A 72,089-nucleotide genomic window follows, 5' to 3' on the forward strand; every position below is an offset into this window, starting at 1 on the left:
TTTTGCTCTTCCTGCCCCCCTCAGCCTTTTCACTTTCACAAAACCTTTTACATTTCTACCTTCCTTCTTGGAAGATCATCTCGACCTGAAACGTTAACTCTTTCTTCCTCCCCCAGATGTTAACAGACCTGCTCAAGATTTCCAGCATTTTCCGTTTTCACCTCAGATCTCCAGCAGCTGCGCGATTTTGCTTTTGGAGCCAAGTAATCATCATGATTGACATCCCAGTAAACCAATCACTTATCGGCATATCAACTTCTTCAGCGCTTTAACCAATGAAGCGGCGCGGAGGCGGGTGTAAGCGTCGACAGGCTTGGAAACAAGCAATTAGAGAAGGCCGGAAATCGTGAGTGACAAGGGTATTAGCCAATCAGGTGTTAGATCGTGAAGTGTTGTTGTTCACCCACTCAATCAGCGTGGCGGAACTTGAATGGTCAGGTTCGGTTGCCTGGCAGCCCCCAGCACGTTGGGTTGCAGCCTGTGAGTGACGTGACAGTTGAGCACTCAGCTCCGGTGCAGCGGCGCGGCACGGCCTGATTGGCTGCGGCCGGGACAGTTGACCAATAGTCGTTGCAGGGAGGCGGGAACCGCTCTATTAAAGTTCGGGTGAGCGGCCTCGCGCCTGGGCGAATGTTTTCAAGATGGCGGTCACAACAAGGGGCTTTCTACTTGTCACCGTATGGTCGATGCAGTTCCTGTGTCTCTTGGCTTTCCTCAACATCGAAGAGCTGAACGAGATGAAATACGGCATCGAAATCCTCTCGGACCCTATCATTAAAGGACAGGCGAGTTAGCCGGTGCTGTCACAGGCAGTGTTTATGCGACTGCTCGGGTGTCGTTCACCTCAGTGCCAACAGAGGCTTCTCACTGGAAGTTAATCTTCAATCTTTTTCATTGCATTGACTTCATTTTGGGCTGGTTGAAGAAATGCTGGGTGCCTTTTTCCTTTGTCACGATCGCATCACGGCCAAGTGACGGTGATGTGATTGTCCTGACATTGGGTTGTATGTACCTGAAGGGAAGGTGGAGAGAATCTGCTCCTTGCCTTTTCGTGCGGTGTATGCCTGTTTAGCATTTACTTTGTGTCATGTGTGCACCTCGTCTTGTGTAGCAGCTTTTAATCTGACTTAAATGTTGTTGACATTGGATTGCACTATAGTTCAGCCAGCAACTTCTGATACTGGCTTGAAACGTTAGAAAGGTTTTCAGCACAACAGGCGGTTTTCTGGCCCATCCTGTTTGTGCTGAAAAAAAAGCTGTCTCGCCTAATCCTGCTTTCTAGCTCTTGGCCTGTAGCCCTGGAGTTTATGGCACCTCAAGTGCACATCCAAGTGGTTTTTTTTTTCTATGCAGTGAGGTTTCCTGCCTTTTAGGCAGTGAGTTCAGACCCCAACTATCCTCTGGGTGGGAAAAAATGACTGTTCAACTCACTTCTGTTTCCCCTGGTTATTGATCTCTCTGCTAACAAAAATACACACTTCCTAGTCACTTCCTGTAGACTTTTCATAATTTTACACATCGCAGCTAAATATTCTCTCCGCTGTCTCTGTTCCAAAAAAAACAGCCCTAGCTTATCCGATCTTTTCTCATAGCTAAAATTCTCTATTCCTGGCAACAGCCTTGGTTAATCTCAGTACCCACTCGAGTGTGGTGATATTCTCCTTGTAATGCAGTGACCAGAACTGTAGGTGGTCCACTAGTTGTGGTATAACTAGTGTTCTATACAGTTTTTGCAAAAGCTCCCCTTCTACTCTAGGCCTCTTCCAATAAAGGAAATAATCCAATTTGCCTTCTTAACTGCTTTATCTATTTGACCTGTCGCCTTCTGGGATCTGTACACAGACACTTAAAGGTCCCCTGATCCTCGACACTTCTGAGTATCCTACCATTTATCGTGTATTCCCTAGCCTTGTTAGCTTCCTCCAAATGTATTGCCTCGCACTTCTCCAGATTGAAATCCATTTGCCTCTTTTCTGCCACCTGACCAGTCCATTGTCTTCCTGCGGTCTGGAACTTGCTTTCTCGCTGTCAACCACGTGCTTAATTTTGTATCATCTGCAAGTTTCTTCATTATGCTCCCTACATTTAAGTCTAAACCATTGAAATTGCAAGGGATCTGGATTGAGCCCAGTTGACCATTTTCCTTGGCTTCCTGTGCTGAGCAAATTTTCCACTTTCCCTTGGATCCCACAAGCTTTCGTTTTCTGACCTGTCTGTCTTGTGAGATATTGTCAAAAGCCTTGCTAAAATCCATGTAGACCCCATCAAACGTGCCACCCTCATCAATCCTCTTTGTTAAAATTTCAATCAAGTTAGTCCGACGTGACCTACTCTTAAATCCGTGTGCCCTTGATTAATCCTTCATTATATAAAACACCTTTGCGTTTTCCTTGATTTTTACATTCCAATTTTATTCATGCCACCTCTTTGCTTTCCTAATTTCCATTTCAAGTTCACCTCAGCACTTCCGGTACGTCTCGAGGCTTTCTGCAGTATTGAGCTCTTGGCATCTGACATAAGCTTTCATTTTTGCCAAACCCTACTGTGTTCTCTTCGACATTCTTGGTGTTTTGGGGTGGGGGTTCTAGATTTGAGTCACATCATTTTTCTTTGGAGCATGTTTGTTCTGAACCCAATCCATCTCCTCTTTGAATGCCCCCTGCTGTTCTGACACTTCTTCAAGTAGCTGCTGCCTGTCTGCCAAGTCAGATCTGAGCTTGGTAAAATGGGTCATTGCACCAATTTAAAAATTTACTCTTGTTCTGTCTTTATTCTTTTTCAGAATTACTCTAAATCTAGCTGAATTAAAAATGTTCTTCCACTGATGACCCCTTCTAGCTTCCCAGATTCATTCCCATAAACTAAGTCCTGAATTGCCCCTGCTCTTGTTGGGGCGTGCTACATAATTGGCTACAAAAGTTCTTATTTCATTCTTTCATGGAATGTGAGCATTGCTTGCTAGGGCAACACTTGTTACCCATCCTGAGTTGCCCTTGGTGGTGAGCTGCCTTCTTGAGCCACTGCAGTCCATGTGGTGTAGGTACACCCATAGTGCTGTTAGGGAGAGGGAGTTCCAGGTGTTTGATCCAGCGACAGTGAAGGAATGGTGATATATTTTCAAGTCAGGATGATGAGTGACTTGGAGGGGAACTTCCAGGTGGTGGTTTTCCCATCTATCTGCTGCCCTTGTCCTTCTAGATGGTAGTGGTTGTGGGCCTGAAAGGTGCTGTCGAAGGAGCCTTGGTGAATTCCTGCAGTGCGTCTTGTAGATGGTACACACTGCTGCCACTGTGCGTCGGTGGTGGAGGGAGTGAATGTTTGTGGGTGGGGTGCCAATCAAGCGGGGCTGCTTTGTCCTGGATGGTGTCAAGCTGCTTGTGTTGTGGGAGTTGCACTCATCCAGGCAACTGGAGAGTGTTCCATCACACTCTTGACTTGTATCTTGTAGACAGTGGACGGGCTTTGGGGAGGTGAATTATTCACTGCAGGATTCCTAGCCTCTGACCTGCTCTTGTAGCCACAGTATTTATATGGCTAGTCCAGTTCAGTTTCTGGTCAATGATAACCCCCAGGATGCAGATAGTCGGCGATTCAGTGATGGTAATGCCATTGAATGTCAAGGGGCGATGGTTAGATTCTCTCTTGTTGGAGATGGTCATTGCTTGACACTTGTGTGGCGTGAATGTTGCTTACCACTTGTCAGCCCAAGCCTGGATATTGTAGATGCATTTGGACATGGACTGCTTCAGTTTCTGAGGAGTCGTGAATGGTGCTGAATATTGTGCAATCATCAGCAAACATCCCCACTTCTGATCTCATGATAGAGGTAAGGTCATTGATGAAGCAGCTGAAGATGGTTGGGCTGAGGACATGACCCTAAGGAACTCCTGCAGTGATGCCCTGGAGCTGAGATGACTGACCTCCAGCAACCCCAACCATCTCCCTTTGTGCTAGGTATGACTCCAACCAGCAGAATTTTCTCCCTGATTCCCACTGACTCCAGTTTTGCTAGGGCTCCTTGATGCCACACTTGATCACATGCAGCCTTGGTGTCAAGGGCAGTCACTCGCACCTCACCTCTGGAGTTCAGCTCTTTTGTCCATGTTTGAGCCAAGGCTGTAATGAGGTCAGGAGCTGAGTGATCCTGACGGAACCCAAACTGGGCATCCGTGAGCAGGTTATTGCTAAGCAAGTGCCGCCTGATAGCACTGTTGATGGCCTCTTCCTTTACTTTGCTGATGATAGAGAGTAAACTGATGGGACGGTAACTGGCTTGGTTGGATTTGTCCTGCTTTTTGTGTACTGGGCAATTTTCCACATAGCCGGGTAGATGCCAGTGTTGTAGCTGTACTGGAACAGCTTGGCAAGGGGTGCGGCAAGTTCTGGAGCACAAGTCTTCAGTATTGTTGCTGGAATACTGTCAGGGCCCATAGCCTTTGCAGTATCCAGCACCTTCAGCCGTTTCTTGATATCACGTGGAGTGAATCGAATTGGCTGAAGACTGGCATCTGTGATGCTGGGGATCTCTGGAGGAGGCTGAGATGGATTATCCAATCGGCACTTCTGCGTGAAGATTATAGCAAATTCCTCAGCCTTATCTTTTGCACTGATGTGCTGGGCTCCTCCATCGTTGACGATGGGGATATTTGTGGAGCCTCCTCCTCCAGTGAGTTGTTTAATTGTCCACCGCCATTCACAACTGTATGTGGCAGGACTGCAGAGCTTAGATCTGATCCATTGGTTGTGGGATCGCTTAGCTCCATCCATCACTTGCTGTTTGGTATGCAAGCAGTCCTGTGTTTTAGCTTTGCCAGGTTAACACCACATTTTTAGGTATGCTTGGTGCTGCTTCTGGCATGCCCTCCTGCACTCTTCATTGAACCAGGATTGATCCCCTGGCTTGATGGTGATGGTAGAACGGGGACAATGCTGGACCATGAGATTACAGATTGTGTTCGAGTACAATTCTGCTGCTGCTGATGGCCCACAGCGCCTCATGAATGCCCAGTCTCGAATTGCTAGATCTGTTCAAAATCTAACCCATTTAGCACAGTGGTAGTGCCACACGACATGGAGGGTATCCTCAATCTGAAGGTGGGACTTCGTCTCCACGACTGTGCGGTGGTCACTCCTACCGATACTGTCATGGACAGATGCATGTGCAGCAGGCAGGCTGGTGAGGATGAGGTTAAATATGTTTTTCCCTCTTGTTGGTTTCCTCACCACCTGCTGCAGACCCAGTCTAGTAGCTATGTCATTTAGGACTCAGCCAGCTCGGTCAGTAGTGGTGCTACCGAGCCACCCTTGGTGATGGACATTGAAATCCCTCGCCCAGTGTACATTCTGTGCCCTTGCCACCATCAGTTCTTCCTCCAAGTGGTGTTGAACATGGAGGAGCACTGATTCATCAGCTGAGGGAGGGCAGCATGTGGCAATCAGTGGGAGGTTTCCTTGCCCATGTTTGACCTGATGCCATGAGACTTCATAGGGTCCCCATATGTTAGTAAGGAGGACTTATGACAAACTCCCATGAACAGGCATGGGTAAATAACCAGATTTTCTTTTTTAAATGTGATGATGGTTTGGCCAGGACAGCAGACAGAAATCCATTGCTGATCGTGATATTGCCCTGGGATTTTAGTGCATTCACATGAGAGGATAGACAAGGCCTCAGTTTAAAGTCTCATTGGAAAGGAGACACCACTGGGTGATGGTTGCCTTCGAAGGAGTCTGAACATGTTGCAAGTACTTTAAGATAATAAGTAATTTGTGCAAAGCAAAAAAAACAGAAATGGGTGTGATTTGCAAACTAAGAAAGCCACAGCTAAGGTTGACTGAGGCTTCACATTTCACGCTTGATCTATTCCTGTAATTTGGCTGCGATCCAATGAACGCATAGTTGATGCATTCAGGAGGTAATTGAATCAATTCCTTGCTCAACAGATATTGGAGAAACTACCTTGGTGTAGGAAGGTGATGAGAAATGTTAATGGGGTTTTGAATAGGACTTGGCAGACAAGGGAATAGACTGAACAACTTTTTCTTGTGCCTGAGCTGTCCTTGGATCTGTGGGCCTAATTTCCAGTGCCACTTCCTCTGTTCAAACCCCATTCATTCAGTAGTGCGTGTATTGGGAACGTAAGGGATTTTTACAAAAATGTTTACACTTTCAGCTATGCACCTGCTTCAAATTCAGCTCTCTTTTCTGAACACTTTAACATTTCAGTGGTAGATAACTTTGAAGCATTTGGGTTCAATTTAACACTATACCACCTGCTTGTGTTTAGTTTACTAATTGCATTATTTCTTCATGTATTTTGGGGACAGCGTTATGTCATGTTTCTGATGCCATTTGACTTTGGATTCAGAATGACTAATTTGCACAAATCCCACCAAATATAACTGGCTCAGAATAAGAGTTCTCGAGTCTTTTCTCTGTTCCCACTGCAAGTATCGACAGCCTTGAGCACCCTTTATTCTACTCTGAAAGACTGTACCAGCTGTGTTAAGGATAATTTTACCACCATTGTAGAAAATGGTCGTTGTACAGTAATGGACTAGTAACTTGACAGATACAGGGGAAAAAAAAAACAGAGCCCTGGAGGCACATACTGTACTTCAGAAATTCAATCTTGTTAGCCACCTGGAACACTCTGGGAGATGACTGAAATCACAAGAGCATTATCAAACAAAATTTGACAGTGATTTCTGGAAATATTAAGGCAAGTTACCAATGGCTTTCTCAAAGGAAGAGAGGGTAGTAGAGAGATGGAGAGGTTTAAGAACAGAATTCCAGAGCTTGGGGCCCAGGCATAAGAAGGTGCAATTGCCAGTGGTGAAGTGACTAAAATTGGGGATGCACAAGAAGTCAGAATTGGAGGAGCGCAGAGGTTTGTCGGGCTGGAGGAGGTTTAACAGATGGCGAGGGGTGTGGCCAGTTTGTAAACAAGGACTGGGAGCCACGATGGGTCAATGAATACAGGGGTGATGGATAAACTAGTGCTTGATGTGAGTTAGGACACTGACAACAGTGTTTTGGATGAGCTCAAGTTTATGGAGTGTGCAATGGGGAGTTATCCAGGAGAGCATTGGAATAGTCGAGTCTGGAAGCAACAAGGGCTTGGATGAGGGTTTCATTAGCTTATTTTAATACATCCAGATTGCTCAACAGTAATGTAACTGGAAAGTAAGGTTGCATCTTAGAGGCTGTCAATATGAATCGTCATGTGATCCAACATTCTATCAAGTATGGCATCCACAGTTGTCAGTGTCTCTTTGCCATCTTTACCATTGTGTTTAGGTTTTAAAAAATGATGCAGTTTTTTGAATAAACGTTTTGCATAGAAACCCTGTTGATAATGTGAAGCTTTGCTCAATAACATGAGAATGGTGATTGTGGGTCCCATTTGGGTATGTATGGCTGCAGTCAGTCTGAGCTTTTCATATTACAATCAAAAGCAATCCCTTCTGACCAGAAATTTTCTTCTCAGTTTTGATGTCTTGCCTCTCCCCTTTAGCATTGCTGTTGAATCTAAATCTTGAATATTTTTGCGCCCCATGTTTTGGAATCTACTCACTCGTGCAACCTTCCTTTTTCCGGCAATGTGATTTGTTGTAGTGAAGCTTTAGTGTCACTAAAGTGTATACTCTTTACTGTCATCTGGTTAGTATCCAATCCTTGCATATATTTCAGAATTCCTTCTTCCTTGAAGTGGATCAAATATGTAAAATATGTATCTTGTGCATGTAAAGACAGTACTACCTAATATGGATTGTATTGTAACTGACAAGACGACTACATTAACCTTGCAGCAGCCACCTCAAAGCATAACCCATTGGTTTCTGGCAGGAAAGACTACCTCCAAACCTGGCCAAGATATGTTTTGCACATCATCTTCACAACCTACGGCCTGACTTAACAGCAACCTTCAATAACTTGGGCAAAGCATTTGCTAAGGTATCAAGTCAAAGGTTACTACAAAATATAAGAGCATATGGCATGGGGGGGTAACATATTCGTATGGGTAAAGGATTAGTTAGCTAACAGGAAGCAGAGAGTAGGGATAAATGGGGCGTTTTCAGATTGGCAAGTTGTAATTAGTGGAGTGCCACAGGGATCAGTGCTGGGTCCTCAGTTATTTACAATCTACATCAGTGGTTTGGATGAGGGAGTGAATGTATGGTAGCTAATTTGCCAGTGACACCAAGATAGATAGGAAAGTAAGAAAGGCAGGTTAAATGAGTGGACAAAAATTTGGTAGATGGAGCATAACGTGGGTAAATGTGAAATTCTTCATTTTGGTAGGAAGAATAGAAAAGCAGCAAATTATCTAAATGGAGAGAGATTGCAGAACTGAGGTACAGAGGGATGCCCTCATACACAAATCTCAAAAGATTAGTATGCAGGTACAGCAAGTGATTAGGAAGGCAAATGGAATGTTGGCATTTATTGTAAAGGGAATGGAATATAAACGCAGGGAAGTTTTACAGTTGTACACTGTCTTGGTGAGACCACATCTGGAGTAATGTGTGCAGTTTTGGTCTCCTTATTCGAAAAAAGATATAATTGCTTTAGAAGCAGTTCAGAGAAGGTTCACTCAACTCATTCCTGGTATGAGGGGCTTATCTTTTGGAGAAAAGGTTGACCAGGTTGGGTCTATACCCATTGGGGTTTAGAAGAATGAGAGGTGATCTTATTGAAACGTTTACGATCCTGAGGGATCTTGATAGGGTGGATACTAGGAGGATGTTTCCTCTTGTGGGGGGAGACTAAAACTAGGGGGCATAGTTTAAGGCCCCCCTTTTAAGACAGATGAGAATTTTTTTCTCCCAAAGTCATTGGTGTGTGGAATTCTCTTCCCCCAGAAAGTAATGGAGGCTGGGTAATTAAATTTATTCAAGGTTCAGTTCGATAGATTTTTGTTAGGTAAGGGAGCAGAAAGGGGACAGATAGGAAGGAAAGTGGAGCTGAGACCACAACCAGATCAGTCATGATCTTCTTGAATGATGGAGCAGGCCTGAAGTACCAAATGGCCTACTCCTGCTCCTATGTTTCCACATGTCGTAGATAACCTGGTGCCTGTTTAACTGCCTTGGAGAGTCAGGGTGGAATTTCCCAACAGGTTATTCCTGAAATTGGCCACAGGTTTCTGTTTCCTGTTCTTATTTGTCCCAGGAGTTAGCATTACTTTGATAGGGGAAAGTGGTGCATGAGACATCAATGTCTAATTGATGACATGGGCATTGATGGATCCTATGGTGTTATCCTGACTTTATTAATTCATGGGATGTGGGTGACCTTGGCTAGGCCAGCATTAATTGCCCATCTATAATTGCCCTTGAAAGTGATGGTGAGCTGCACTGGAGTGCTGCTTTGGGCCACATTAGAGTGCTTAACTTGGAGTTTGGTGAGAGAGGGAGTTTTGTGAAGAGGGATGGGGGGATCCTTTCATTTTCTACCTTCCTGAATAAGAACAACAGTGTCCAAGGTAAGTAGGACCTGCTGAGTATTTCTTCTGTCCTTAATATCCTTTAAATTAGAGGAAGGAAAAGTAAAGGGAGTAATTTAAGGGTAAGTCATGGCAAGGCAGCCCGGCCAAGTGGAAGGCTCCTCCTGTGCGATGTGGGAAGCCAGGGACACGACTAATGTCCAGGGCAACCATGTGTGTAGAAATTGTCTCCAGCTACAGCTACTTGAAATCAGTGTTTTGGAGCTGGAGCTAAGGCTGTAGTCACTGTGGAGCATCCACAAGGATGAGATCTTCGTGGATAGCATGTATGGTGAGGTGGCCACACCTCAGGTAGAGTGTACAGGCATGAAGGGAATAGGTGACCACCAGACAGAATAAGAGCACTAGACAAGTAGTGCAGCCCAACCATGGCTAACAAAAGAAATTAAGGATAGCATTAGATCCAAAGAGGAGTCATATAAAGTTGTTAGAAAAAGTAGCAAGCCTGAGGATTGGGAGCAGTTTAGAATTCAGCAGAGGGCCAAGAGATTGATTAAGAGGGGAAAAATAGAGTATGAGAGTAAACTTGCACAGAACATAAAAGCGGACGGTAAAAGCTTCTATAATTATGTAAAAAGAAAAAGATTAGTGAAGACAAATGTAGATCCCTTTCAGTCCGAAACAGGAGAATTTATAATAGAGAACAAGGAAATGGCAGAGCAATTAAACAGCTACTTTAGTTCCGTCTTCACAGAGGAAGACACAATTTACTTCCCAGAAATACTAGGGAACCAAGGGTCTAGTGAGAAGGAAGAATTGAAGGAAATACTAAACTAAAGCAATAGTGCTGGAGAAATGAATGGGACTGAAAGCTGATAAATCCCCAGGGCCTGATAATCTACACCCCAGGGTACTAAAGGCCATGGAAATAGTGGATGAGTTGGTTGTCATCTTTCAAAATTCTGTAGATTCGGGATCAGTCCTGGCAGATTAGGGAGTGGCAAATGTAACCCCACTATTTAAAAAAGGAGGGAGGGAGAAAACAGGGAATTACAGACCGGTTAGCTTAACATCAGTAGTAGGGAAAATGCTAGAGTCTATTATAAAGCGTGTGACAACAGGACACTTAGCAAATATCAATAGAATTAGACAAAGTCAACATGGATTTATGGGAGGGAAATCATGTTTGGTAAACCTACTGGAGTATTTTGAGGATGTAACTAGTAGAATAGATAAGGGGGAACCGGTGGATATGGTGTATTTGGATTTTCAGAAAACTTTTGAATAAGTCCCACATAAGAGGTTAGTGTGTAAAATTAAAGCACATGGGATTGGGGGTAATATATTGGCATGGATTGAGAATTGGTTAGCAGACAGGAAACAGAGTAGGAATAAATGGGTCTTCATCAGAGTGGCAGATGGTGTCTAGTGGGGTACCGCAGCGATCGGTGCTTGGGCTCCAGCTATTCACAATATATGTCAACGATTTGGATGAGGGAACCAAATGTAATATTTGTAAGCTTGCTGATGCCACAAAACTTTGTGGGAATGTGAGCAGTGAGGAGGGTGTTAAGAGGCTTCAAGGTGATTTAGACAGGCTGAGTGAGTGGGCAAATACATGGCAGATGCAGTATAACATGGATAAGTGTGAAGTTATCCACTTTGTTAGGAAAAACAGAATGGCAGAGTATTATTTAAATGGTGATAGATTGGGAAATGTTGATGTACAAAGGGACCTGAGTGTCCTTGTGCACCAATCACTGAAAGCAGGTACAGCAAGCAGTTAAGTAGGTAAATGGTATGTTGGCCTTCATTGCAAGAGGACGTGAGTACAGGAACAAGGATGTCTTACTGCAGCTGTACAGTATTGGAGTATTGTGTGCAGTTTTGGTCTCCTTACCTAAGAAAGGATATACTTGCCATTGAGGGAATGCAGTGAAGGTTCACCAGATTGATTCCTGGGATGGCAGGATTGTCATATGAGGAGAGATTGAGCTGACTAAGCCTGTATTCACTGGAGTTTAGAAGAATGAGAGGGGATCTCATTGAAATTAATAAAATTCTGACAGGGCAGGACAGACTGGATCCAGGGATGATGTTTCCTCTGGCTGGGGGTGGGGTCTAGAACAAGGAGTCACAATCTCAGGATACGTGGTAGGCCATTTAGGACTGAGATGAGGAGAAACTTTTTTACTCAGTGGGTGGTGAACCTGTGGAATTTTCTACCACAGAGGTCTGTGGACACCAAGTCACTGAATATATTTAAGAGGGATATAGATAGCTGGACTCTAAAGACATCATGGGGTATGGGGAGACAGCGGGTGTTGAGATAGAGGATCTGCCATGATATTGAATGGCAGATGGCTCGAAGGGCCGAAAGTCCTACTGCTCCTATTTTCTATGTTTCTATGGCGCTAGTGAGCCACTCTTAGTAATGGACCTTAAAATCCCCCCAGAGTACATTGTGTGCCCTTTCCACCCTCTTACTTCCTCCAAGTGGTGTTGAACATGGAGGGATGCTGATTCATCAGCTGAGGGGGTGGGGGAACAGTAGGTGGTAATCAGCAGGAGATTTCCTTGCCCATGTTTGACCTGATGCCATGAGACTTTGTGGGGTCCACAATTGATGTTGAGGACTCCAAGGACAACTCCCTCCCGACTGTATACCACCGTGCAGCCACCTCTGGTGGCTGTCCTGTCGATGGGGCAGGACATACCCAGGGATAACGATGGTGGTGACTGGGGCATTATCTGTAAGGTACAATTCCATGTGCATGACTGTCAGGCTGCTGCTTGACTAGTCGTGAGACAGCTCTCCCAGTTTTGGCACAAGCCCCCACATGTTAGTGAGGAGGACTTTGCAGGGTCAACAGGGCTGAGTTTGCAGTTGTCATTTCCGGTGCCTAGGTGGATGCCAGATGGTCTGTCCATCTTCATTCTTTTTAGAATTCATTGCACTTTGATACAACCAAGTGGCTTGCTAGGTCATTTCAGAGGGCAGTAAAGAGTCAATCACATTGCTGAGAGTCGGGAGTCACATGTAGGCCAGACCAGGTAAGCACGGCAGATTTCTTTCCCTAAAGGGCATTAATGAACTGAGTTTTTACGACAATAGGCAATGGTTTCATGGTCACCATTAGACTAGCTATTAATTCCCTGTTTATTAATTGAATTTATATTCCACCAGTTGCTGCAGTGGGATTTGAATCAGCATCCCCAGAGCATTAGCCTGGGCCTCTGGATTACTAGTCCACTAGGCTACTGTCTCCCCATCTTTCCATTTTGTTTTTAATTTGCAGAATGTAGGTCACACTGGCAGCTCCACATGTATTGTTCATTGGACAGGTTGGGCCTGCACCCATTGGGGTTTAGAAGAATGAGAGGTGATCTAAGATCCTGAGGGGGCTTGACAGGGTGGATGTTGAGAGGATGTCTCCCCTTTTGGGAGAGACTAGAACTAGGGGACACGGTTTCAAAATAAAGGGTCTCCCATTTAAGACTGAGATGAGGACAAATTTTTTGAGGGTCATTAGTCTATGGAAATCCCTTCCCTAGAAAGCAGTGGAGGCTGGATCATTGAATATTTTTGAGGCTGAGTTGGATTGATTCTTGACTAACAAGGGAGTCAAAGTTATAGTGGGTAGGCAGGAAAGTGGAGTTGAGGCTGCAGTCAGATCAGCTGTGATCCTATCAAGTGGCAGAGCAGGCTCGAGGGGCCGAATGGCCTACCTCTGCTCCCATTCTTATGTTTGTATTCGAGTTGCCCTGAGAAAGTGGGGCACCCAATACTGGCAGTGTTTTATTTAGTAGCTGCCCCATACTAGCTCTGTTGAATAGAAACATCCTCACGACAAAAGGTAAGCGTGCATTGGAATCTCTAAACTAACTTTCATTATCTGACTTCAAATCTACATTTCCCAGCTCTGCTGTTTCTGTGTATTTAAGTTCTTGACAGCTTCATTTAACTTCATGGAACTTGAATCTATGTAGGACTTTCCCCTCCTTGGGGTGCCCCAAAATGTGCTACAATCAAAGAAGTACTTTTGAAATATTTTTACAGTTGTGATATAGACAGATGTAGCAACCAAATTGTACACAGCAATATCCCACAAGCAGCAATGAGGCAAATAACCAAATAAGCTCAGTGATGTTGGTTGAGGGGTAATTAACAGCCAGGGCACTAGGTGAAATCTCCTCCCTGCCTAGAATAGCGCCATGGAATCTGTTGCATCCATCCAAGAGGACAAACGGAGCCTCATTTGAAAGACTGCGCCTACGTTGTTCGTTATAGCACTGAAATGTTAGCCCAGAGACTTAGTGCTACCACTTGGCTAACATGTACAGCAGTATTTTTAACACAGCTTGTATCAAGACCTTCTGAGTGCTAGTCCTCATCAGAAATCTGGAAATGTAACGGTTGTACTCTGAGCTTTTCCGCTACCTCGTATCATGAATGTTTTCTTTGGTCACATTTCAATACCTGCATTTTCGGTTGTTGCTGATGTTTGTCAGTTCTGTTATATTGTAATTGCTAAAAAATCTGAGCCTGGATAGTAAGATTTCAGTAATCAGCTACACTACCCTTGATGATTCAATTGCTCTTATGCTAAAAATAACTTAATTATCCAACAACTAAATTATGCTACATACCCGGGATGATAAAGTAGCAATTTAATGCTATAAATTCAACTAATTGGAATTAAATTTGAATTGAGAGTATACTGTATTTTTCTCATGGTGATATCTGTACAGATAGATACTTGTCTTAACGGCTGGGAAAGAAGCAAACTGAAAGGTGATAAGCAAAGCAAAGGGCCACAAATGTGTTTCCTCTCCATTTTTGAACACTGGATATTTGGAGACCCCCTATCAACTAATCTATTAATTTCCTGTTTGTGGGATCTAACTATGCAGATTGGCTACTGCATTTATATTACAATGGTGACTACTCTGCAAAGGCATTTGTTGGCTGCGAAACACTGGGATGCCCTGACACTGGAAGGTGATACAGAAATACAAGCTTGTTTAAGCCTCTGCTAAGTCCAGCCTGGAGCTAGTGACTAGGAGAGGTTGGCAAAGAGTTCCTGCTGAGTGCCATCTGGGTTTCCCACTTCTGCTTTCTAAACCCCCACCCCTTCCCCACACAGTGCTTGGCCTTCACTCAGTAACCTCCTACTGCAGTATGTCTGAGATCAGGAATCTGCCATGCTGTGAATTGTGGGTGCATACTCACTATTGTGTGGTGTTACTTGTTGGCGCTTAACTGTAAGAAAGAGGGGTGTGGCAGCTACATTTTGGGGACTGCAAATGGTCTAAACTTCACAAAGGGTTCTCTATTCAGAGTGAACTCAAAACATATCCTAAAATATGAATGAAACCAAATAGCTTGCAAATTGTATTCCAAAATAAATAGTGTTAGTTTTGAATTTCAGTTTCTTGGACCAGCATGACTGACTCTGCTCTTGGCTCTTATTTCGTCACCTTGACTAGGTAGTCTGGTCCCTGATTGAACAGCAACGCAATGAGTCACCTTCCTCTTTCAACAGACCAAAATTAAACCCCACACATGGCTTATGCAAACTAAAGAAACCACAGTTAAGATAGCTTTGCAGCTGTTCAGTTTTAGAACTGTTGACTGAATACCCTCAGCTTTTGGGAAGTTCTGTGCATGGAAATTAGTGTGGCAGGATCATTTATTTGTAAGGCTTTTAATATGATAAATGTTGGTGAGCAGAGCAATTTCAGTGGACATTGGTGGAATGATAGAATAGGCATCTCTAGGTCAGACTAAGTTTACTGGCTTTGCACTTTTGAAACTTATCCTTAGACTGAGTTTGTGTGTTTTTTCCAACCATACTGTACCTGTGAAATTGAGATTGAACAGGCTGGGACTTTTTATTCTAGAAAAGAGAAGGGTGACCTGATGGAGGTCTTTAAGGTTATGAAAGTCGTCACTGATAAATGAAATGGGAATTCAGAAGAAACTTTACACAGCATGTTGTTAGAATGTGGAACTCACTCCCACAGAGAATTGGTGAAGTGAATAGTGTAGCTGTGTTTCAGCGGAAGCTAGGTAAACACGAGGGAGGAAGATATAGAAGGGTTTGCTGATAGGGTGGGAGGAGGCTCATGTGGAGCATAAACGCAGACATGGACCAGTTGAAAGAAATAACCTGTTCCTTTGTTGTGTTTTCTGTGTTGGGAGAAAATTGCATAAAGCCCTGGTTAAGCCGCAACTAGAGTATTGTGTCCAGTTCTAGTTGCCACATTTTAGGAAGGATGTGAAGATCCTTGATGGGGTGCAGAGGAGATTTACCAGAATGGTTCCAGGGATGAGGGATTTTAGCTCCAAGGTTAGGTTGGGGAAGCTGGGATTGTTCTCCTTGGAGCAAAGGAGATTAAGGGGGGGGATTTGATCGAGATGTACAAGATTGACAGGTTTAAATAAGGTAGATAAAAGCTGTTTCCGTTAGCTGATGGTACAAAGACTAGGAGACATGGATTTAAGGTTTTGGGCAAGAGATGCAGGGGGGAATGTGAGAAGCATCTTTTTTACACAGCGAGTGGTAGTGACCTGGAACTTGCTGCCTGTGAAGGGGGTGGAAGTGGAGATGATGAATGATTTCAGAAGGAAATTGGATGGGCACTTGTGGGAAATAAAGTTGCAGGGCTATGGGGATAGAGCAGGGGAATGGGACTGACTGGATTGCTCATTGGACTCGATGGGGTCAAATGGCCTTCTTCTGTGCCATTATGATTCTGATTCCATGATGCTACTTGGATTCATGCAGTCCCCATTATTTTCTTTCTATTGATTCTTTATGGAGCAAGGTGCCAGAATGCTATTTGGTGTGTACAAAGCACAGCTAATATTGATTCACTCTGTATGAAGCAGTTGCATGGTCCCTTGTGCCATATTTACCTGTAGCCTAAGGGCTTTTCTTTGTGCAAATGTCTTGCCTTGAAGGTAGTCTTCCTGGAGTCAATGACTCTATTCCTCAGTTGCTTTGAGGGTGGATGAGCAACTAGCCTGTATACCTGAACTGGCAAGTGCCTGGTGACTATCCTACCCTTTTGGGAGGTATTTGGCTTCCACTTGGTGCCTCTCACAGTAATATAGCTGAGGTCAGACATTCAGTGCTGTTTAGTCACCCCTCTGTTGCATATTGGTGACCTGCTACCCTGAGCCACAGTGGCTGTTCGGCCCAACTGGCCTGTGCTGGTGTTTATACTCCACACGAACCTCCTCCTGGTTTGTCTGACTTACTGTAACCTTTCAGTACATTATTCCTATCTCCTTTCCTCTCATGTACTTGTCTAGTTTTCTTTTGAAAGTATTTGCTTCCTGTGGCAGTGAGCCCCACCATTGTAAAGTAATTTCCCTAATGGATTTATTAGTAACTGTCGTATCTATGGCCCTAATTTTGGATTCTCTCAAGTGGAAACACCATATCCACATCTACCCTGCCCAACCCATTCATCATTTTGAAGAGCTTGATCAGGTCACCTTTTCTAAAGACATAAGCCCTTTCCTGATGGTTGTAATATCTCAGTTTTGGTACCATCCTTGTGCATGCTCTTTTTTTTGCGCACTCCAGTGCTTTATGTCCTGTAAATGAATACACAGCCAGAAAGCCTTCAAAAAATGCTGTTACTGGCTGAGTAGCAGTTCCTTTGCACTTGTGTTGTTCACAGCCTTAAATTTGGATGCAGGTGGTGCTGACAAGGCTGCATTTACTGTTCATCCCTAGCTACCCTACCAGCAATTTGCCAGGACACTGCAGAGGTTATTTAGTCACAGGGAGGTCAGAAAGGGTAGGGGTGGCAGATTTTCTTGCTGTGGGGCATTTGTGAATTTTAGGTTTTTGACAATCTGTCAGTTTATATTTTCTTTGTCCTCTCTCCACCAAAACTGAATTAGCTGTAAAGCGCTTTGGGATGTCCAGAGGTCATGAGGGGTGCCATATAAGTGTGCACATGTTGTTCGCTGGGATGGTGCAGCAAATGTTGTGGCATTGAGCTATTCATCTACATCGTTGGAAGTAGGAGAGAGCGAGAAAGAGAGTTGAAGGCTCTGAAATTGGACGTATCGTGCTTGTGAAGTAGAGAGCTGCAAAATTACTACTTGAAGCATGCACCTTAATTAATATTTTTAAAAAGTTTAGATGTCCCAACTTGTTTCTTGCATGTGGGTTGTCGTACGTGCATTCCATCAATCTACACTGTGGATTGACTTTTGTGTTATCGGCACTGATTGATCTGTAGTTTAATGAGCGGTTTCAAAAACATCCCCAAGTTTGTCTTGTTGCTCATACTGTATTTGGGAGTGCTGTGAAGCTGGCAACCTTTCCAGCAATGTGGCAAGCAAGGCGATGACACTGGCACTAAACGTACATTGCAACTGCACCATTAATGTTCTGTTGAAGGGTCATGAGGACTCGAAACGTCAACTGTGCTCTCCGCCGATGCTGCCAGACCTGAGTTTTTCCAGGTATTTCTGTTTCTGTTTTTGTTTTGGATTTCCAGCATCTGCAGTTTTTTGCTTTTATAACCATTAATGACTTGCTCTCTTCAGGCGATACCTGACCTGTCGTGTGGACTATTAGACAGCTGGGCCCTGGAGAGGGAAAGCATTACAAATTAACGTGCCACAGGGTATTAGTTCAAAATAGTGACACTCATTCCTGAAAAGGTCAAATCTAAAATTAAACACTACAAGCCAGTGGTCTAAGTGAGTGGATGCAGTGCAGCACTATATTTTCTTTTTGTTTGATCTGAAATGGCTTGTTGTGCTCTGCATTTAGCTAACACATTGCTAAATCAAAATGTAAATAAGCGCTAATGGGTATTTACTTCTTGCAGTCATAATGTCAGATTGTTCCTGATTTACTTGGAGCTAGACCAAGCACACCTGAATCAAAAGGGGACGATGTCCTGCCTTGTTTTTGGATTGTTTTTCTATTTATAAAACATTGACTGTTGCCAGATCTTATCCTGCAGCAATCATGGTATTTGTAATGTAACTTGAATCACTTTGGTATTTCCACTTTAACTTGCTTCCATACTGTTTTCTGTTTTCGCATACATCTTTAATTACAGCATTCCTCCACATTCATAAATGTTTTGTGCTGCTGCAATGTGCTGATCTTCATGTTGCGCAGTTTCTGCAGGAACCCAGCCAAACTCCCCTTAATGGATGTGAGGAAAAACTTTTTTACCCAGAGATGACGGTCTGGAATGCGCTGCCTGGGAGGGTGGTGGAGGCGGGATGCCTCACATCCTTTAAAAAGTACCTGGATGAGCACTTGGCACGCCATAACATTCAAGGCTATGGGCCAAGTGCTGGTAAATGGGATTAGGTAGGTAGGTCAGGTGTTTCTCACGTGTCGGTGCTGACTCGATGGGCTGAAGGGCCTCTTCTGCACTGTGATTCTGTGAATTGTTAAGATAGTGTTTGCCCTTCAGTGACATGGGGAGGGGGGGGGCGGTGAAATCAAGGGGTGGGGGCAATGTGGGAGTGGGGAGGTGTTGCTGTCTTAGCTAACTGCCTAAATTCCTATTTCCAAAATGTGTTTCTTGCATCCCATTTGGAGCTTCATCGCTGGAAGGACCGCATCATTAAATTGTTTCTTTTCCTCACTTGCACTGCTCAGCCATTTTCACCAAAAATCACACATCTGCAACAGTGAATTTTGACATTTTAACTAATGAAGTGGCTAATTGTAAAGTGTTAAAGAATCACAATTGCAGATGCCCTGATTAGGTTCCTCGGTTTCCATTCTTGCTAGCAAAATTGCATATCACGGAAATTGCATATCTAATAGCCCCATCCTCCAGCTTGTTCACCTTGGAAAATAAAGAAATATTTCCTCCATTTTTGATGAAGGAATTTCTGACCCTAAATTTCTTGAACTCCACTAGGTAGCGATGCACTTTTGTCTACAGGTTATTAATCGCTGCTTTATGTACCAAGTAGAGAGAGACTGTACTAAAGAAAACATTCTGGAGGTATCAGTTCTATCCTTTGCACTTGAGGACTGGAGCAGTATCTGTTCCTGTTTGAGTAGTTAAGGTCTACTGAAGTAAAAATTCCACATATAGCACAAGTGAAATTTCAATTTCTCCCAATTTCTTCCTTGCCTGCCAGAGAAACAAACTACAAGCCTATCTCTATAGAAGAGTTGGCTTGGCTGTTCAGCTATCAGGGCAAAATATAATTGCAGTATTTGGGGGTGTATATTGTCAACTGTGACTCAGTTGGTGGCACTCTTGTCTTTGAGTCAAAAGGTTGTGGGTTCAAGTCCCACGTCCGAGGCATGAACACAAAATCTGGGCTCGCACTCTAGTGCCATGCTGCATCATGGTCTGTTGAATGGATAGATTGACTGGAGACCTGGTGGTCCCACCCCTGGCTTATATTGAGTTAGCTCAGTTTGGCCGAGGCAATAATGGATACACTTTAAATATTCACTCCCTTCACCATCAACACACAGTAGTAGCAGTGTGTACCATCTACAAGATGCACTGCAGGAACTCACCAAGGCTCTTTCGACAGCACCTTCCAAACCCACGACTACTATCATTCAGAAGGACAAGGTCAGCAGATACATGGGAATACCACCACCTGGAAGTTCCCCTCCAAGCCACTCACAATCCTGACTTGGAAATATATCGCCGTTCCTTCACTGTTGCTGAGTCAAAATCCTGAACTCCCTTCCTAACGGCACTGTGGGTGTACCTACACTGCATGGACAGCAGCGGTTCAAGAAGGCAGCTCACCACCACCTTCTCAAGGGCAACTAGGGGTGGACAATAAATGCTGGCCCGGCCAGCGAAGCACACATCCCATGAATGAATTATATAAAAAAATATATATATATATATAAATGTCCTCATTCCCTGCAGTGAGTGAGGATAAAGATGCCCTGTGTTCCCACTCCTCATCACTATCTAGAAACTCATTTTAATGCCTGTGCCTGTCTGAACATTGGTGAAGGACTGGATTCGGTGAGGCTCCTTGTAGTTAAATAGCTCCAGCACAGGACTGTCTTCAGTGGGCACTTGAAGTACTTATGGCAACTGGAACCTATGGAACAGAACTTCCAAGATTCGGGGGGAGGGGGGTTGCAGAAAATGATGAGATTTTCCAGTGATCCCTGTGAGACCTTTGGCAAGTGACACCCCGTTTAGTCCGCTACTGTGGTTAAGTTTGTTTTTCATTTTATTAGATTCAACTGCTGTGGGAAAATTTAACAGGAATCCACAATGTGTGACTGTATATACAAAACTAATTGACTTTGATTTATAAATTTCAGTGAAAGTAAATTGCAAAACTTTACACATCTGAAAAGAGAGCACGCAACACTTAAGCATCTCTAAGAATTTTAAATGCACCTTTGTATAATGCATATCTGTTCACTTGACACCTGAAATACTTTCTATAATTGTATAACATTATATACAATATAGCGTGTAGAGTTTTATTTTAAACTGTACAAATGATAAAGCCAGGAATTAGTGACCTATCAGGGCAACCTTTTAGGTAATTCAGTGTCAACGTTTCTTTAACTGTTTAAAAATCAGATTAAAATTCACCAAATTAAATGCCTTGGGCTTGATTTCTCATCCTGTTAACTGAAATTAGCATGAATGTGTAAACCTTTTAATGTTCCAGGTTGATACTTCTATTTCCCACATCAACCATCTGGTCTGTGGCTGTAATTTGATGGCTAGTTTTGTGGCATTGAGTTGTACCCACTAGCAAATAGACTGCTACTGCCCAAGCATTTTGCATGTCATGTCCTTGATTATTGAAGGAATTCTTTGATCCATTAGTCTGAACTGGATTGGATCCCTGGCCTGGGGTGAAAGAACTGGCACAGGGTAGTCTGTTACTGGTACAAATTTGACGTTGCAAATGCTGTCTAATTGAGCGTTTTCTCTCTTTGCAGACTAAATCGGATGATGTTGTCATAGTTTCTTCCAAATATAAGCAGATGTATGAGTGCAGGCTGCCGGTTCAAGCCATGAAATTTCAGCAGGAATCTGAAGATGAAACACAGTCCTACTCTGGGCTAGAGATCTCTGAGCTGTTGAAACCTATGCAGGCAGCCCCTTGTCTTGTAAAGGTGAGGTTGTTATTTTGAAGGAATGAAGCTAAATGTATTGTTCTCTTAAATCTGTGCGTTGTTAAATATTTCCCTGGCCTCACTCATGGTTTTTCCCCTCATCTAAAAAAAAATCAAATTGCAAAGTGAATGTCGTGCAATGCTGTAACGTCAGAACACAAATCAGCATTTTTAATTGATATTTGAAAGCTGTTTTCTCCCCCACCAAGCCCCCTCCCTAATTTTCTTCACCCTAGGGGGATTTACTGCTTCCTGCAGTACAGTTCTGCTACTGGAAGCCCTCTGGTTACTCATCCTGTCAGCCATTTTTCATGCAAGTTTGAACAGTACTTTGTTTAACTTTGTAGGGGTATCACAGGACATTGCCTGATGTTCACATGTGCTTAATCCTACGATAGTGACTAGGAGTGGAAACTTTTGCTTTCTTTATTTTACTTCCTGCTCTTGCTCGAGGATTTTCATGTTGCCATTCTGGCCGATTATAGACTTGCGCTGAATAGGCCAGGACTTGAACACCAGATCCTTTGCCATCTGTTGGGCTGACTGCCACAGTACATGGTGGGGTTTGCCAACAGAGTTGTAGGGCCTCCAATGCTGGCAGTGTCCAACAAGATTGATGCAACGTGCTTCCATGTAATTAGCACAGTAGCCCTTCCTGTAGCTCTGGTGCATTGCAACTTGCTTTTTCGTGTGTAACTTCCAAAGACTGCATTTTAAATGTAAACATTGTGAAGAATTGTAGAGATGCAAATGGTGGCTGAAATTGAAACCAGGACTCAATCTCAATGTTGACCTTTTATCGGAAGAGGAGAGTTTGTGTTTCACTAACACAGAATCAGTATATTTCCATACGAGTCCTTTGATTTGGGAATGTTGCTTAAAATTGTTTCTGGTCGTCTTGCATGTAGAACAAAAGTTGAGAACAGAGCACAGCACATTGGCATCTGCAAGCAGGCTGTGATTAGATAATAAACTGTCATAAAATGTTAGTTCTTACCCATGCCCTGCAACCTTTCAAATGTAGAAGTGGTAAGGAGAAAGAACAACTGACCTGAAGCAAAAATAAGTGTCTTTCTACAGTAAGAAATATTAGATCTTTCCCTTTTTTCACTAAAGTTGTTGTATTAGAGAAGTGTGATTTTCGGGGTGACTGGTTTGGTTAACTTGCTGTTCAGTGTCAAGTCTGCATGTTTCATTGTTGGAGCTTGCTTTTCTTTATTGTTTCCTTACAGACCAAAGACTGGTGGACGTATGAGTTTTGCTATGGCCAGCACATCAAGCAGTATCACACAGAAGGTAAATACAGATGCTTCTGTTAATGTTACATTTTTGAATCTTCTCTAAATTAGGTTGGCTCTCACCTTTTCTCACACTCTCCTGTATTCTCTTAAATTGCTTTAACGTTGTGGGGGGGCTATCTAAATCCTGATGGTTTTGTGCAACTTCAAACCAATTCTCTTTGTCTTTCCCAACAACATCCCCCCCCACCCAAAACTTTCAGATGAGTTTCTGAGATTGACCCCCATGATTCCGACAATCTCTTTATATCCCAGAAAAGAATTACTGAGACTTTACGTTTAGGATATCCTACCTATTTTTTTAAATGCACACAGTCAATCATATAAACTGAACCAATCTCACTCCAGTGTTAAAGTTGGCATTATTTCTCTCTCCAACTTTTAGTGGACTAAACTTGCAACCTTGTACTGAAATAAACAGTGCAGGAATCTGTTGTAGAGTTCTTGTAGCCACTAAGCCAAAACTGGGCCAAAATCAGAAGCATTGCACACCATGAGGACTTGTGTATGTGCTGCCAACAGAAATCAGATTCAAAATGCCTTTGTATAGCTGTGAAGTTCCTACTAATTTGGTTTGACCATATACCAGTACAGTCCCAGATTTTTAACATTCATTGTGCAAAGAAATAGAGATATTTTACTTCTCCATTCCCACCCTTCCCTGTTCAAAGTTATGCACCTTCTGCAGTTGAGCGAGTAGGTGTGTAAACTGTCCCTGCCTTCGGCTAAATGTTGCCTTAATCCCATAAAATGTTCGCACTAGATTTCGCTTTCTACATTATAATGCAGGAAATAATTGTGGTGAAGGTGTGATTTTCAACTATTTGCCTCTTATTGCGTGCCAGTCCATATGTCTGATGCTGTTATGCATGCTCAAGTTCTAAGTAAATAGTTGAAAACTTTTGTGTTTATATTATGAAAGCTTCTGCATTATATCAAGGCTGCTGGTGCGCAGTTTACTGACAAATCACTGCACCTGCAGTGTTGTTCAGAATGAGTTTGTAGATTTCTGGCCTGAAAGCTTCCCTAAAATTGGGGGAAAGGTTTGTACAGGCCAGAAATGTAAAAACTGCAATGCTGACCTCCTAACAGGTGAGTTGAGAGCTCAGAGGCAAGAGCAAAATGCTGACTAGAGGCAAAGCACTGAATGCAAACAAGTGACATAGAAAGGAGCTACCTGTGGAAGGTGGTCTCCATGCCGGAGGGGTCACCCTGGACTGACTGCTATTTAAAGCGCTGCTGACAAAATTGAGTTGCCTACATTGCCAGCTCTATAATATAAATGCAGTGTTTGTCTAACACTGCATATAGTTCTCAAATTTTTAACTCTACTTTCAAGACAGAGTTTGCATTTTAGCTTTAATTTTTTTGTTGTGCTCAGATTCTGAAGTTAAAGGAGATGTGATGTATCTTGGGTTTTATGAATCTGAATTTGACTGGAACAATGAAACTGCAAAGGTAAGGATGAATTCCAATCATAGGTAGGCTAGTCTGGTGTCATTCTGTTACAGGTCACAAACGATCAATGCTTTTAAGTAAATACTGTTCATACTCTCAATAGCCAATTTGCTTTGGCTGTTAACCTTGCATAGGTTGAGTGATTAACTCTCCAGTTTTATTTTGACTTTGTTTCGTTAAGTTGAATTTCAGAGGTCTGAATGGATCTTGGCACTTAATGGTATGTGTCAGCTGTGACTCAGTGGTAGTGCTGTCACCTCAGAGTCAGAAAGCTGGGGATTTAAGTCCCACTCTACAGATGTGAGCACATAATCCAGGTTGACACTTCAGTGCAGCACTGAGAGAGTGCTGCACTGTTGGATGAGATGGGTGTTGAACCAAAATCTTGTCTTTTCCCCCTTTCATGGATATAAGACATAGGAGCAGAAATTAGGCCATTCGGCCCATTGAGTCTGCTCCGCCATTCAATCATGGCTGATAAGTTTCTCAACCCCATTCTCCCGCCTTCTCCCCGTAACCTTTGATCCCCTTACCAATCAAGAACCTATCTATCTCGATCTTAAATACACTCAATGACCTGGCCTCCATAGCCTTCTGTGGCAATGAATTCCATAGCTTCACCACTCTCTGGCTAAAGAAGTTTCTCCTCATCTCTGTTCTAAATGGTCTTCCCTTTACTCTGAGGCTGTGCCCTCGGGTCCTAGTCTCTCCTACTAATGGAAACATCTTCCCCATGTCCACTCTATCCAGGCCTTTCAGTATTCTGTAAGTTTCAATCAGATCCCCCCTCATCCTTCTAAACTCCATCGAGTATAGAGCCAGAGTCCTCAAACGTTCCTCATATAAAAGAACTCATGATGCTAATCAAAGAAGAGCAGGGGAAAGAAGCCCCAATGGCCTGACCAGTATTTATCTCTCAACCAACATCACTAAAACAGATTATCTGGCCGTTTCTCATTGCTGTTTATGGAGCCTTGCTGTGCGCAAATTGGCTGCTGCGTTTCTTTACAATAATGACTGCACTTCAAAAGTACTTCATTGGCTATAGGACACCCTAAGGCCATGAATGGCGCAATATAAATGCAAGCTCTTTTTTTCCCCCCACGTAATGGTTCACCATCATTGCAATACTGAATTGCGCGCAAATATCTATCTCCATCTTCCTTGCCTTAATAAGTAGAAGCTGTGCATTTTTATTTTTTGCTCTTTGGAGTACTGCAAGCTCATGGGATAGCAAGGTAAGATCACAGGGAAGTGCAATTTGCAGCATTTATTTCCTGGCAAACTTGTAACTCATTTCTGTTTTATGGATGCAGGGAGTGAATGCTCAACAGAAATTCTTTTTTTTTCTCAAAACAAAATGCCCCAAGTCACATGCTAAGCTAAAGTAAAATACTGCAGTTGCTGGAAAATCTGAAATACAGACAATGCTAGAAACTCAGTTGGTCAGCTAGTATCTATGGAGGGAGAAGCAGTTAATGCTTCTGGTCACTGACCTTTCTTTAGAACATTACTGATGAAAGGTCATCAACCTGAAACATCAACTGTTTCCCCCTCTTCACAGATTCTGCCTGACCCGAGTATTTCCAGCATTTTCTGTTCCTATGCTAAGCTAACCTGCTACTCTGCTGGAGAATTACCTTCTCTCAGTCAATAGCCAATAGGTACTTTTAGTTCAGATATAAACATTGTAATCAACTAACTTTTGAAATGCAGTTTTTAAAAAAAATGCAGGATATTGGATATCAAAGTTGTAAAAGCTGTAAGTATATATGCCTGGAACCTTTGACATTTTACTTCCTGTTTCCAGCCTGCGACATTGTTTTGGAAGTCTGTAATCACTTGTTTCCTCATCTGTTGGAATAGCTGTGCCATTGTGTCAGATCTCTTTCTGCCTGTGTCGCAACCTTGTTGGTGCACTAGTTTAGCTAACAAGTAGTTGAGCCATACAGATGGAGAGCCCCAGGTTCAGTCTTTGATCCATATTGAGTTGCCTGATGTCAGTCAGGACAGATGACCTTTTAAGCTGGGGGGAAGAGTAAATTGCCCTGAGTTCCCATTTCCGATCACTATTCAGTCACAACTGCCAGAAATAGGGTTGTTGGATGAGGACAGCATCAGACTTGACTATGCTGTGCTCCCACCCCTCAGGGTTGTATAACTTGTTGAGACTCGTGAGCCTGCATGTGAGAAATTATCACTTTGATCATAGAGAACTGCTGGTGCTCATTGAATTGTACACCGTAAAGGGCGAAGGGAAGACTAATTGTAACCAATGCCGTTTGCTCCTATTGCCACCCTGATTTTATCACCAATGTAACTGTACACTTGAATATTTGGAGAATTTAATGCATTTTTTAAAAATTTGCAGTTTTGAAAGCTCAAGTTTATATATTTTTAAGAATCACCTTTATTTGCAGGCTTCAAAGCAGCATAAATTGAAAAGATATCACAGTCAGAATTATGTGAATGGATCCAAGTGTGACCTGAATGAGAAGCCAAGAGAGGCTGAAGTGAGGGTAAGTTTACAGGGCCTCTATCCTAGAAACTATCTGCAGCTATATACTTAAATCCAGAAATCATTTATTGTTTGAAGAGTTGAAGCACAGAAATTGGTTTAATTTGTTTTAAAAAAAAGACGACTTTTACAGATTATTTTAACATCAGCATTAACTTTGTGATTATTCTTCTATTGCCACTTAAGGTGAAAGTGAGGAATGGAACATTTATCTCCGTGTAGGTCACACTATGTGGTCAAGATGTGCTGCTAAGGAAAAGTAAATTTAACTCATAGTATGCTTTACCAAGCACTCTGGTCAAGTATAGCCTGATTTAAATTCTCTCTGCCTTAGCAGCATATCTTGACCGCAAATTTAGCTACCCTCTATTGTGTCAGTGTGTCATTGATAAAAGGAGGACATTAATCTAGTGGTTACAGTACTGAGCTGATAACCCAGATGTTAAGTTCAAATCCCATCAGAACAATTTGTAGGCTGTCACCAGGAGCATAGCTATGGGATGCTAGGTTTTTATTAAAAACCCAACTAGTTCATTAATGTCCTTCGGGGAAGGGGACTTGCAAGCTGGACTAGGATAGCACGTGGCTCGAGACCCATACTGTGGTTGACTTTTACTGGCCTTGAGGCACCTATAGGTGGAGCATAACTATATGGTGGCAAATAACTACTGCCTTGGCAGTGTCACCCACATCCCAATAAATAAAAATGTTTCACATCAGCTGGTGTTGTGGCATGCTTGATTAATCATTGTACAGTAAACTACTCAAACTTGTCTTTTCAGATTGTTTGAGCTGTCAGCGGAGACTTCTAGTCCAGCACTCTAGCTGGATTCCAGCCAAAGCCTTTAAGATGAAAGGCTTCTTTGTACACTGCCCCAGCTCAACTGTTCAATATTAAAGACAATCTGGGCTTCTGCATAAAACTCTTGAGTGGTAATTCCCCAGTGCCTTGCTGTTTGTATATGTTTGTGCTTGTGTTTCCTCTCTCTTGTAGATTGAGACCCATGGGGGAATAGAGCAGAAACACAAACATGTACAAACAGCCTGATCAATGTTCGACTCTGTAAACTAAGCTAACCACAATCTGTTCAAGGTGGAGTGTGTGTGTCATTGTGGATTAATAACAGGCTAATGCTTTAGCAAGACTAAATCTGATAGAGATTAGTTTAAGACATTCTTGGAGTAATGAGGAGACCAAGACTGGAGTCCTATAGATGTAACTTCAAGAAGTGTAGCTTCAATGAATAGCCTGTATCTTTTTATTCTGTTAGGTTAGTGCTAATTCTTATTGTAGTTCTATACCTAAATGTTCCACATGGCGTCACTGAATGAATGCATGCATGTCTGTAGCACATTGTCTTTAGAGCTGCTATGTGGAAATAAAAAATATATATAATTGGAGTGGAAAAGATGCTCTTTTTGTTACACTTTTTTCAAAATACGTTCCATTTTTGAACCAAATGGGGAAGACTTGACCAGCATGTGCCACAATCTGCTTAATCAAAATGTGATAAAAGGATGTTTTTTAAAAATATTTTTGTGGAATATTGTGTTATTCTGTGGAAAAGTCTATGTATGTATGTGTGTGATTTAATTAAGCTGGGCAGAGATTAATAGGAGCCAGGTTGTCTGGGGAGGTTGAAATATGAAAAGGATAGAGGTGTTAGGTTTGAGGTACAAGTAAATAAATTAGATCTGATATTTGCATTTTTAGCTAAGTTGAGAGTTTGTTTGAATATCAAAGGGTAAAGATGTAAAGAAACGTGTTTGTATTTTGCAGGAATTCCATTGGTAAATAGAAGGGGGATATTATATTATATTGGCCCTAAAACAAAGACAAGATAGAGCTATGAAAAATGTTATATTTGGAAGGATTGGAGTTCAGAGAGGTTTGAGAACAATGCAACTTGAGATGAAAGGGGGAAAAGGTATTTGAGTTACTGTGTAGCTGTGAGATGTAGCTAGGGCTATCTGTTTGAGCTATAGCAGCTGGAACTGTTCAGTTGGGAGCTGTTGGCTCTGGGCTGGGAGGAGGTGCTGTTTGAACCAGCCATCCAGTCAAGCCAGAAAAGTCTTGGGCTGCAACAAGCAGTTTTATTCTGAAGCTTGGATTACACAGCAAAGTGGAAGAGAGTTACAGGTCATGTGGTAGCCTCTATTAAAGCTACAGCAGTTTGCCTTGGGTAATATTACTGGATTTCTTATAGTCAAGCATCTATAAGGGAGCGTTGCCTAGAAGGTGTTTTACTTGTGGGTATGACCAAGTGGAGAGTTTTTTGGGGAGAATGTTTGTCAGAGTAACCTTAATTGCACCTGTAATCTTGTGTGCTTAAGTTTTCTTTTATTCTTTTTAATACAACTTTACTTTCAATTTTTAAAATCCCAAAAGTATTACTGGACCTCTTGCTGGTGAGATTGGAACATCGTCTTCTCGTTTTCAAAATACAAAAAAAAGGTTGTGGCCCATAAGCCAAGTTTCCCTCCGGGATTTGGTTTGTGCAGCAATTAACACTGGCTGTGGTCATATACACATGCACTCTAATACTGAAGCCTACTTAAAAGAATGAGAGATGGATCTCTTGTGATTAGTTTTAATGTATCCACACATCCATCCATCTTTCATCTCTTGGCCTTCTCTCCCTTCCGGAAATAGATTCCAATGATCTGCTGTGTGAAGGAAGCCACAGATGTTATTTTGGTGTCAACAGGATTTCCATGGAACATCTCCCAAAAGCAGTCCATGTTTGGCTCTTTTATGATGGTGCCTCTGGGTTTAAGTATTTGGTAAAGCTCAGTTCTTCATTTGTTGACCACTCCTCCCTGCCAAAGGATGCCCAATGTTGTTCATAACTCATTGAAAAAGCATCTGATTGGTGCTTCTGCACCTTCATTCTGATTGAGCCTTCTGCAGTGTACAGAAATGCTGATTGGACACCAGCCTCTCGTACTCTTTCACCTTGATGTATATTTCCTATAATCAAAATACATAGAAGGCTTTTTTTTCTCTCTACTCCCATTAAATGCTGGTGTTTTTAAAAACTTGCAGGTGCTAATGAAAATTGTCACTGTTGATTGACTCCCCAGCACAAATTGTTGCGATTTAGATTACAGCAGCAACTCCATTGAGAAATCTAGCCATCAAAAACAGGAAAAGTAATTTTTTGCTGGATACAGCAGTGTACTCAGCCTGTCCTGACTCTCCATTCTGGCGTTTCCCAAGTTGGTATCCAACCAGTCCCAGCCCCAGAATTCCAGATTTCAAAATGAGTTGCTTGCTGGTGTGCATTTGGGGAAACCTGAATTGTGAGTTGCTTCAAAACTGAGGGGGAATTGATCATGCTTGCTTGATAGGTAAATGACATGAATTTTTCTAGTATAACCAAGCGTGCTAACCAAATGTTCTAACTTTATTTTTATTTCTTGTATTTTTAATAGTTTATGTGTGAGGAAGGATCAGGGGATTACATAGCTCGAGTGGATGAACCTCAGTCATGTAATTATGTACTAACAATACACACCACTCGGATCTGCCATCACCCTTACTTGCGTCCTGCTATTGTTTCCAAGCCTCAACCAATTAAATGTCAACCTGCCCTCAGTCCAGAGCAGTATGTTGAGTATGTCAAGGCCCAAGTGAGTAAGTACTGAAATTTTAATACCTTAAATCTAGAAAGGTGAATTAATGACTCTGCACAAGTAGACTTGTACTTCCAATTGTGTATAAAATACTGTTGCATTTCCTTACGAAGGTGTACTTGTAATAGCTGTTTCTATAATGAAGCTTAGTGCTATAACCACTCTGCTTCCATGAATTTGGAAACTTTTTAATCTACCCTACAGTGATGCTTTGTGCCTGTAACTTTGGAACCAAGAGGGAAGCAGTAGTACGGCACTTAGGCAGTAAAAAGGTTTGTGCCCAATCTATAGGCAATGCAGCAACATTTTAGTAAGATGGTGAGTGTATGGGATACGTATTCAATATGGAAATACTTTTTTAACTCTTCTTTCTCCCCCCAGACCCCTCCCCTGTCCATACCCTCAATTAACTTTGAAGAAAAACAAAACTCCTACCTTGTGTGGAAGCCTCTTCCCTTTGCAGTTGAGACATTTGCTTTCAATACTGCTGTTCCCTCATTGGATACTTTGACCTGCCCTTTTTACCTCTTCCTAGCTTGGATGCCTGTTGATTCTCCATTAAGGAGCAGATGCAATGCCAGTCTACATGACTCCCAGTGGAGTTGTTTGCTGGCAGGTCTGGTTACTAACATCAGCTGAAGGGGTCTGATTATGGCAATAGGCCTGAAAAGAGCTGCCTTACTGGGTAGGATAAAGACTCCAATTAAAAAAAAAAAGAAATTAAAAACAAAAATTGAACTTTGGATGAGGTGAGGGGATTTTTTAATATAATGAATGTTTCATCTTACGCACTTGGCTTCTCAAAAGCTCCAAATACCTGTTCTTGGAATTGATTCCAATGTCCAACCTCAATATATTTATAAATGGTGGTTCATTGATGTGTTGAAACAAAAAAATACTTTTCACGGATGTTGCTGGCTAGATCAGCAGTTTATTGCCCATGCCTGATTGCCCCTTAAGGCGGTTGTGAGCAGCCTCCTTGAGCCGCTGCTGTTTGGGAGGGAGTTCCAGAATTTTGACCCAGTGACAGTGAAGGAACGGTGATATAGTTTCAAGTCAGGATGATGGGTGGCTTGGAGGGGAACTTGCAGGTGGTGGTGTTCCCATGCATCTGCTACCCTTGTCCTTCTAGTTGGCAGAGATGTGGGTTTGGAAGGTGCTGTTGAAGGAACCTTGGTGAGTTGCTGCAATGCATCATATAGATGGTACACACTGCTGCTACTGTGCGTCGGTGGTGGAGGTGATGGAAAGGGTGCCAATCAAGCGGGCTTCTTTGTCCTGGATGGTGTCAGGTTTCTTAAGCATTGTTGGCACTTCACTCATCCAGGCAAATGAAGAGTATTCCATCACTCCTGATTTGTGCCTTGTAGATAGTGGACAGGCCCTGGGGAGTCAGCAGGTGAGTTACTCACCACAGAATTCCCAGCCTCTGACCTGCTCTTGTAGCCGCAGTATTTATATGGCTGGTCCAGTTCAGTTTCTGGTCAATGATAACCCCCAGGATGTTGATAGTGGGGGATTTAGCGATGGCAATGCCATTGAATGTCCAGGGATGATGGTTAGATTCCCTCTTGTTGGAGATGGTCATTGCCTTGCATTTGTGTGGCACAAATGTTACTTGCCACTTGTCAGCCCAAGCCTGAATGTTGTCCAGGTCTTGCTGCATGTGGGCACACTCTGCTTCAGTATCTGATGAGTCGCGAATGGTGCTCAACATCGCACAATTATCAGCGAACATCCCCACTTCTAACCTTATGATGGAAGGAAGGTCATTGATGAAGCAGCTGAAGATGGTTGGGCCGAGGACACTACCCTGAGGAACTCCTGCAGTGATTTCCTGGAGCTGAAATTACTGACCACCAACAACTACAACCATCTTCCTTTTGTGCTAGGTGTGACTCCAACAAGTGGAGAGTTCTCCTTCACCCCGATTCCCATCGACTCCAGTTCTGCTAGGGCTCCTTGATGCCACACTCTGTCAAATGCTTCCTTGATGTCCAGGGCAGTCACTCTCACCTCACCCTGGGAGTTCAGCTCTTTTGTCCATGTTTGAACCAAGGCTGTAATGAGGTCAGGAGCTGAGTGACCCTGGCGGAACCCAAACTGGGCATCAGCGAGCAGATTGTTTCTGAATAACTGCCGCTTGATAGCACTGTTAACGATCCCTTCCATCACTTTGCTGATGGTCAAGAATAGACTGATGGGGCAGTAATTGGCCGGGTTGGATTTGTCCTGCTTTTTGTGGACAGAATGTACCTGGGTAATTTTTCACATAGCCGGGTAGATGCCAGTGTTGTAGCTGTACAGGAACAGCTTGGCTAGGGGCGCGGCAAGTTCTGGAGCACATGTCTTCAGTACTATTGCCAGAATATTGTCAGGGCCCATAGCCTTTGCACTATCCAGTGCCTTCAGCCATTTCTTGATATCACATGGAGTGAATCGAATTGGCTGAAGACAGGTATCTGCAATGCTGAGGATCCCAGGAGGAGGCTGAGATGGATCATCCACTTGGCACTTCTGGCTGAAGATGGTTGCAAATTCCTTAGCCTTATCTTTTGCACTGATGTGCTGGGCTCCTCCATCATTGAGGATGGGGATATTGTGGATTTTAAATAACTGACTTTTGGTGAAACTAAGGTGGAATTTTCTGTGCCCTTTAGCGGCGGGTGAGTTTGCCAGAGCGAGTGGATAATATGGCGAGAACAAAAATTGGTTTCAAGACATCGTGAAACCAGTTTGCAATTGCTGCTCTGCCCATCAATGGCGGACTGCGTTTCCTGCCGTCGGATGTCAGGAATTTCACTGTAATATATCTGCATATCATTATAAGGCCAGATTGCCAGAATCACCCGTTCCATGCTGAAGCACCCATCACGCCGACATGTTTCACAACTGTACATAAACGGCGTGCACCTGGTGAGCTGCACTTCACTCGGGACTTCGAGGTTTGTTTGCCTACCTTGCTTCGGGCAGCACTCGCAGTCATCAGCGCCAGGCTTCACAGGCAGCACCACATCACTTTTAGGGGGGCACACGGGCAGGTCTCTACCTACCAGACCAGCCGTAAGGTGGGGGTGGCTTTTCGACAGCTGCAGGGCTAAGGTATTACTGGGGGAGGGGGGTATCCCAGGGTGTGTGTAGGGGCACAAGTTGATCTGTGCAACTGGCCCCAAGAGGGTGAGAGCTGAGGAGACAATCTCCAGAGGAGATGAGGCCAGATGGAGATGAGGGTATGTGTGAGAGTGAGTGGTGATGTCCCTTGAGCTGGCAGTGAGTGAGATGCCAGTGAGTGTGTGATGGGCTTGTGAGTGTGTGAGTTTAGAGTGATGAGATGGCTGCCTTACCCTGGCTGCATGGATGAGATCATTCATCCTCTATCTGCACTGGATGACCAACCTCTTCTGTGCAGCGTTGGTACTCATCACCGCTGCCGTCACCTACCAAGCTGGAGTGGTGAGATTGCTGGACCTCCTGCAGCCAAAGCAGGAGTAGAGGACAGCACAGTGGGCCTCCACAGCATCTAAATGCCATTCCAGGGACGTGTCATTAAATCAAGAGGCTGCAGTCGTCTTGCCTTCCAGAGCCATGTCTTCTGTGCAGTAGTCCTGGGCTGGAAGCACAGAGGTGTGCGCACAGCTGCAGTTTCAATATGGCACCGGACGTGATGAAGTGGCGATGTGACAGTGTGGAAGGCAAATGAGAGCCTGCCCACCATCGAAATGGCATGTTTCCCGGGAATGCATGATTAATGAGGTGGGATTGGGACAATACAATGTGAAAAGCCACCATTGCAGCCGGTGGGTAAAACGTTCTTTTTCCCACCTGCTACCGCACTTGGTGCAAATCTGGGATGATTCAGTCCTAAGACTTTAAACTGAGGGGTAACAGCATCTTATTAGAGTTTCAATTTTCACTCATCACGTGTGTATATGTCCACTTGGTAGTCTGATGCCCCTACATCCCCATTGGACCAGCCTGGTTGTCTTTGTGCTGTATATGTTTTTTTGCCCATCAATACTAAACTAATCTCTCAAGATGTAATTTTTGTTTTCTGCTGGACTCCCATATTCTGCACCATAATCCAGGTCTGATGTAATTTAATATTCATTTAGTGCTGGGCAATGTGTTCCTTGTGTATGTGTTTTTATAAATCTCTTAAACCATTTAGGGCTCCTCCATAGATCACTGAAGGTGAATCACACTGGTGATGGGTTTGTTATCTGCATGCCCTTTAAACTCACCTAACACCAGGTCTGATTTGAAATAAATTGCTATTTCTGATTTGGTTCTGGGCACTGACCCTAAGGTTTAAGCAAAAAAAACCACTTGGGGCAGAATTTTGCCCTTGGTGGGCAGGGGCGCTCGGGAAGCCGACCACTACCTGCGAGTGAGCGCTGTGTAATCTCCATGAGACACGGAGCTGCCTCAAAGCGATGGAGATATAGCAAAGCAGAATAAAGAAAATAAAAATGTAATAAAAGCTGTCCCCTTATGTGACTGTCACATGAGCAGGGACATGTTATTAATTCAATTGTAAAACTTTTTTATTTATTTGCTTTAGGAAACCTCATCCCGCCCGTGTATGAGGTTTCCAAAAAAATGCAATGGCCGCTGGGCTGGACAGCCAATGAAATATTTACCTTAATTGGTTATTTAATGGCCTTAACAGGCCTTTTAATTGTCAGCGGGCACGCTGCCGACTCTGGCGCACGCCCGCCGATCGAACTATCACGTGACTGCGCGTTGACGTTGGCACACTCGGCTGACATGAGCGCGAGTCATTTCACACTCGAGCAAGTCGGGTGCACGCGTGCCCACCGAGTGAAAATTTCTGTCCTTGGCTTTTTACTAATGTTGTTATCCTTTTGAAGAGAGAGGAATTCTCAAACACTGGAGAATAGTTAGTTAGCACTTAACAGCATGCAGCCATGTTTTAGTTGCATCTACTTGTTTTGCTACAGTTAGCAAATGGTGGCCGGGGGGGAATAGGAACCCAAGGTTGGTCCATTTTCTTGACTGTACACCGAAAAGGCAACAAAACCGTCATGTGAGAATTAAGGCCCATCTAGCTCACCATCTACCATCTTGGTAATTGCATGATTCAGTAATAATGTTGACTAGTCATGGCAATCAGTCCCTATCAATTAGTTTACAGCAAACCCAGATATGGCACAAGGGAAACACGAGGCAAGAGCTTTGGGAACCATAACCCTAAGCCACCTGTTCCATTCCCTCTACCTCCCACGCCTCCAACCAAAAGCATGCTACGCCCGTCTCATGTCATATCTCTAATTAATTATTCTGTATCTGAAAATATTTTCTGATGTGCTACCTGCTTCAGCCTGAGTTGTGGCCTAGCACTTGAACCCTAGAGGCCCTGACATCTATTCTAGGTCATGAGTTCTGTTTATGAAAATAATATTTTTGTAGTGATTTCTCTCTTTTTTCCCCAACATTGCTTTTAGCTGACACCAAACGCAAAGTAGAAAAAATCTCAGAGGAGTTGAAAACTTTGGATGAAATGCTGTTGAAAGACCAAAGTGCACAGACAGAGGAGAATGATTTGACTCAGGAGCCTGAAAATCAAACGGAGGAGCTTCCAGGCAATGATGAGAAAGTATCGGAACTGGAAGGTATGCCAGTATCCTCTGTCTGTAACCATACAAAAGCATGCACGTTTAAGTTTTTATAGTATTGGGTTCCGTTCCAAAACATAGGCTGAAATCCTCCACCTTGCCCAGAAGTGTGCCCTGTTAGGGACAAAGAGGGTGATAGATGGTTAGAGGCATAAAGCAAGATTAGAATACTTGAAGCCGACTAAGTATCGTGTGAGGTGATAAATGGGGTGAAAATTGAGAGGCAAGAGGTACTCGGAAGGTTAGCTATGCTTAGTGGTTGCCGGGTCCAGATGATTTGCATTCTAGATTGCTAAAGGAAATGGGAGTGGAGATAATGGAAGGGCTTCCCTAGATATGGGGGAGGTGCCAGAGGATTGGACAGTGACAAAAGTGCCACTCTTATTCTAAGGGTGTAAAGACATTCGTTGTAACTACAAACTAGTTTAACATCACTGATGGGTAAGGTTTTAGTAACAATCAGGGGGAAAGAAATCAACAGGAGAGGTTTTTGAGTTAAGGAGAGCCAGCACAGATTTGTAAAAGGCAGATTATGCCCGATTAATCTAATTGAATTTTTTTGAAGCATCAGAGAAAGCTGTTGAGCTGGATGCAGTGGATGTTGTCTATGGATTTTAAGAAAGCATTTGACCAAGTACCACACAAAAGGCTGGATAACAAAATTGTGGCTCATGGCATAGGAGGGTCAGTGTCAGCTAAGTTAGAAGAATGGCTTAACAACAGAAAATAGCAAGTCATAAATGACTCCATGGATTCATGGAGGAATGGCAAACAGTGAGGATGATGTGAATTTACTGCAACAGGGCATGACATAGCCTAACAGAATGGGCAGACAAGTGGCAGATGGAATTTAATACAGAGAAGTGTGAGGTGCTGTGTTTTGGCAGAAGGGATAGGGAGAGGCAATGTAGACTTAATGGAGCAGCAGTTCTAATGTGCATACAGGGACTTGGAGACCTGGGGGTACATGTGCATAGATCTTTGAAGATGGCAAGACGTATTGAGAAAGCAGTTAGCAAAGCATAGGGGATCTTGAGCTTCATAAATAGAGCTATTGAGTACAAAAGCAGGGAAGTTATGCTGAACCTGTATAAAGCACTGGTTAGACCACAACTGGTGTATTGTCCCGTTCTAGTCGCCACACTGAAGATAGGGTATTAGCGTCGTTGAATGTGCAGAGGATATTTCTTGGAATGGTTCCAGGATGGAGCATTTTAGCTACAAGGCTAGATTGGAGAAGCTGAGATTGTTCTTCTTGGAGCAAGGGAGATTTGATGATAGTGGTGTACAAGATTGTGACAGGTTTGATAGGGTAGACAATGAAAAGCTGCTCCCACTTGCTGATAGTACAAGGAGTAGGGGACAAAGATTTAAGATTTTGGGTAAGTGATATAGGGGGGATGTGAGGAAGACCTTTTTTTGCACAGTAAGTGGTAATAACTTGGAACTCTCTGCCTATGGCAGTGGTGGAAGCAGAAATGATCAGTGATTTCAAAAGGAAATTGGATGGGTGCTTGAAGAAAATAAACTTGCAATGCTCCAGGGATTGGAGTGAGGAGCTGGGACTGACTGGGTGGCTCTACAAAGGGCTGGCATGTATTTGATGGGCCAAATGGCCACCTTCTGTGCCGTAAATGACTGATCTGCTTTATTATAGAGTCAAATTTTCACAAGTCTCTTCCTTTCAACAAATTGCATGCTAAGGTTATCTCTTCCTCGGGCAAATGAATGACAAACTGGACTTGTTGGGTAATTGATGTTTGGACTAGTGGTTTAAGTTTGCTGCTTTGACTCCATTAAGCTACTGCTGGGAATATAGCTTCCCAATTTGAGGTATGCTCCAAAGGCCTCTGAAAATTATTTAAAATTGTCTCCTTGTCTGTCATTTTGTAATATTCAGTCTCTCTCTGGCTCTCACCTCTATCTACCTTTGTTTCTCTTTCCTCTCTCATCTATCTCCTGTTGGAGTGGGAGAGGGGGTTTTGGGGATTTGGAAAGCTGTATGAAGACAGCTCCGGAGTGCAGGAATTGGTTCTGGTAACCATGTAATGTAACAATAATCATGCGGTTAGCAGGGACCAAACAAATATTGGCACTGACCAATGGGAGACAAGATTTGGGGTCATTGACCAATCGGATAACCAGATCAGACAGATGTTTTTGAAAGGTCCTTCACCTGAAACGTTAACTCTGTTTCTCTCTCCACAGATGTTGCCAGACCTCCTGAGTATTACCAGCATTTTCTGTTTTTATTTCAGATTTCCAGCACCTGCAGGGTTTTGCTTTTCGATCTTTTTTTAAATTTTAGCATTTTGAGATTTGAGCTGAAACTGCCCCAGGTCATTTCACAAAAGGAGACTTTGTCCCAGCAGAGTGGCAGATTCAAATTTTAAAATCCTTGGTGCACTAATTCACTACTGTGCCCCAACAAATTTGTAGTCTTTGTAATGGAAAAATACTTCTTCACTTGTGATTGGATCTGTAGTGAATCCATCTTTTACTTAAATCACATGGTGTGTATAAGAAACACCTGTGACTATTGACTGACAGCTGGGGTTTCTGATTTCCAGGAGGTGAAACCTTAAGTTCACATGAGGTGACTGAAGAGGATGACTATGGTGAGGATTTCTGGAATAAAATCAGCAAACCAGAGACTGAGGATGGTCCCCTTTCAGAAGAAAAGCTAGAAGAGGTATCGCAGGATTTTTATATATCTTTCTCTATATATAGCAATGAACCCTCATGTTAGAAGAGCAGTGGATGTTGTTGTAATTTCTGTTACCAAGTATTTTAAACTATGGCAATTGAAGGATTGATGTTTACGTAATGATACAGATCTTTGACAAAGTGCTTATTTGAAAAGTAAAAATTTAGCCATAGCTATAAGAAATGATTGAGCAGCTTATTGCAGTTTGGGGAATGGGGCAATGTGTTGAATTGACAATGACTCCTTTCTTTCTGCCAGCCCTGTGCAATACAGTGTTCTGCTGAAAGTTGGGATTTCATTATTCAAAGCATTTATACCAAACCCTAAATCAGTTATATTTTTAGCAGACAACATAATCCTCAAAATAGTAATTCCTGCCTCTATAAGAGATCATAACACGGTGGAAGTTTGAAGAACTACTTTGAAGTTGCTGCATCCCATGCGTCTATAATGGATAAGGGTTTATTCCAATGGACAAAATTTCAATCATGTTCAAATTTGGGAGCATTGAATCTTGGGAAATTTGAGAAAAGATAACACCGAATTGAATGTCTGCATTCATGTAAAAGTATTAAAGAACAGGATCGCCTCAAAGTTAAAACTTGCTTTAACCATTCCTTAATTTTGAATTTTTTTTTCCCTCTTGTTATATGCCATAGCACCTGAGTTTGGTTAATTTTGTTTCTGGTGTGCTTTTTTTAAAAAAAAAAGTAAATAAACTGAAGGCTTAATCTAGGTTCTTTTTTAAATTCTAAAGGAGGGTGTAGGAAAGTGCTTGGTATGGATCCAGGCGCGAGTTGAGGGAAGTGACAAAAGGAGAGTTTGAAGTTTGATAATCATTGCATAAGTATGAAGTGAATATAGGCTTTGTTAAAGCAATGTGCCCAAGACAAACCCTTACGCTGGCCTTAAACATGTCCTTGGTATCCCTTTCTTTGTTATGTTTGGCAAGTGCATCATGCAGTATGGTGTAAATAATCCAATGCACGTGGTGCCCAGTTTTAATCTCAAACCAGAGTTCAACAGTGATCCTGTCTATGCAGTTACTAACACATGCCAACTTAATTTTAACAATGGACAATGGCGTGCTGTGAAATGATGAATTTAAGGTTTTTCCTTGTTTGTTCATGTAGTTTACACGCAGCTGCTGTTTAAGATCTTGTTTTGACTCTGCATTGTGTTTTATCCATGTGTACCCTTCGCTGTTTCATACAGGCAAAGCCTCAAAAGATTGGAAGTGTGCTTCATTCAAAGAACAGTCCAAAAAGCTAATGTGCACTGAAAAGAAAGGGGAGAGGGCATAGGGTGGCAGGCAGAAACTTTTCCTGGCTGCAGTAGCGTCTACCTTAACAGTTTTGAATTTAGAGTTTTGAAAAATTGAACGTCTGTTACTTTAACTTCTCCAAATCTTAACACTTCTTTACCTCAAACTTAGTGCACAGGCATTCACAGTGCCATTATACATGTTTTACCTGGGACCACTGCTATACTGTGAAAAAGGTTGAGAGCTGGCATGTAGCTTAACTTTTTTTTAGCCCTTGTTTTCTCTGCTTCTTGCAATGTTTCGAATAAGAACTTCTTTTATTCTTCCTTTTCTCACAACACACCTGGTTTTTTGGGGTCCAATTTTCTTTTTTAATGCAAAAATAGATCCTGGAAAAATATCTTAAAATGATTTCTTAAATCTGCAGCAAAAACATACTACTGATTATGAACTCATTTTTCCATAAATTTTTGTCAATGTCTCAGTGGGAAATATGCAGAACTGCCCTCTCGAACTTGGGGGAGTAACAGTAATGGCATGTTTCTTTATTTGGTAGGCTGAATCTAAATTGAGTGACACAGTTAAAACTGAGGATGATGACCTTCTGGGTGACCAAGGTAAACAAAAATTGCTGTTGTCTTTCTTCCTGAGCTCTACAAACACTTGAAAGTGGAAGGGCAGAACAGCCCATCTCTCAGATGTCCTTCAGGTGCAAAATGGGCTGTTCTGTTCAACCATTTTCCTTGAACATAGTTGACTTGAGCGAAACTGCTATCTAAGTTTTATAATTTAATGTACTTGTAACTTATACTGTTGAAATTAATTTTAGATTTAAAAAAAAAATAATTTTTCAAAGTTCAATTCCAAAGTGACAGTGACCTTGTAATTTTTCCACCCCACTGCCCTCTTTCTATTCAGGAAAGCAGAAAGTGCAATTCAGAATAACACGGAACCCTGATGATCTTCTAAAATTGATTCAAGAATTAAAAGACCAGACTAAAAAGGTACTGGTGGAACAGTCCAATGCATTTCAGCATAGTCCTCAAATGTTGATCTTGAAACAAAGAAATGGTTACCATGATAGTTTCACCCCTTTTTAGTGTTCTATTTTAGCAATTATAATTTGCTTGACTAGATTTTGTAACAGTTTAACAGAGTTCCTTTCTGTGCTAAATTTACTTGATAGAACCTATTTTTCAACCTGCTTGCTGGCATTTGTTTCAATAAACATCGCTCCTTGCCTAGCCAATGTGCATTTCTACATAGGATTACATGGGTTATTAGGCACAGAAACAGGCCATTAATTTTTATGCTCCACTCAAACTGCCTTCCATCTTTCTTATCTGAATTTACTATTGTAATCCTCTATTCCTTTCTCTCTCATAAACTTGTCTAGCTCCCCCTTAAATACATCTACACTATTCACTTCAACCACTCCTTGTGGTAGGGAGTTCCACATTTCCACCACTCTCTGGATAAAGAAGTTTCTTCTTTATTCAGAGTTTTATAGACCTCTAGGTTGCCCCTCAGTTATTTTTCTAGAGAAAAAAGACCCAGCCTGTCGATCCTTTCCTGATATGTATGCACATGTATTTCCAGTATCATCCTTGTACATTGCATCTGCACCCTTGACGACCAGAACTTGATACAGTAGTCCAATTGTGGTCGAACCAAGGTTTGATGCAGGTTTAACACAACTTGCCTAATTTTCAATTCTGTCCCTTTAGAAATAAAGCCTAGTGCTTGGTTTGCTTTTTTATGGTCTTGCAAACCTGCGACACTACTTTGTGATTAACGCATTTGTACTCCGAGATCCCTTTGTTCCTCTACCCCAGCTAGACTTGCACCTTTCCAGTAATAAGTGACCTCCCTATTCTTCCTACCAAAATGTACTACCTCACATTTATGTTGAACTTCATTTGCCAATTATTTGTCCACTCTGCAAGATCATTAATGTCGTCCTCTAATTTGTTGTAGTCCTGCTCAGTATTGACTCTTCCCCCTGCCCAAATTTGGTGTCATCTGCTTGTATATTTGATTCCACAGTCCAAATAGTTAATGTAATGATCCCAGCATTGATCCCTGTGGAATACCACTTCCTACCTTCTGCCACTCTGAATAACTACCCTTCACTCCCACTCTCTGCTTTCTGTCTTGAAGCTAGCCAACAATCCATTCTGCCACTTGTCCCCTGACTCCACATTCTCTGACCTTATTCATTAGTCTGTTATAGTGCACCTTATTGAAGGCCTTTTGAAAATCTAGATAAATTACATCTACAACATAACCATTGTCTACTCTTTCAATTCCCTCAAAAAAAAAATCAATAAGGTTGGTCAGGCAAGATTTCCCTTTTTGAAATTCATTATTATATTTTTCTTTTCTAGATGTTCCTCGGCTTTTTTTAGTAGGGATTCCATTATTTCCCCTACCATTGATAAGCTGACTGATCTATAATTCCCTGGGCATGTTCTGTCCCCCTTTAAATATAGGAATTGCATCAGCTATCCGCCAGTCCTCTGACACTACACCTTTGTTCTGACGAATTATTAAACATGAGTAGTAATGTCTCTGCTATCTCTTCCATGTATTTTAAAAGAATCTAGGGATGCAGTCCATCTGGACCAGGGGATTAACCCCCTGAGTTTGTTTTAGTTTACTTAATACATCCCCTTTTTATTTTAGATGCACTCATCACATTGCTCATCTCATCATTCATGATTTTTCTGGCGGGTAAACTAAATTTGAGTTGGGAAGAGAAGGGAGAGAAAAGAGGGAAAATCTCAGGAATCTTTTTTTCAAATTTAATTTGATTTAATCTAGTTGAAAGGATTTCAAAGCCACCTGTATTTGAGATGTAGTTACAATGACAAAGCAGTTAAGGAAGCAGTTGTTTCTCCAGTTTCTTACCTTGAACCTTCTACTCTATTAAAAATGGCAACTCGTAGGCTATAAACCTGATGAGCAATAGCAAAGCTGCTAAAGTAACCTGGATTATGAATGTTGGCAATTCAAATGTTTTTTGAGTCTTAGCTGAGCCCAACCTTGTTCTCCCTCATACATTCTGTTTTACAGCAGTTGTTAAACTCAAACCAACTGCTCCCACATCACTCCAGTCTTGGCTTGGGAGTGCTAAGGCCAATTATGTCAGGCAATTGAACCTGCAGTCTTCCTTTACTGATCTGCCTTTCTACTACACAATGTGGGAAGAATTTTTGGGTCGGCGAGCGGGGGCAGGGCCCACTCGCCGACACGTAAAACGATGCGTGGTGATGTCGGGCAGGCGTCCTGACATCACCGTGCATTTAGATTGTCAGTTTGGCGGCGGCTGCAAGCCCACCGAACACTAAGGCCTATTAAGAAACTAATTAAAGTAGTTCAGAGAGCTGCCCATCCAACATTAAGGTTGTCGGGCAGGCGAAGAGCCCAGGCGGCCTTCGCATTTTTCATGAAACCTCATCCACAGGCGGGATGAGATTTCATGAAGGGTTTTTTAATTAAATAAAAATTCATTGATATGTCCCAGCTCATGAGACATTGTCACATGAGACATGTCTTAAAATATTTTTTCCTCATTTAAATTTTTAAACCTTAAACTAATCCCCCTGAGGGATCTCTGTGCCTCAGGGAGATTTCTGCGCTCTTTCGCATGCATGCATGAAAGAGCACAGGCCCTGACTCAGGGAATTCCCCCACCCGCACAGGAAGCGCTCTGTGCTTCCGGGCGGGCGCTGATCGGGTTCGCGCCCCGCCCCCAACAGGGAGAAATTTCTGACCAATGTGTTGCATTTATCCACTAAGATCTTTTAGAGCTCCCTCTAGTTTCCAAAATAAGTTTTAGATTTGATGGCTATTTATGTTAGTGTTCACTATGCATTCTGAACAAAATGTTAAATTTAAAGGTTCCAAAAACGCCAAAAGGAACTATTGGTGATATCACCAAGTGAAATTTAACATGTTTATGGCATTCCCCTATGCTATTTTTAAAGAAGCATTGGCCCATTTTAATATAAAGGTAACACCTACATTAAAATAGCACAGAGGTATGCATCAGGTGTTCACCTTCATTGTCACAAATTCCAACTCTGCTGTAAATTCCTTCTCTGGTTAGTGAAGTCGGGCACTCCAAAAGGTGATCCCATGCTGTGTCCTGGTGATCCCACACTGCCCAATATGTACTCCTCTGCCGTCTTTCCACCCCCCCACCCCATAAATTGGATGTTGTGAACTTGCACATCCCCTCGTTCCCCCACGTGTGCCTGTCAAACTTTCAATAGGCTGAGCTGATGAGAATTCTGACAGGGCCAATGACCAATTGAAGTTGGTTTGTTTTGCAGAATACATGTGACTGAACAAAACTAGCAATTCCATAGTTTGTAAAACTTCTCCGTTTAACACTTCCTGTTGCACTAGAAAATAAGAAAAAGATGCTGCACAATCCTGTCATAGATGGAATATTCATCCTTTTTAATATATTTCTTTTGGTTTAACTTCTAGCTGGGAAACCTGACTTGATTACCTTGATTCCCAGCTCAGGCCCACACTCGCCTCCTTGTAGCCACCTTTAGGCCCAGTTGACTCTGAACATGAGGTCTCTCCCCTTTTTTTAAAAATTCTTACCTTGGGAAGCAATATCTTCACCGAATACCCTGGCAACTACTGTCTACTGAGCTCAACTGAACAGATGTGAACAATCATTCAAATGTTCAAACTAACTTTCATTGTGTGAAGCACCCTGGTTCAGGCACCTTGCCTGAATCTGAACTTATAGTTAAATCCACAGCAAGGTTAGTAACATGTTTAGTGCTAAATTTAACTTGGTAGTGGCATTTTTAACATGTATTACACCAACCCCATCCCATGGAGGCATAGTCAGAAATTCCAAAATATGCCAACACGAGTCATTTCTAGGCTTATTTTGAACTTGAATTGGTTATGATTTTTAAAATTATAGTCAGAAATGTGAAAACTTGTATCCTACCAAAACTAATGTTCAAGCAACAAGTGTTTGTCATTTTACACGCTACTTACCCACATCCAATTTGGAGCAGCGCATCTAGATTAGATTGCAAGCAACAATGTACTTTGCCATACTTGCAGAGAAATTCTAATCACCTAATTATCTAATATACCTTCTGTATATTGGTAAATGTATTCAGGTTAAAATATACCCAGGGGATGTCAAATACAGGGGATAGTGAGTTGTGTTTCCAGTTGTATGTGTCACAATTTAAACCTTTCTCTTGGTATATGAAAGCAGAAAGGTGATGAGGACAGGGATCCAACCACAGACACTTCTGCAGGGACTTCTGACAAATCCACTGACCAAGACTTATCAGCAAAGCAAGAGGAGATGGTTGACATTGAAGAAAATGAGCTTATTAAAGACTTTGAAAAGGAACTGGAAGATGTGTCCCTACCAAAATCCAAGATGTCTGAAATTAAAAGGGAAGTGAAGGAAGAAATGGAAAAAGAATTTGAAAATCTTATTGATGAAGTGAGTAATACTCTTTTCAAATTTAAGAGTTACATATATTAAAATCAATGCAGCGTGCCTGATAAGACAGGGCCTTAGCAAATTTTTTGAACTTGGTGCTAGTGTTAGAATGACAGATGTGCTGGTAGGTTATGTAACACGCAAGGATGCATACGTCAAATAATCATTAGTGGATCTGTACCGCTGCAGATTATGCATTGTGTTAAGCACTTCATGCACTGATTATCTCAGTGCTATATGTGCAGCGATTTTGTTTAATTGCAAGATGCTAATTCCCAGCTTCAGTCCTGACCTGAGTATTTCAGTGGTTGTGCAAGTCCACCGAGAGAACAGTAGGCCAGTGAAATAAAATTGTACTGGAAGTCAAGGTTGTCTTCTGATTTTGAAAACAGGTTAGATGCAATTCATGTGTTCAATGCACAAAGGAAGATTTGCGTTCAACTTTCCCTGGATTATCCTTAGCGAAAACCTAATAAATGACTCATTTGATTTAATCAAGAGGATTACAGCCAAACTTCAGTAAAAACCAGAGGGAGGAAAGCTAATTAGAACTTCATATGACTATTCCCTTGCTCTCACCACACTTAGTATTGACAAATAACCTCTGACATTTCTGTTCACCACTTCCTAAATGCTAGTCATCCTTGTATGCGAGTAGTACAGATAGAAAAATATATTTCCATATTCTGCAGCATTCTACCATCTGCATGTGTTCTTTCTCTTCAGCCATTATACATCAGGTCAGACTAATATAAATAGGGACTTTGTAAGCACCCAAATACTCTAAGCTCTTGCAGCACTATTATGCAAAGGTTTGCTGATTGCATAGTATTTACAACACAAATGGGCCATTCAACTCAACTATGCCAGAATAAAACCAGAAAATGCTGGAAATACTTTGTTCTGCTCTCCACAGATGCTGCCAGACCTGCAGGTTTGAGTCCATGCTGGTGTTTATGCACCACACTAGCTGCCTCCCATCCTCCTTCATTTAACCTGATGAGCATATCATTCTATTCCTTTCTTCATGTTTATCTGCCTTCCTCTGAAATGCATCTGTGCTATTCACCTCAACTATTCTTTGTGGTAGTGAGTTCCACATTCTTACCACTGTCTGGGTAAAGAACTTTCCTCTGAATTCCCTATTCGATTTATTTATGGCCCCAAGTTCTGATCTTGCCCACAATTGAAAATCTCTGTCTTCCATATCAAACCTTTTGTCTTCCTATCTCTAACAGGTCACCCCTTGGTCTTCCCTTCTTCTAGAACAAAGAGCCCCAGCCTGGTCAATATTTCCTGATGAATACAGCCCCTCAGTTCTGGTACCCTTGTGGTAAATCCTTTTTTGCACCTTCTCCAGTGCCTGTCTATCCTGGAGACTAAAGTTGTCACACTACTCCAAGTTTAGTCCAACCAAAGTTCTATACAAATTTAACATAGCCTTTTGGAGCTTCAATTCCATCCCTCTAGAAATGAATCCCAGTGTTTTTTCCTTATGGCCTTTCAGTCTGTTCAATCTTTATCTTAAAACGTACATAATCTTTATGCCTATGGCAATCCAAATACAATCTATATTTAATTTCCCCTGTCACCCTCTTCTCTTTTCCCCCCTCCCCACCTCAAGTAGTCCCTCGCTGTTAGCTCAGATTTTCTTTTTCTTTGGAGGGGGGTGTTGGGGTTGGTAAGGGGTGGGTAAGCTGGAAAGCAGGTAGATTGTGGTAAACTGTCACCATCTAGCATTGTCATTCTTTTCATGACGTGCTGGCTGTACCCAGTTTATTCAGTACATTGTTGGAATTGAACCCAAGACCAGCCTTTTTATTTTTTGGGCTCAGTAATATTTCAGCACTAAATAAACACATTTGCCCAAATCTGTCATTTGAATAGTATGAACAGGAAGGGCTCAGCAGGTCTGGCAGCATCGGTGGAGAAGAAATCAGTCAACGTTTCGAGTCTTCATGACCCTTCGGCAGAACTGAAGCATAGTTAGGAGAAAGATGAAATATAAGCTGGTTTAAGGTGGGGGGGGCGGGGGGAGAGAGAAGTTGGGGGTGTGGTGATTGTGGAGATAAGCAAGCAGTGATTGGAGCAGATAATCAAAAGATGTTACAGACAAAAGGATCAAAGCGGTGTTGAAGGTGGTGATATTGTCTAAGAAAGGTGCTAATTAAGAATGGAAGACAGGACACTCAAGGTACAGCTCTAGTGGGGGTGGGGTGGAAAGACTGACAGGGCATTACAGGTATAGATTTAAAAATAATGGAAATAGGTGGGAAAAGAAAAATCTATATAAATTATTGGAAAAAAATTCCATTATTTTTAAATCTATACCTGTAATGCCCTGTCAGTCTTTCCACCCCACCCCCACTAGAGCTGTACCTTGAGTGTCCTGTCTTCCATTCTTAATTAGCACCTTTCTTAGACAATATCACCACCTTCAACACCTCTTTGATCGTTTTGTCTGTAACATCTTCTGATTATCTGCTCCTATCACTGCTTGCTTATCTCCACAATCACCACACCCTCAACTTCTCTCCCCCCACCCCACCCCCCACCTTAAACCAGCTTATATTTCATCTTTCTCCTAACTATGCTTCAGTTCTGCCGAAGGGTCATGAAGACTCGAAACGTTGACTGATTTCTTCTCCACCGATGCTGTCAGACCTGCGTTTTTCCAGGTAATTCTGTTTTTGTTTTGGATTTCCAGCATCCGCAGTAGCTTTTAGCTTTTTGTTTTGAACAGGAAGGGCCCAGATAAGACCCATGTTGCAGCAGTCACTGTTCATAGAGCTTTTTGTTTCATCGTTAACTGCCATGTAATGGGAAGCAGAAATTAATCTCGCTAATGTGACAATGCCATGAACCTTCAACCTTTCAAAGTTTCCAAAGGAAAACTTCCATCAAATGCTGTCTGGAAATCCAATTAAATTATATTCTTTTGGCTCATCTTTGCCCATTAGCTTAGTTACCACCCTTGGGGATGTATTGAACTTGTAGTTGTATCTAGTGGAATGTGACCCGTGCCTTGAAAATAAATGGCATCGTGCAACTGATACTATAGTTATGTTAGTCTCTCCTGCAGCAGATTACTAGGAATTGCCCGATACTTAATGAGTGATGCGATCTTCCTTACTCCAAGGGTAAACAATGTCATTGCTCCTAACTGAAGTGTATTCTATGTCAAAAACGGAATTACCTGGAAAAACTCAGCAGGTCTGGCAGCATCGGCGGAGAAGAAAAGAGTTGACTGAATTCTGAGTTCTGCTGAAGGGTCATGAGGACTCGAAACGTCAACTCTTTTATTCTCCGCCGATGCTGCCAGACCTGCTGAGTTTTTCCAGGTAATTCTGTTTTTGTTTTGGATTTCCAGCATCCGCAGTAGTTTTTTGTTTTTCTCTGTATTCTATGTACTTGTTTGTTTGTATGGTGTAACCTTGGAGTTGGGGGCAGCAGGGTGTCACATCATTTTATTATTATACTCTGATGGAATCGTGCACAATAATGTTTCTCAGGCACAAGATGAACTTGAAGCTGAAGGTCTCAAAGGGGAATTTGATCGCAATCAAGCCTCCAAGACCTTGGCTACTACCCTAAACAAGCTCATAGACAAGCTTGAAGAAAAAGAAAATTCACACGGAGAGGAGGATAGGGACACAGGAAAGGGTAGTCCCAGTCGCTCTTCAAAACAGACAGGAGGTACGCAACATGCATTTTTTTTGTTCACTTCTACAAGCCTTGTGGGGATTTTTTTTCTTTTTCCTCCCTTCATATAGAGACAGAGAACATGGCAAAAGTATTAAACAAATACTTTGCATCTGCCTTCACATAGGGAATGGATGAAAGAAGAGGGGAAGTTATTGGCAGGGTAATAATAGAGAAGGGGTACTTAGGGGGGGAAAAAAGTGCATGTCGAGCAGCATTATAAAGTTTGCAGATGATACAAAACTTAGACACGCACAAAGTAGTGGGGTGATGATGAGGATAGTTGTACCCTTCAGGACAACACCAGCATAATGATGCAATGGGCAGAAGCATGGCAGATGGAGTTCAATGTGATGTTAAGTGATGCACTTGAAAGACTGTTATGAATATAGAAATAGGAGCAGAAATAGGTCATTCGGCCCCTCTAGCCTGCTCTGCCATTCATTAAGATCATGGTTGCTCAGTTTGTTTCAAATTCCACATTCCCATCTACCCCTGATAGACTTTAGTTCCCTTGCCCAACAAGAATCTATCTACCTCCACCTTAAAAATATTCAGTGACCCTGCCTCCACCACCCACTGAGGCAGAGAGTTCCAAAGTCGCACAACCCTAGAAAATTCTCCTCATCTCTGTCCTAAAAGGGCGACCCCTAATTTTAAAACAGTGCCCCCTAGTTCTGGACTCACCCACAAGAGGAAACATCCTTTCCACGTCCGCCTTGTCAAGACCGTTCAGGATCTTATATACTTCAATCAAATCACCCCTCACTCTTCTAAACTCCAGTGGAAACAAGCCCAGTCTGTCCAACCTTTCCTCATAAGACAACCCACTCATTCCAGTTATCAATCTAGTAAAAGCAAAATACTGCAGATGCTGGAAACCTGATACAAAAACAGAAAATGTTGGGAAAAACTCAGCAGGTCTTGCAGTATCTGTGGAGAGAGAAACTGTGTTAACGTTTCGAGTCTGTATGATCCTTCTTCAGGCCCTTCTCTGAAGAAGGGTCATACGGACTCGAAACGTTAACTTAATTTCTCTCTCCACAGATGCTGTGAGACCTGCTGAGTTTTTCCAGCATTTTCTGTTTTTGTATCAATCTGGTAAACCTCCTCTGAACCGCCTCCAATGCATTTGCATCTTTCCTTAAATAATGAGACCAAAACTGCACAAAAAATACGTTACAAATTATACAATTTTGAAAAGTGTTGATGAGCAGAGAGACATTGGTCCATATGCACAAATCCTTAAAAGTGGCAGGGTAAGTTGATAAGCGGTTTAAAAAAAGTATATGTGACACTTGGGTTTATAAATAGAGACACAATATAAAAGCAGAGGGAACTTTATAAATCATTGGTTAGGCCTCAGTTGGAGTATTGTGGACAATCCTGGCCAGCATGCTTCACGAATAATGTAAAGGCCTTGGGATACAGAGGAAGCTTACCAGGATGTTATCGGTGATGAGATACTTCAGTTATGAGGGGAAGTTGGAATAGTTAGGGCTGTTCTCCTTGAAATAGAAAAGACTAAGATGTCACCCAGTAGAGGTTTTCAAGATAGATCGAGATTTTGCCCCGATAAAGGAAAAACTATTCTCTCTGGCAAGTGGGTCAACAGGCAGGTGTCATCTATTTAAAATGATTGGAAAAAGATAAGGAGGGAAGATGAGAATTTCTTTTCACTGAGTTGTCAGGATCTGGAACGCTGTACTTGGAAAAAGGTAGTCGAAGTTGATTCCATAATTTTAATTTGGAAGGAAGTTAACAGGTAATAAAAGATAAAGAATTTACAGGATTATAGACCAGAAATGGGGGTGTGGGGCTAAGGATGACTCTTCTTCAAAGACCTGGCACAAGCAAAACATGACTCCTCCTTCTGTACTGTAAGTTTCTATGAATCTACTTTATCTCTTCCTTTCTCATCGCAATACTTTTTTTCTCTTGAATGATTGCAGGGTTTTTGCCTCATACTTTTCTGGGAGTGCATCTCATAAAGTAATCATGACATCCTGACATAAGCCCTAAATTTCCTTTTTTATTAGTGTAGGACAGTGGAGATTCAAACTGTAGTTACTATCTTTTACGCTACTTTACAACCGCCTCTTTGAAGGCTGAAAAGTCTGTTTCTCAAATCTTTCTTCATATTTCAGACCTCTGATTTCAGGAATGAATCTCATTGTCTTTTTCTGCAACTTCAACACTTGTATGTCTTTTTATATGCCTTGGTGACAGACTTGGTCACAATAGCCTGACCAGGACAGTATATGATCTGACATGGCTTCTTCAGACTTGTATTCTATTGTATTGACTATGAACTTTAGTATTCTGTTTACTTTATTGATTGCTGCTCTGTGGTGGTTGGATATGTTGAACCTCAAGTCTACTGAGACCCCAGGTCGGTCTCAATTCTATCTTTAGACCATTCTTGGGAGTATGTGTATATTTTACCCTTTTTTTGTGTTCTTCCAGTATTCACATTGAAATATCATCGATCTCTGTAATGCCATTTACATACCTTGTGCACTTTACATTTCCTGAATTTCCTCCTCAATTAACTGTACCTCCCTCCTAATTAGGCATCATCTGCAAGTTTGACCACTTTGTAATGAATTTATGAATTCAAGCAGGTGAATTAAATTTGAAACTGTAGTGATCCCAATACCCTGGAGCACCCCCACTCTGTCCTTGCCCTGACATGACTCCTTCAACCAGTACTTGCTGTTATCTATGCTTCAGCCTTGAACCTCCACAGTTTTGAGGTTAGCAAAAGATTTTGGGAAGTCTAGGCACACCCATGTTGTAGAACCTTCTGCAATTCCCTTAGGTTGTAGTGGTTGGAGGTTTGTTGAACGAGGTCTTCTCTTTGAGTCTGCACTCATTATTGCTTGCTAGGTTATTACAGATAATCCTTAAGGTTACTCCTGATGATGAATTCCATTGTTTTACGTTGTTCAGCCCCATAACATAAAGAAAAGAAATTGAACATGATGTAGAAGAATGGGTCTGTAGTTGCCTGTCTGTTGGCCTGTTTTCAGCCAACTTGGAACATTGACTCCCTCATCATTATCAATGCTTCAAAAATCTGTGCCCTTGTTTCTTGTAGTACTTTGGGACACATCTATCTCTGTTTATTTAATTTGTTCTGAGCTCCTTTAGCCTGTTTGGAGCTTCCTCCTTGCTTATATTCAAGTCATTAACTACTTTAAAGGCACTGGTCCACTACAGAAGTGTTGTTTGAATAATACCCACCAATCAAGGTGCTTGAGTTAATCTATCCTTTCTTTTGAAGTTAACCTTGAACTAGAATACCCATAGATTTTAGCTGATGGTTTAGAGCAGGAGCATCACAAGAAAAAAATTGGGATGTTTTCTTTTGAAAAGAGGTGATGATGCTTTTCATTGAGTTCTATGCCCTGATGATGGCCTGTTAAACCTACTCACTTTTTTCATAACCTATCCAAGTGTAGGGATGTAGGCATTTTTGTGGAAACTGAAGGCCTCTAAATATTACAATGTTAGGTTTTGTGTACTGTTTTTAAAAACTCAAATGGACTTTGTACCTTTGCTACTGACTTCTTGCTGCATTTCAGAAACTGATGAAGAGACTGAGGGGCACGTTAAAGTCCGAGTCACAAAAATCAACCCAGGCAGCCCACTACATAAAGAAATGAAAGTGCGTGAAATGAGTGGTACAGACCCCCAGCTCAGGCAGATTCAGAATGTGGTGAAAGAGCAGCTGGAGAAAGCAGGATTGAAAGCAGAAGGTAGTTTGGAGACTATTTATACTGCAACAATAGGGCTTCTGCCATGCCACCTCTGTCAGAAAACTGCATTTCCTTCACTATAACACTTGGGTGATGCAGAGCACTGCCCTTTTTTCTCTGGTTTGGATTTGGGCCAGAATGATGGCATCAATGTCTGCCAGTTGTAAAGGTGCCAAGTGAAATGAGTATGACTAGCTATGTGACACTAAACCATAAAAATGCCCATAATGATGCACTAACTTGGAGCTTTGCTGAGTCATCAGGATAACAGTGTGGGGAAAGTGAATAAAGTACACTCTGTGGAAGGGTATACTTTGAAGATGTGCTTAAAGCATTGCTTCTATTTACCTCTTGCTTATGAAAGTGTTTAATGTTGACAGTGGGTGCCAGAAGTGGAAATATGTTCAAATCCCAGCACTGGTCTCCCTCACCTTGATTATCAGAAGGTGTAGAAAAGAGATGTGTTTATTAAACTGCACTGTATTCTACCCAGCTGTGCAATTCATTGAGCATCATCATTTTTGTGCATGTATGTTTGAACCCATTTCCATCTAGATCATTGTATGCAAGGTTCAAAATATCATTTCAGGGGCGACTGAAGAGTGGCTGCCATGTTAAATGTTTTTGATTTTGGTTCTGTTCTAAATGTTTTGCCAGACTTTACAGGTTCAACCTAATTGATTCTTAAATCAATTAATCCAGATCATAAAGCAGTGGAATTTTCAATCCTAAAACATTTAAGGTTCGGTTATATAGGCAAGGTTTTAAATTGCTGTAAGCACTGAATCTTTACGATGTGAGGTGATTGGCTGCCCTTGACATCAAGGCAGCATTTGACTGTGTGTGATATAACCTAACAAAACTGAAGTTAACGGGAATCGGCGGAGGGGGAAACTCTCTGGTGATGTAAATGCATTGGAAGCAGTTCAGAGAAGGTTTACCAGACTAAATACCTGGAATTGGCAGGTTGCCTTATGAGGAAAGGTTGGACAGGCTAGGCTTGTATCGGCTGGAATTTAGAAGAGTAAGGGGTCACTTGCTTGAAGTATACAAGATCCTGAGGGGTGGATGTGGTGAGGATGTTTCCTCTTGTGGAAGAATCTAGAACTAGGGGGTCACTGTTTAAAAATAAGGGGTCGCCCATTTAAAACTGAGATGCGGCAAAATTATTTTGAGGGTCGTGAGTGTCTCTTCCTGAAAAGACAGTGGAAGCAGTGTCTTTGAATATTTGTAAGGCGGAGCTGGATAGATTCTTAGTAAGCAAGGGGGTGATAAGTTATCGACGGTAGTCGGGATAAAGATTTGAGGTTACTATCAGATCAGCCATGATCTTATTAAATGGCGGAGCAGGCTCGAGGGGCCAAATGGCCCACTCCTCCTTGTCTGTATGTTCGTATATCTAGCACAAAGGAAGATGGTTGTGGATGTTGGAGGCCATTCATCTCAGTCGAAGGACATCGCTGCAGGAGTTCCTCAGGGTACTGTCCCAGGCCCAACCATCTTAGCTGCTTCATTAATGACCTTCCTTCCAACATAAGATCAGAAGTGGGGATGTTCGCTGATAATTGCAGAGCGTTCAATACCATTTGCACCTCCTCATACTGAAGCAGTAAATCTCCAGACACAGCAAGACCTAGGCAACATTCAGACGTGGGCTGATGTGTGGCACAAATATTTCTTGCCACCTAAGTGCCAGGCAATGACCACCCCCAAAAGAGAATCTTAACAGTCTCCCAATGATATTCAGCAGCATTACCATCGCTGAATCCCTCACCATCAACATCCTGGGGGTTACCATTGACCAGAAACTGAACTGAGCTAGCCGTATAAATAGTGTGGCTGCAAGAGCAGGTCAGAGGCTGGGAATTCGGTGTCAAGTAACTCCCCAAATTCACCATCTACAAGGCACAAGTCAGGAGTGTGATGGAATGCTCTCCCCTTGCCTGGATGAGTGCAGCTCTAACAACACTCAAGAAGCTTGACACCATCCAGGGCAAAGCAGCCTCTGCTTGATCTGCATCCCATCCACCACCTAGATTGCTCTTCCTTCACTGTCGCTGGAGAAAAATCCTGAATAGTCCTCCCCAGCAGCACTGTGGGTGTACCTACAGTGGGTCAAGAAGGCAGCTCTGCACCACCACTACCTAGGGAGCAATTTGGGGTGGGCAACAATGCTGTGCCTGTCAGCGACGCCTACATCCCGTGAAAGAATAAGAAAAGTATAGTTGGCTATGATTTGACGTAGATGGGCTAGCTTGACATTGGCTTATTATTTTAATGTGCTAAAATCCTGGTACTTAATTTTTTTTGCAATAATTTTCAAAAATTGCCATTCTCAATTAATCAATGTGATTGTGTAGCTATTCCTTTCCTTGGAAAGGGTCATCTGTAGGTCTTTAAAACAAAATATTGTCCTGAAATTTAAATTTGCCACCAACCAATTTTTGAGCACTTCCTGTTGGGCTTCCTTTAACCAGGCCCCTGGTGGTCAAATAATACCTGAGTAAATACCCTCCTGCCCTGCCCCACTCCCCCAAATCTACTCTCTAATTTTCCAGTTAAGAATGAAATTTTAGTGTACTTGAGTAATTCCTTCCATGACTACTGTTCATATACATTTACTAATTGAGCTTTTTTATTATATTTCTCAGTTTATGCTCACTTAAAATTTGCTTACTGTAACATTTTTTTCCTAAATTATTATTGGAGCTCATTTGCATCAGATTGTTTCTCAGATTTCAAACCAAGGAGGGGAGTGTTTTAAATCAACATGCCCATTTACTAGTTTGTTATTTCTGTTGTGGTATACCAAAACTCTTTCACCCTGGTGAAAGCGGAGTTTTGTTTTGGGTAACTGTCATTGTCCTTCAGAAGTCCTGGGAATGTGTGAATATTTGCAAGGACTGACTTTTAAAGGCCACCGGAGGCAGGAGTGGTATTACGGTGGCAACACCATTTCACACTGTTCTGCAAAAGATTGGTAATTCATGCAATTTGAATAAGTGATGACAGCCAAGTTAAATAACACAACAGTGGTTAGATGCGGGGGGAAGTACTAGAAGAATTGCGCCCACTTAGATGCGGCTCATGCTCCAAAGAATTATATTGAATATGACGCAGATCTGTCCTTTTGTGTGTTCAATCTGGTCTGAAGTAGCTCATGGCAATTGAGTAATTAGGGATACAAAACCTTTCACTGGCTGCAAAAGAAATATTAAATATTTTTACTGCGTAAACAGCAATGTTACTAAAATAAAGTTTTCAAGGATGTAGTGACAATTCACTGTGAATAAATATTGGATTTTTTCTTCAGGTAAAATCGAAGTGAAGATTGTAACAACTGGATCACTTGGGGATGATGATGATATGCACTGGCTATCTGAAGAAGACACCAAATCCTTCAGAGAGCTTCTCATCAACTTACTGGTGAGGATGTTTGTACTGCTGCCTTGTTACTAGAAAATTTGCAGTGAGCAAGATTGTGATGCTGTTTTCTCCCCAGGATGTGTTCAGAGCAATGATCTCCATATGCCTTCTCAATCACAGATGCAAGGTGAAATTTACTGAGACCCTGACCCACTAGTAGGGCATTGCACAGTGCGCAGTTTATTGGAAAACCACTGGCCCACTGCATGCCATTTTCCATTCTTTAATAACTATTAATACAGTGCACCCTCCATTTTCTGATGATTCGCTTACCAATGGTGAGGCCTTTGAAAAATCCACCCATGAACTCTTGCAATCTGTTATTGGTTGCGGTTCTTAAAACATGCTCTCAGTTGAGTTTTTGGTTTTGGGGGTTGACACATATCCAAATTTTGGGCAAGCTCAGTATGGTCTTTCCAATATCGTGTCGGAAAGTTTGACTAAAATAACATGCAACTTACATTGACTTGTCTTCTGCCCACCTTCTCAGTTCCTTTTTTTTAAACTGTTCCTCCTCCTCCCGAGACCTGCCATATTGGCCCTCTCACTTAGTGCCAATGTAAAGGTATCCAAGCCATGTGTGCAGGGCGCAGAATTCCAGGCAATTGGGTTGACCAAGGATAAAGCTCCATAAGCAAATAGTGATCGACCAGGAGTAATAGCAGTCTGGCTGTGATCACTTGAAGGAACCTCAAGAATGGGAATGACTATTGTGAAAAGCTATAAGCATTAAGGAGGAAGATCGGGAAGAAATATGACCGTTTCTCTGTCTTTTGAAATCTGGCAGGCCAGGTTTTCATCTGTCGACAAATGGAAATGCATTGAGCATGTGTAATTTAAAACCTTAAATTCTTGTTTTTCCCAACAGACTGGTGGTACTGAAGAGGTTTACAAAGAACAACAGAGACAACAGCAGTTGGAGGATAATTACCGTTTTGTGTGGGGGGAGAGCCAAGAAGAAGCGCAATCATCAAGCAGCACAGATTCTGATGATATGGACTTCTAGGGACACATGACTCTTGGTATAAACCAAATACATCTTCGGGTGTTAGCACATGAACCAGTCAATTTGCACTTTGCCATGCATAATGGCATATTTGTGATCACTGATCACAATAGATAATAAATGAACCTGCAGAAGAACGGTCAAATATTTGCATTTTTATTGATAAGCTGAAGTGGAATTTTATGTTTGTCTGATGCAGTCTTCTTTGTGGTGGAAATGGTGTGTATGGGTAGTACTTAAAAACTTATGAATGTGTTTCTTGGTAATGAACCTAATCAGCAAAACACCGATGCAGTCAGACATTCATTCTCCTTGGCCTGCAGACAAATGTGATTCCATAAGAGGTAAAGACTGTTCACTAATTTGAAGAGTGAGCGATGAATGTAATGTTTTTGTCCCAAAATGGAGTTGTCTCTTTTAGATTGAAAGTAGAAAGCTGGATAGGTGAAGAATTGAAGAGTAAGAAGGCTGAGCAACCTGGTGGGAGAAATCACTGGGATTGCTACGCATCAGTATAGCAGTAGCAACCTGGACAGTAGAGCTTCAGATAAAGCCAACAGTTCCAGTCTTTAGATGCCATCACTGGCTTCAAGCTATTTGGGAGGTATTTATTTCCAGATGGTATTGTTTCTGCCAAATTAACCAAAGTCAGAGACCATAAAGAGTTGCTTCCTTTTTTAATTTCTGAACCAGTGACCAAGATTTCCTTGTTGTATCTTGAAATGGCAACTTGCTGCTAAGAAAAGTAGAGCCAAAATGCAAAATGATCCACCTTCCCCTTAGTGGTTAGATATCATGGCTGCCAGACATTTGTCTCTGGCAGCTAATCATTCATTTTATTGAAGTTGGTGTATATGTTTGTTTGTTATCCTTGATTTCTTTTGTGCTAACTGCTTTGTAATTCAAAGAATATGGATTAGCTTTGTGAATAATGCAGCAGCTGCAATGAAAGTTTGCCACACTTAGACCAAGTAGATACCTACTTTCTCCAATTCTTAAAATATTTGGGCAACACTGTGATTGAATAATGTTTAATAAAAATATAGTATACAGTTTACATAGTGTTTAACCATTCTTTTTCCTGAATCAAGTGGGTGAAAGGTTTTACATGCCACCCAATACTGAACTTTATTTATTTAAAGCTTTCACAGTCAAGGGCTTTAGATAATGCACTGAAATGAAGCCATCTAACCTGAGCATTTGGACTAATGTGAGTTGATCAGGGAGACGGCATGGATTTTTAAAGGGCAAGTCATATCTAATAGATGTAGCTGATTTTTTTTGAGGAGTTAACAAATGTGGTAGATAAGCAACTGTCTGTTTGTTATTGACGTGGACTCCCAGAAGCTTTCAACTAGGTTCCACTTAATGAGACAGTGGAATTGGAGGCAACTTATTAGTTTGGATGGGGAATTGGTTAGGAGAAAGGAGTAGGGATAATGGATAGTACTCAAATTGACAGGGTGTGACTTAGTGTTGTGCCCTAGGAATCTGTACTGGGGCCTCAACTTTTTTTTAAAATTTAGACTTCACTTAGATGAAAGGATAGCGAGCCTTCTATTTTGCTGATGACACTTCAGTGGCACAGTAAATAGCGTAGATGGGAACAGAAAGTTGCAAAGTCCTGTTGCTAGATTGAGTTCAACGTTAGGGAAGTGTGAGCTCACTGATTTTAGACCTAAAAAAGATGAGTATTTTCTACATTGCACATCCACAGTTCCTTCTAACAGAGTGTGTGTTGGGGGTTGAAATACAGAAATCATAGGTATAAAAACAGTTGAATAGATCAATGAAATGTTGGCCTTATCTCAAAAGAGGGTGGTGCAATGCAGATGCTTCAGAATGATACAAGGGCTAAAAAGGTTAAATACAAGAATAGGTGGCATAGATGAGGCTTGTATTTCCTTTGAATATAGAAGTTTATGGGCTGATCTATTTGAGATGTTGGAGATGATTAAAGAGTTGGTAGGGTGAATGGAGAGAAACTACTTCCTCTCGTACGAGAGTCCAGAACAAGGTGGCATAACCTTAAAATTAGCTAGGCCATTCAGGGGCGATGTCAGGAAGCACTTTTCCACAGAGTGGAAATCTGGAGCCTCTAACATGAAAGGCCATCTCGACCTGAAATATTAATTGTTTCTCTCTCCACGGATGCTGCCTGACTTGAGTATTTCCAGCATTTTCTGATTTTTATTCCCGATATCCAAGTGGTATTTTGCTTTTTAGTGTGCGCAAGAGGGTAGACTTTCGTTTTATATATCTGGGTATCCCAAAGCATTTCAACACCAGTGAATTGCTGTTGAAGTGTGATCGCTGTTGTAACACAGGCGAACATGGCAGCCAAAATTGCAGGTTGGCAATGCAGATTTTTAAAAAATTTTCCAGACCTGTCTGTTGCTTCTGCTAGTGAACTTTAGCTGTGCCACTGGTTACAATCTTCAAAATTTATGAAAATATGTTTTGGAGTTGGGGGAATAACGTTGAACTATTGCACATCATGGTTGTGTTGTAACTGATTATTTGAGCGACCCAAGTGTTTCATAAATTTGAGTGCAACAATATAAATAGTCATGCAAGTACAATTTGCAAGTACAATGGTCTTGACAAGATGGACGTGGAAAGGATGTTTCCTCTTGTGGGTGACTCCAGAACTAGGGGGCACTGTTTTAAAATTAGGGGTCGACCTTATAGGACAGACGAGGAGAGAATTTTTTTTGAGGGTCGTGCGACTTTGGAACTCTCTGCCTCAGAAGGTGGTGGAGGTGGGGTCATTGAATATTTTTAAGGCAGAGGTAGATAGATTCTTGTTAGACAACGGAACCAAATGTTATTGGTGCTAGATGGGACTGTAGAACTCGAAACACAAACAGATCAGCCATGATCTTATTGAATGGCGGAGCAGGCTCGAGGGGCCAAATGGCTTACTACTCCTATTTCGTATATTCGTACAATTGAATCGGATCACCAAAGCCATTTTCAAATTCATATTTTTGAAATTAATATTTACAAAGTGCAATTCACTATTTATCACATGATAATGTACAGTATGAAAGATTACATGTGACTGAATATTCCACTCTTGGCATCCAACAGCTCGCTTGTGACTGATACAGGATGAAAAAGGAACATTAAGCAGCTGATGAAATGGCACAGATAAAGAAGTAATAGAAATGGAAATTAACCCTTTTGTTCCAAAGCCATTTAAGGACCTTGCACTCACCACTTGAATTGTCATCTTAAATCTGAATGGTGCCTGCAGTATTTCTTGTGTAATGGAAAATGACTACACAAATATTGCAGCTTTAATGTAAATATTAACCTTTAGAACTGACAAAACACCCTTATCATTGAAGCCTTTTACAGTACATAGCCATCCCATTGCCAATCCTGGAGGAAAATTTGTGATGGCAGTATGCTCCAATGTTGGTTTCTTGCAAAACACCATTAGTTGTGCTGTTACTGGATAATGTCAAAACATTCTTCTTGATGTGACCCTTTGCTACCCATTGACTTTTCAACAATATTCTAGTACTATACGAGAAGGGCAATCGCCTAACAACCATACAACAAACATTGCATTAAATCATAATAAAGGGTCTTTAGTTTTCTCTCTTCCCTGACTTGGGGCTTAGTTTCTTCTCTCCTTGGGGAGTAGCAGTGGAGGGGGGGGAGGCGGTGCAGGGTGGAGATGAAGAGATGGCTAAGTAATGTACTTCTCTGACTGCACCTCTCTATCCTTTTGATTTAAAAAAAAAAAAAATCATTTTAGGGATGTGGGTGCCACTGGCAAGACCTGCATTTATTTGCCCATCCCTAATTGATTTTGAGAAGGTGGTGCTGAGTGATTACCTTAAACCACTGCAGTCTGAATGATGAAGGCAGTTGAACAGTGTTGTCAAGAGGGAATTCCTGGATTTTGACCCAGCAATTCTAGTAAGTGAGGATGGTATGACTTGGAGGTGCTGGTGTTCCCATGTATCTGCTATCATGCACCTTGTTCTAGCTGGTGGAGGTTGCCATGCTCTTGTGGTTGCAGTGTGCGTCATCTACAATGTACTGGTAGTGGGTGGGGTGTTGATCAAGCAGGCTGCTTCACCCTGGATGGTACTGAGCTTGTGTTGTTGGAGCTGTACTCATCCAGGCAAATGGAGGGTATTCCATCACACTCCTGATTTTTGTCTTGTAGATAGGATTTAGGAAGTCAGGAGGTGAGTTACTCACCACAGAATTCTGAACCTCTGACCTCTTGTGGCCACAATATGTTTTAGCGAGTACAAGTAAGTTTCTGGTCAAAGTTGGCTGCAAAGATATTGATGGGTGATTTGACTATGCTAATTCTATTGAATATTAAGAGATGTGTTTCACTGCTCTTGGTGGTACTCATTTCCTGGCACTTGTGACTTTTGGAATCATACCTCTCAAGACTCAAGTTTTCTATTACAAAATGGAAGGATTTGGCATGATCTGGACATGCGAATGCTAACCTGGGATTATTTTTTAAAAGGTCAAGTTCACCTTGGAACTGTCAACAAGCAGGCCTCTTCCAAGAAATCATGACCTATATGGTACTTGAGTTGTTTGCGCTGAACTGCAAAGCATTTTAATTAATGAAAAGCTGGGAGGTAAAAAGGCAGTCACATTGAAGAGAAGGAAAAAAACTTGTGAACCTGCTTGTTTTGAAGCCAGTCTTGTTGGAGAACAAGCTGAGGAAAGAAGGCTACCTTGACCGGCTCTCTCTACCTTGCCTAAAATTGTGTGGGGCTATCCACCTGTGGCCAGAGAACCCTCATCCGAGTGTAACTAGTCTGCATTTGGACCTTCGAAGCTGAGAGTTGGTGAGAACTTCCAGGCATCCACCAGGATCTGCACACAAGAGAACTCCAGGTCGACAGCATCGAGACCCTGCAAACTTTATCCTTCATTTCGTAGTGCCCAACCACCAAAGCCCATCTCTGCAGAGAGACTCTGTTTGTCTTTGTGCGCTCTGGGGGAATTCTTTAGGAAGAGAGAGATAGTTATACTTCCTGATTACATTTGTGTGTTAACCAGTACCTGCAACTTGTTAAAAGTTTTGTTTTAAAATAAATTAATCAGTTTTTGAAAGAAGCCTGGTCAGTCTCTCTTCTGGGTACTAGAGGTACAGGTACACAATTGGCCATTTTGGTGAGAAAATTAAACATTTAAATTAATGGTATGGCCTGCGGAGTAGTGGGGCTTAATAATTTGCACACTCCTCCCATCCCAGTCGTAACATGACGCACGTTACTTTCTACTTCATGAGGCTGAACTTGAATGCTTTCCAGGTCTTGCTGCCTATGGGCACAGACTGCTTCAGTATCTGAGGAGTTGTGAATGGAACTGAGTACTACAATCATTAATGAGCATCTCCACTTCCAGCTTTATGGAGGGAAAGTTGCTGGTGAAGCAGCTGTGAATGGTTGGTCCTCAGACCCTGTCCTGAGAGGAACTCCTGCAGTGATGTCCTGGGACTGAGATGATGGACCTTCAGCAACCAAAACCATCCTTCCTTTATGCTTGGTATGACTCCAACACGGAGACCGCCCCCCAATTCCCATTGATATAGATTTTTTCTGAGGCTTCTTGATGCCACACCCAGTCAAATGCTGGCTTGATGTCAAGAGCAGTCACTCCTGCCTCACCTCCTCTTGTTCAGCTCTTCAATCCGTGTTTGGACGAAGGCTGTAATATGGTCTGGAGCTGAGTGGCCCTGGTGGAACACAAACTGAGCGTCAATGAGAAAGTGCCACTTGATAACCCTGTCAACTATGCTTTGCTAATGATTGAGAGTAGATTGGGGTGCCAATTAGCCAGATTGGATTTGTCTTGCTTTTTGTGAACAGGGTGAGCCTGGGTAATTTTCCACATTCAGGTTGATTTTTTTATTCTTTGATGGGGTGTGAGCATTGCTGCCTCGGCCAGCATTTATTACCCATCCTGAATTGCCCTTGAGAAGGTGGTGACTCAACAGCTGTGGACCATGTGGTGTAGGCACGCCCACAGTGCTGTTAGGAAGGGATGCAATCATCAGTGAACATCCCTACTTTTGACCTTATGATGGAGGAAAGACGCAAGTGCTGTAGCTGAACTGGAACAGTTTGGCTAGGGATGCAGCTAGTTCTGGAGCAGTCTTCAACACTGCAGCTAAGTTGTTGTGGGGGTCCATAGCCTTTGCTGTATCCATTGCACTCAGCTGTGTCTTAATATCATGTGTGGTGAATCAAATGTGCTGAAGATTGGCTTCTGTGATAGTGGTGACCTCAATAGGCAGAAATGGATCATTCACTCAGCACTTTCAGCTGAAGGTGGTTAGAAACATTTCAACCTTGTATTTTGTACTGATGCACAGGCCTCCCCCATCATCGAGGATGGGGATGTTATTGGAACCGCCTCATCCTGTTTGTTTATTTAATTGTCCACTACCATTCAGGACTGGATGTGGCAGGATTGCAGAGCTTATCTCATCTGTTGGTTGTAGGATTGTTCAGTTCTGTCTATAACATGCTGATTCTGCAGTTTGGTATGCTTGTAAGCTTGATTTGCAGCTTCACCAGCTTGGTACCTCCAACTTTTAGTATGCCTGATGTTGCTCCTGGCATGTCCTCATGCACTGCTTATTGAACCAGGGTTGGTCTCTGGCTTATGGTAATGGTAAAATGAGGGATATACCAGACCATGAGGTTACAGATTGTGGTAAAACAAAAATTTGCTGATGACCGACAGCATCTTGCGGATACTTAGTTATAAACTGCTAGATCTGTTCCGAATCTCTCTCTTAGCTTGGTGGTAGTGCCACACAATGTGATAGAGAAGGGAAAAGGAAAGGCTTGCATTTATACACTGTAGTCTCTGCCACGACTGCCCTGGATGTACTACAGGGGCTGTGATGCTTTATATTTGTGTAGTTTGCCCATTATCAAAAAGTCTATAACCTCTGTGTGAGGACCTTTTAGTTGTTCAAATGCAGTATTAGCAGACATGAATGCATGTCCATGATGGAATTCATGCATTAGAAACAGAATAAGTCTTACATCCTCTCATCAACTAAAGGGGAGATAAGTTTGCATCAATTCTTAAGGGAGCAACTATAATTTTCTTGGATAATTATAAATACTTGACCATGTGACCTGACCTTGACCTGGAAGCAGAACCAACAGTAAGGAAGTTAAGATACAAATGCTGTGTGGCCAGGCACTCAGGAGAGCTACAAGCAGAGGAGTTGGAGGGTGAAGGTGATCAGTGCACAGATGCAGACACAGAGCAGAAAGAGGATAACTGATAATTCTTGAGGGGAAGTAACAAATCATTCTTGGGAAGAGTCAGTTTTTCTGTTTGACTGAAAAGATGACAGGAGCTCTTGCAGACACTATGAGCTGACTTTTTTTTTAAAAAGTCTATAACTTGGAAAGCTGCATGAATAGTTATGCACAGGGTGGTAGGAGCCCCTCTAAATACCACGTCTGCCTGAGTCTCCGCCAGCCTTGACATTCACAACTGCAATATAGATATCCCTTTCTTTAAATCCTAATTCCTGTTCAGTTCATCTGCACGCTGCTAATCTAGTGTCAGAAAAACCCTGGCCATTCCAAGTGCCTGAAACCTCCAGTTTTTAATCCATTCCTTGGCTGCCACTAGCTGTTCTGTAAGTTCTACAACTTCTTTATCTCTGGCCTCTGTCTTCTCCTAACTTCTGAATTCTCAGCATTAAACACGGCAACACTAATGTTGTATTTTCACTTTTGAACAGTTGTCCCTTAGTTTTTACCCAGACACACGCTCCACTAAGGAATTTGAGTCATAAGATTCATTATGGCACAGGAGGTGGCCATTTGGCCCATCAAGTTCATGCCATGTCTATCCATCCTCCTGTTATTGTTTCCTGCCCTATTTCATAAGGCCCCCTTTCCTTTCAATCTATTTAAGAAATGACTCGACTTTATCTGGAATATTCTTTGATCCTCCCATTGTTAACTAGAGATCCCCTTTAGGTCACTCCCCCTCAGAAAATGCTCATCCCTTGAACTGATGACTGGGAAACACTTCCTTGAATTTGGCGAAATTCACAATTATCACTTGGCCCATCAAATGTTTGAAAACACTTCCCGAAACATCAACAACTTGATGAACTACGATTATATCATGAAACTTTCACAACTGACTTAACAAACACTGCAAACAAACACACATCAGTCAAATCATACAATATGATCATATGTTTCTTTACTTTTGAGTTTGTGATTCACTACGAACTCTGGCACCACATTTCACAATTCCAGCATGATTACAGCAAAGTCTTTTATTTGAAACACTTAGCCAATTCTACCTTTTGGATCTCTACGTTCCAAGCATACTAACACTAAGTTACAATATATTAAAATCATACATCAGAAATAGAACATGGACCCTGGAAGGTACACTTCTATCCTCTCAATCTCTCTCAATTTTTCTGTTACCATGGTTATATGGTCCACTTAAGCTCTTTAATCACTTCATTGCTATAAACAGTGATAAAGGAGAATGTTCCAGACCCTTAAGACATAGATAAGTGACCTCTGCATTGCTTCAGACTTTCAACCTTGCCCTTGGGCCTGTTTCACAAAGTATCCCTATGCAGCAGAACTGAAAGCTTTTTTAACCCATTGTACCCCAATCACAATCCAGAATCAGCACAAGACTGAAATATGTGAACCCCCACCACCCCCCGATTCCCATAATGTTGCTATTTCTTTCGTTGGCTTCTAAAGGCCTTTTCAAAACTTTTTTCAAACCATGCATTTACATATCTCATAATGACTGCTAGCTGTCCACATTATCATAAGTGTTATGTATTGTAAATACAAACTGGTTTATTTTCCTCTTTGCACTATTTTTCGTGTGCCAGTTAATCGATTTTGGTAAATTCATTTGAACTCTTCTAAAATAAATGAGCTAATGAATAGATTAAGATGGTAGCCATGAGTTTACATGAGCAGTAAGAGCTCACGGGAGTTTGTTTTCGGCCAAGTACGTAAGATGTCTATTAATCAGCAACAGCTTGCATTTACATAACACCTTTAGAGTAGTAAAACATCCCAAGGTGCTCCACAGGAGCATTATATAAAACATCATATGATGCTGAGCCACATGAGATTTTAGGACACATGTCCAAAAACTTGGATGAAGGGTACATTTTAAGGAGTGTCCTGGAGGAGGAGAGAGAGGAAGGGAGGTGGAGAGATGCAGGGAGGAAATTCCAGAACTTGGGGCCTAGGCAACTGAAGGCAGCCAGAATTAGAGTGGTGCAGATATCTAGGAGGGATGTGGGGCTGGAGGAGATTACAGAGATGGGGAGTGGCAAAGCCATGGAGGGATTTGAAAATAAGAATGAGAATTTTAAAGTCTCGAGGTTGCCTCAATTTATGTTGATGTTTCACCAGCGAGAGTAGTCAAAATCTGAACTGAATTGTACAGAACATGCACTCATTCAGATTGAGGGAAGACTGAGCAATTTAAGAGTTCTGTAAGCCCCAATCTTGAAATAATTTCCATATTCAGTAGTTTACCATTGAGTATGCGTTGCACAATGTCTGATGACTGTCGTGTTTGAGAATGTACACCAGGATCGGTGGGGGAAATCAGTAGACAATTGCCAGTTTTCCTGTTAAAGATTGTACTCGGTTTGTAACAAAATGAGAAGATTTTTTTGCCACTAAGGAGTGTGCTTTGTGTTCAAGCCCCATCACATCGCACCATTGTGTTGTAGATGCAGATTCACCTGAGTGACTTGTCTATAAGCTGAGCTCCTGATCTGTGCTTTGTGGAGGTTGTATTTGTGGCTGCAGGGAGTAGTGCCATAATCGCAATTTATGGCCCTGGATGTGCAACACACAGTTGAGGTTCTAACACCTGTAGCTAGTTGAATAAGTCGGGTGATTTGTAGGCTTGCAACAGAAAAAAGCCCATGAAAGCTGCCAATACTCACACAGGCAAAGGTCATCGATCCAGAAATGATTGATTATCTTTCATTTAAAAGCTAATTGCTCCACCCCTACCCCCTCCTTCAGGTACCATGCACTAAGAGGGCATTTGGCAACCATGGACTTTGTTGGATCAGCCCATGATTATTCTTGGCAAAGTACTGCAGTGGTTTGCTGTTGCCTTCTGCAGTCTGGCTGACCAGCAAACTCTCCTGCTCTTACTGCCTGCCATCAGGCGTATTGGAAGGATTTACAGGCTGATGATCAACCTCTTTGGCCACGTCATGAATGCACCTTCCATGGCTGTCAAGTCCTGAAGTGAGACTTGAACCCAGAGCTTCTCCAGCTATAGGGACACCACAAGACCGCTGCCCCCACCCTCAGAAGCTTTAAAGAAAGGTTACATGTAGGATGATGCAGCAAGCCATTCAGCCCATTGTACCCATGCTGGCTCTTTGAAAGCGAAAGCCCATTAATCATAAAATAGTTGCAGCACAGAAGGTAACCATAGAATTCTGTGCAGAATCTTCACAAGAGCTAGTCTCTCTCTTTCCCCATACTCCTGCAAATTCCTCCAGGAAGAATCTCAGTCCCTGCGCCAAGTAGTTGTAAGTTGCTCTTAGTTAACGCCATCCAGGTCAGGATCAGTGGCATTGATATCTCCTGGCTGGTACAGGCCAATAACTACTCTTTCAGTTGTCTGAACAAAGGCAACTACGATCTCCACCATGGGTAAGGTAAGGAGGCAGGTCCCAAATCCACCCCAGCCAGAACAGGGACAGATCCCCATGCTGTTGACACCAAGCTGATCCCCACAGACCACCCAGCCAACTAGCCCCCCCCCCCCCCACCCCCCACCCCCCCCGCCCCCAGGAGTCCAAGTTGCTGTGGCAACACACACTTTTACATGTATGTCGTAGTCTGAAGCTATGGATAGTGATGGTAGAAACTCCAATTTCTTTCCATCATACGGCTGACCAGGAACCCCTCCCACTCTTACCGCCTGCCATTGACATGTGTTGGAAGGATTTACTGGCTCATACCCGACCTGTTTGGCTGTGTTATGCACACACCTTCCTTGGTCATCAAGTGCTGAAGTGGGACTTGAACCTTTGTGTCAAAAGACCTCTATCCAGGCCAATAACCCCATCTAGAAAAAGGATGGTCTCTGAGTCTCTTGATTTTGGCACAATTAGGACCCACTCTGCCAGCAGAACAGGTCAAGGGGAGTTGCAGCCTCTTAAGTTTTGTCTATAATAGACCAGGACTACGTGATTCAGTGCTCCTGGTGTAAGGTGGGCACACACATTAGGAAATTCTGCATCTCAGCTGATGATTTTCTGACCATGTTAAGAGGTGTGTGGAAATGAATACTTTAGTGTAGTGGTTATATTACTGGACTAGTAATCCAGGGACCTGGACTCGCGGAAAATGGGAGTTCAAATCTCACTGTGGGCAGCTTGAGAATGTGAATGCAGTTTTAAAATAACTGGAAATAAAAAGCCTGATGTCAACGAAAGTGACAATGAGGCTATTGGATTATTATAAGTCGTTCTGGCTTGTAAGTGATTCCAGTCCCATTTCCCATGTGGTTGACTGAAGTGGCCGAGCACTTCATTGTATCGACTCACTGCACAGTATAACGAGAATAAGTTGGGCAGAACTCCCTAGTGCTGTGGGTGAGCATTCAGCCCATAGCTAAGTGGTTCAAGGAGGAGGCCCATTGCCACACCTTCTCAAAGGCAATGAGGGATGGACAATAATTGCTTGATAGACAATGAATTTGGAGTGTAGCCACTTGTGCAAAAACAGGGTCTTGCAAGCAGGAACCTGATAAATGGCAAGTTAATCTCTCTTGATGATACAGGTTGAGGGATAAATATGGTTCTGAAGAATTCCCTGTCCCTCTTCGAATAGTGCCACGGCATCTTTTACATCCACCTGAATAAGCAGGAAGGGCTGCTCTCACCTCTGGATCTGAAGGTTGTAGGTTCGAGTCTCACTCCAGAAACTTGTAGGCATATCTATCTTTTATAGAACCACTTACTTATAGGTTTTTTGACCCACAAATTACAAGAGAGCAAATTGGCTCACTCAAAAGTTTATTTGTGCTTAATGGGGTTAGTTTATTTGTGTCCACAATTTACAGATTTAACATGGACACAGGTTTTAAATGGTTACAGAAAATGATTACATATTTAACAGGTTGAGAGAAGAGGAGGAAAAAAAGAAAAGAAAACAGCTGCTTTACATTACTGCCAACAATTCAACTCTTCACTGATAACTATGCTATTTAACTTCCAGCAAGTAAGTACTGCACAAATACCTACCTCAAATATGCTGTTAACTGGTCATACATTCACCTGCAGTTGCCGGCTCCTGTGCTTGACCAGTCTTCTCCTGATCAGTCAGGCTCGCGCTCTCTCTCTCTGACTCCTTCCGACAATTAGCAGGATGACCTTCCTTCGACTACAGTACTGGTCTCCAATGTGTTCAATCTCTTGTGCCCTTTTTTTCAAGGGATGAGGTTAGTTTGTTATTTTGACAAGACTGACTGACCTATGGAGCTTCTTTCAAAATCACAATATCCCAATTATATTCTGCAGCCTTTGGTTAAGCCATGATTTGCATCCACCCAGGAAGTTACCCATCTTTATTTTGTTTTCTCCAACCTTCCATTATGTGAAGCCCCTCATAGTCCATTTTCCAGGAAAAGATGCTTCTATTTCGCTGGAGCACAGTGGCTCACCTTATTTTGATTCAAGGCCTAGTCTTCACAACTAAAACGCGAGTGTCTCTGCTATAACCTGTTTTCTATAATAGCATTTGTTTTTGTCCCTCAGCTTGGTGAGGTTTAGTTTAGAAAAAAAACTGCACAAAAGTTGCTTTTCCGGTCATTTCATTGCAAAATGTGATGGGCAGTATTGTCAATATTTTTCCCTGAATTCATTTATAAGTTTTTATTTTCTTTGCCTACGAACTTGAGCACACAATCTCAGCTGACACTCCAGTGCAGCACTAATGGAGTGCTGCACTGTCAAAGGTGCCATCTTTCAGATGAGATGTTAAACAGAGGCCCTAGCTACCCTATCAGGTGAATGTAAACGATCCCATGGCACTATTCTGGGCATTCCATTTTCCTGGAGGCGTCACACCACAGTGCCAGATAATGCCAACTGGAACTTTGTCCGTAGTTCAAAGCAATTAGGTTTAAAAATATTTCACAACAGTGATTTCCGCCCCCACCCCGATGCCCTGGCCAATGCTTAGCCCTCAACAAACATCGTTAAAAACAGATTATCTGGTCACTACCTTGTCGCTTTTTCAGAGTTAGCTGTATGTAAATTAGCAGCTGTGTTTCCTAGATTATAACAGTGACGACACTTCAGTACTTCATTGGCTGTTAGGTGCTTTGGAACACCCAGAGGTTGTGAAAGGGGCTATAGAAATGAAGGATTTTTCTTTTGCTTTGTATCTTCAAAGATTTGGTACTTGTGTTAAGTGGTGAGTAACTCACCTCCTGACTCCCCAAAGCCTGTCCACCATCTACAAGGCACAAGTCAGGAGTGTGATGGAACACTCCCCACTTGCCTGGATGAGTGCAGCTCCAACAATATTCAAGAAGCTCGACACCATTAATAAGATTCTGAGGAGGCTTAACAAGGTAGATGCTGAGAGGATGATTCCCCTTGTGGGGGAGATCTAGAACTGGGGGCACAGTTTAAAGGTTATGGGTCTCCCATTTAAGACCGAGATGGGGAGGAATTTTTTCTGCATCGTTAGTCTTTGGGATTCTCATCCACGGAGAGCTGGGTCATTGAATATATTCAAGGCTGAGTTAGATTTTTGATTGATAAGGATTTGATTGATATGGGAAGGCAGGAAAGTGGAGTTAAGGCCACAATCAGATCAGCCATGATCTAGTTGAATGGCGGAGCAGGTCTATTTCTGCTCCTAATTCTTATGATCATCCAGGACAAAGCAGCCCGCTTGATTGACACCACATCCACAAACATTCACTCCCCCCACCACCAACACACAGTAGTAGCTGCAGTGTGAACCATCTACAAGATGTACTGCAGGAATTCCTTCCCAAACCTCTCCCGTCTGTATTTCTTTTCCCTCCTTTAAGATGCCCCTTAAAAATGACTCCCTTGACCAAGCTTTTGACCTTGAGCCATAATATAGTCTCGGCGTCAAATTTTGCTTCATAAGGCTTCTGTGAAGTGCCCTGGGATATTTTGTCATGTTAAAGAAGTTCTATAAATACAAGTAGTTGTTGTTGTGGTGAAGTCGGTCTTTTACTTTCGAATTTTAGATGGAGTACCTCCTACTACCTATTGGTGGCACTGCTGAACTAATCAAGCTCCCAGCTCTTGAAAGCACCATCACTACCAGCAGGCTCTTTGTAACTTGGGTGAAATACTGGCAAAGCAACAGCATTTAAAATTATAGGTGAAAATAACTTGTTTTCCTTTTTGCTTAGTTTCCTTAGCCATTCCCCTCAGGCTAGAGGTGAGTGAGCAATCAATATCTCTAGGACCTTTTGCTAATGCCTCAATGGCTGGACAGCAGAAGGTGTAAAATTGATTAGTTTTACCTCCTTGGATTTTTTAGAATGGGCTTTTC

The 72,089-nt window shown here is 42.2% G+C and overlaps 1 protein-coding gene across 4 annotated transcripts; it reads left to right on the top strand.

Moving 5' to 3' along the window:
• The first annotated feature begins 596 nt into the window (after nt 1–596).
• os9 (OS9 endoplasmic reticulum lectin) lies at nt 597–58,543 on the top strand. 4 transcript variants are annotated; one of them, XM_078534553.1, is made up of 15 exons: nt 599–785; nt 21,401–21,577; nt 22,810–22,873; nt 24,257–24,333; nt 26,754–26,852; nt 30,287–30,488; nt 35,953–36,120; nt 38,694–38,815; nt 40,651–40,711; nt 41,013–41,098; nt 45,352–45,591; nt 49,104–49,287; nt 52,881–53,054; nt 56,368–56,480; nt 57,349–58,543. In XM_078534553.1, exons 1-15 carry the CDS (start codon nt 642–644, stop codon nt 57,484–57,486), a joined length of 2,049 nt encoding a protein of 682 aa, XP_078390679.1. In that variant the 5' UTR covers nt 599–641; the 3' UTR covers nt 57,487–58,543. The 4 variants fall into 4 exon arrangements, with proteins under 4 accessions (XP_078390681.1, XP_078390682.1, XP_078390679.1 ...); XM_078534554.1 differs by having other exon boundaries at nt 600–785; nt 45,355–45,591; XM_078534555.1 differs by lacking the exon at nt 52,881–53,054 and having other exon boundaries at nt 597–785.
• The last annotated feature ends 13,546 nt before the right edge of the window (nt 58,544–72,089 follow it).

This window comes from Cetorhinus maximus, chromosome X (genome assembly GCF_964194155.1).
Source record: "Cetorhinus maximus chromosome X, sCetMax3.hap1.1, whole genome shotgun sequence".
NCBI lineage: Eukaryota > Metazoa > Chordata > Chondrichthyes > Lamniformes > Cetorhinidae > Cetorhinus > Cetorhinus maximus.

Excerpts from the sequence above, each read along its gene's own strand:
- os9 (XM_078534553.1), top strand. The coding sequence starts at position 642 with ATGGCGGTCACAACAAGGGGCTTTCTACTTGTCACCGTATGGTCGATG. Across the intron at positions 49,288-52,880 it reads CTCTTCAAAACAGACAGGAG|AAACTGATGAAGAGACTGAG; the intron begins GTACGCAACATG and ends GCTGCATTTCAG. Across the intron at positions 56,481-57,348 it reads AGCTTCTCATCAACTTACTG|ACTGGTGGTACTGAAGAGGT; the intron begins GTGAGGATGTTT and ends TTTTCCCAACAG.